General features: G+C 46.7%; 2 protein-coding genes across 3 annotated transcripts; one reads left to right on the forward strand and one right to left on the reverse strand.

Moving 5' to 3' along the window:
- Positions 1–8,310: 8,310 nt before the first annotated feature.
- On the reverse strand, positions 8,311–16,713 carry LOC144148890 (uncharacterized). Its single transcript, XM_077680417.1, has 4 exons — positions 16,536–16,713; positions 15,138–15,160; positions 9,252–9,293; positions 8,311–8,687 (listed from the first exon to the last, which is right to left on the reverse strand). Exons 1-4 carry the CDS (start codon positions 16,576–16,578, stop codon positions 8,469–8,471), a joined length of 327 nt encoding a protein of 108 aa, XP_077536543.1. The 5' UTR covers positions 16,579–16,713; the 3' UTR covers positions 8,311–8,468.
- Positions 16,714–33,012: 16,299 nt separating this feature from the next.
- On the forward strand, positions 33,013–60,173 carry LOC144148927 (hypoxia-inducible factor 1-alpha inhibitor-like). Of its 2 annotated transcripts, none has more exons than XM_077680463.1 (7): positions 33,013–33,257; positions 34,762–35,006; positions 40,186–40,334; positions 45,723–45,868; positions 52,011–52,181; positions 57,025–57,132; positions 59,906–60,173. In XM_077680463.1, exons 1-7 carry the CDS (start codon positions 33,129–33,131, stop codon positions 59,948–59,950), a joined length of 993 nt encoding a protein of 330 aa, XP_077536589.1. In that variant the 5' UTR covers positions 33,013–33,128; the 3' UTR covers positions 59,951–60,173. The 2 variants fall into 2 exon arrangements, with proteins under 2 accessions (XP_077536589.1, XP_077536587.1); XM_077680461.1 differs by lacking the exon at positions 33,013–33,257 and adding an exon at positions 33,375–33,519.
- Positions 60,174–60,948: the final 775 nt, after the last annotated feature.

Genomic DNA, 60,948 nt, shown 5'->3' on the forward strand with positions numbered 1-60,948 from the left:
TCTCCGGGGGCCTGCGTTGGAATATGAACATGCCATTTCGTCTTGCCGAGTTTTCGACCCTCCATCGGAACCTTCGTAGAGCGTTCAAATGCACGCTGACACGATGTGGTGCTCTCGAAGGGCGAGATAAGTGATAAGTACAACCGACGAATTGGAGCCCAGTCTAAGTGTGTCTATTTTTCAATTCTCATCCCTCGCAACTGCCGTAGGATATCTTCCGTCGGGCGAACCGGGCCCGCGTGTTGTCCGGGCTCCGGCTGCCCACCGTCGCCTCATCTTGCTCTTGCGTCTCAGTAATAAACGCACGACACAGGTATAACGCCGAATCTTGTTGTCATTGACATGTATATATCTGACGTAATCGCTAAGATTCGGTTTATATTCATCCTGACTCGGTTCCCCATGAGAAGATTCTAAAACCAACGCTGCTGACTGACCAATGAGGATTGAGGACGTGGTCGACCATGTTCACACTCCTCAGCCGGATGATGAGAGCGAAGCGGTTAGCTAAAGGAAGCGAGCATAGCGAGGTGGCTGCCACCTCCGGGCGTGTCCGGGAGAATTTTGAGTGCGAACCGAGCAAAATACGACGCCTAGCCAATCTATTCAGAGCGCGGCGCGGCCCTCTTCTGCGCTACACGTAATACTTCTTACTTGAAAACCATGTCCGCGATCTAGACGCCGTGTCAAATGGTCCCCACGCAAACGGCCCTCACCAGGGCGTTCGTTTTCCAGTTGACAGCCCAGGCGACCACGTGTTCAAGCGGTATGAGTGAGGTTTCGGTCACTGCCTGAAGCCCCAGTGTCGGAAGAAGAGGCTTCGGAAGTGTTTTCAACGTGGGGAGGGGGAGGGGGCAAAAGCCAATCGATGATGATAATGGTGGTGGTGGTGGTGGTTTTGTGTTTCTAGACGCTATAGCGTGTTTTTTGTTGTTGTTGTTGTTGTTGTTGTTTGTCTAGTACTTTTTTCAGAGACGTCTGCCCAGGCTTTTCGAACTGAATCTTGAACGGATTACCAATTACTTTAAGTAACAGCTCTTTACCCATTTTAACATCCTACCTATTGTAATAAATAAAGTTATTAATAGCTTGGTTAGGTAAGATCAAGCGTATACCTTCTGCGTGACACTAGAACTGCACTGTACGCGTTTACGCGAGATACAATCAATGTCGACATATTAAATAAAATTAGGGGAAAGAAATCATTTACTTCTCCTTACAAAACAACAAAACTCTAGTGATAGTAATGCGTCAGTAACAAGTTAGAAGAACAAAACAAGGCGAATAGGGAATTAAGTAACGATTAGCCTTGGCACACGGGTCGGACGTTGTGGCTACATGACTTAGTCGTAGTCGGATTGAGCCTCGCGCTTTGCCAGTTATTTTTTCTAATCGTGCCAGGACCAGGGAAGCTGAGCCCCTTCGTTTTAGAAACCGATGGGGGGAGCTCGCGTCACCCCCCCCCCCTCCCCCGTCTCCCTGACCCCTGCCCTTCCGGAGCCCCTGGTCGGAAGGAACTGGTAATGCTCGACTACTAGCCTAAGAGCGTTTCACGTTAATATTTTCTACCCACTCCACCTTGACCGACCCTTTGCGGCTCCACTTAGTTTGATGGGCGCCACACATCGTGGCGACAGACTTACGGAGAAACACTTGGTGGCCAATACAAACGGATCCGGATCAGTACTCACAACTTTTTTAAAGCCCGATCCGATATTTTGAAGTCAGGACCTACGTTGCCTATTGCAGTGTAGCCAAGAGGCCTACCACGTCAAATAATGCGGGGGGGGCGGTCGCTAAGGAGTCATAAAAAGCCATGTCTCCAGTCTATTTCCTATTCAATGTCTCCAGTCTATTTCCTATTCAATGTATCCAACCCTTGCTCCTGGGCCAACATGTAGTCTTTCTCGAATATATATTAAACTTCCTCGGGGACCTACGTCTGTGTATGTTCTCTGAAGGCGAAAGCCTAGCGGTTATAAGACTCCTTCACTGCTACATCGAGTTTGCGACTCTTTCTTCGCTTTCGTTCCTTCGTATTTTGACCCGAATTATTCTTGCAGAAAGACTGGCCGCAATTCCCGGTGCAGTGTTCAATTCACGATGCAGTCACGATGCAATTCACGATGCAGTAAGGGCTCCTCTCCATTGCGTACGCCTGTTCTGCTCACGTGCCATCACGTTCACCTGTCACGCGGCCCGCTCCAAGATAACTGTTGCTCCCCTGTGACGGGGCGCCAGGTCAGCGCAGTGGTAACGAACTTGACTCTTGCTCTGCCGACCCGCGTTCAAATCCCACACGAACCCGAATGTACAGATGCCCCAAAAAGTAAACGGAGCACGGATTCATGAAATAAGAATAATTTCTATTTTATACGGCTGCTAGCATAAATAAAATAAGAACGGCTCTACTTTATTTTAGAATGACTTTCTTGAAAAGTCACTTAGAGGTTGCTCGCTAGGCACATTGCGGAGAAATCGCCTCAAAATCTCTAACCCGTGCTCCATTTACTTTTGGGGGCACCTGTACTTTGTTTATTTGTTTCTCGAAAAGCCCCCTACTTTATCCCAAATTACGAACGAGGAGCAGTGGGAGGCTGCGCTGCTCAGCGCAGAACCTCTGACCCATGCCGCATTAGCCCAGGTGGCTGAAGACGCCGTGGAGACCTACATGAATCCTGCCGTCGCTGGAAGGACACTGAAACCGACCTGAAAAAGTTCCCCGCAACCATAATTTTTTGTCTGATCTGATCTCATTTACAGCGGCGGCCATTTCGGGGCCATTACTGTTGACGCCTACGATGACTACGGTCACTGTTCGCGTTTGATGAAGCATCTAAGGTTTTCGCCTTCATAAACATAACAACGTTAGTTTTTGCTCTAAACTACTGGAGGCACGAGGTGCGTGGAAAGCCTCTTAGCCGGAAGAGACTCCTCGCCGCATGCGTTGCGAAGTTTAGAATCAGCGCAATATATTTTCTGCCTTTGACGTTAGGAAGGGAAAAAATTATTGATTGAAAGGCACCCTTTGTTGGGGGTGCCTTTTTAGGGTGAAGCGGCTCAAACTTCCTGTACTCCGGTGGCGAGCAGAGCTGCTCTGAAGACAGCCATCCTAGCCTGCAGGGATGATAGATACCATTGGGTTGGAGATGGGAGCCAATTCTGGGTGCTGAACAGAAGCCCCCAAGGTGTGGCAAACGTCGTGATGTCCTCCGCAGCGCGAGCAGCAGGAGGCGGAGAAGCGCCGGAGGGGTACGCTTTGGAAGCGATGTGCGAGATGTTCGCTCGATTGTGCGTTACAGTCTGTGTGCTTCTGCCATCTCGGTAGTGTATATGTGCTGCGGGGCATAAATTGCGCTACGCTCGAAAGGACCGAGGTTGGTGGCGGACGGAACGGCGGCTGTCAAGCGTTCAATGTTGTGGTGGGTGGGTCAGGTTGGCGGTAAATATCGCTAGGGTGAGCGTATGCGCTGGCTCTTTGCCTGCCTGTCAAACCCTCGTACCCAGAATCCCAAAAGATGTAGCATTTGTATGTGCTGTCCCGTGGCCCTTCTCGGACGAGGCAAGCTGTGTGGGAGTATATGTCATGGTCACAAACTCGCACGCAGGCTTTAGGCAACTTGCCGGGGTCGGGTTCACGAAGAAGCAAGAAGGGGATCTTTTTACAGCTTCAACACGACGTTAGAAAATTCTCATTCGGCCCCAGCTTTGCAATAGGTGTGCTTGGTTCTACGCGCTGAGTACGTTTTTGGAAAACGGTTGTAACTCATGTTCACGCGCGTGCACATTAGAACACTTTACACCAAGGGAGTATACTAAAATAACACCATAACCATGCCGAATTTTACCTCCTTTATTTCAGCAGAAAATAAGCAATTGTTATATTAAAGCGACAAGATAAATAGGAGTCGTAACTTAAAAGCTCATGAGTTCACAACGGCACATCCGCAGCCGTTCGGTAAGCCGCACGGGGTACGATAAAAGGCTGTGGAAATACTGGTAATGCAAACTTCCTGTAGCAATCAATATGTCTGCCTGTTCGGCTAAACTTATGACCCCGCCATGCTACATTGCGATAAATAACTCAGAAGTATGCAAAATCGCCGCTTGACTTATATCTAGCACCTTTTTGCGTGTTCGCGATACGGAACATGCATGACCTGGCCGCTACGCCTCTTGTGCTTTCACAATCGGGCACTGTCAATATTGGGCAATATTTTTCTTGCCAGTGTCGATCGGGACTTGGCAAGAAAAGCAAAACCGTAAAAGCTTTACGTCTAAGTCATGCTGATCCCCTTTATCGATGTGTGAAGCAGTATTCACAGTAAGTTCTTGCAGCTGGGCCAGACGACCAATCAGAACGTCTACAAAGAGATCCTGGTGCGTTTGGTTCACTCTTGGAAGATATACTGCGGTGTTTTCTTCAGTCAACGTGCAAGAAGAGGCGAGGGTTGTGGCGGGACAAGTCGCAGCTGGGGCTTCACCACGACAACGCTCATTTTCACAATTCTCTGAGAATACCGCAGTTCATGGCTGACAAGAAATGTGAAAATCTTGCTCCGAGGGGATTTTCTTTATTTTCCGTGAGCTCAAGGGGATAATCAAGAAGTGGAGGCCACTAAGAAGGAACGACAATGCTTAAAGGCTTCCCAGTGGAAGCCTTCAAGCATCGTCGACATAAGTGTATAGAAGCACGACCAAGAAGACAGAAAAATGTATGGCACTCAAGAAGGGCTAGTTTGTAGCGTAAGTCATGTGTAGTTTATTGTTTGGAATTCAAATATAGGCTTCATCCCACCAGTTCTGTTTCTACACAAATAAACCTTCTATGCCAAATCAACATAAACAAAGGGCGCAGATGTCCTTTGCCAATCGGTTCCGTCCTCCTCCAAGCAATGCTTTTTTTTTATTACAGAAACTTACAGAAACCACAATGCACGCATAAAAGGTCACCACGTACCCCATACGAATGCTTCTCCCGCGCTTTCTCCTTGCTACACGCGACTACTATGACAGGCCAGGAACGCTGGTACATGAACGGTCGACCCACTTCATAACTCCATGAGCATCCGGGAGCGAGCCGTGCAGAGGCGGCCAACAGCTGTTGATTTCTGTGCCATCAAATTTGACATCTGAGTCATCGACTTGGTATGCCCTGCAGGACAAACCGCGACGTGATTACGCGCCCATCACCCGGCCTCCCCGGTCGAGAAGCATGTTTATTTAATTGTGGTGTCTTTGACTGCAGGACACTACGTGGTAGGCTTTGTCTCACAATTCGTGCCATGTATCGCTTGGTGATACGTAGAAACCGTGCCACACGTAGTAGTAGTCGGAGAAGGTGTTGCCTCTATGCACTTCGTCATTACGGTCGCGATTATGTAAGGCCCATAGATGGAGTTAGGGGTTTTTTGCATGATAAACAACCACTGCAGACCGAAAAATACCGATGAAAATTGGGTTCGAACCCCACAAAACACCAGGTTACTACCCAAATAATGATACGACAACCCCAGCTTTCTCAAAAGGGCAAAGAAATTTGATCTTCCACATAGACCAAGGAGTCGACACAGATACGAACACTTTGCCGAGCTCTAGATTTTTGTATTATTTGCTGTCAAAAGTTACTGCCTATGTATTCAAAGCCGGTAGTTTTCGTGGATCTGGAACCTGATTGAGCAACGTGCTGAACTTGAGACTACGCACAAAGTAAGCTTTTGCCTTCAATATTAGCTGCGCGAAAATAAGTCACATAACATTTAACAAGTAAGAGTAATCACTTCTGAAAGAATTGCAGTGAGCCGGAAAGCTACACATGATTAAAAAAATTCGCGCCAATCCACACTGTGAATGTGGTTGGAAAGCAAAGCTGTAAACGGCACCCACAACGGTTACCCATGCGACGTCACTTAAATTCACTCACGTCGCTCTACAAACAGTAAAACCAGAGAGACGTGAAATGCACTTAACCACACACTTTATTACTTCAAAGAGATATTCCTGTTAAGGTTAAATCATAAACGATGATAGGTTGAGTTGCACTGGTGTAGCACATGAGTGGGGACTTTCTTTTATCAAATTAAAGCAAGCTCAAACCCGGTGTTAGACGATCTCACTTCTCCATCGGCGGCTGAGACAGTGGAGGAGGACGAGAAGAAGGAGGAGGAGGAAGTACTTCTATTCAGATTTCTGAACGGCCCAGAGTGCGGCCAAGGGGAGTGGTTCTTCCTTCACTGGAGCCCATATGCAGTCCGCGCCGCCTGTGCTGTGTCCACCAACTGAAGCCGGGTAGGCAGACAGGGGCTAGACAGCAGCATCTCCCAAATATTTCTCTTGTTGAGTAGTTGACGAAAAGAGAGGAGGTTGCTTAGGGCTAAAGTCGCACACCCCGATTATGTGGCGGAGTGTTCCTACTTCTGAGCAATATTCACATTCAGCGTCGTAGCGATTCGGGTGCGTTAAGCGAAGACGCGTCGGATGTGGGAAGGAGCCGGATTGTATGTGCCGCAGGGTAGTTTGTTTTTCTCTGGAAATGTCAGGGTAAGGCACAGGTAGGGTCTGTCTCTGAAGGCGATAATGCTGGTTTATGTTCCTGAACGAGACAAGCGGGTGACTGGCCTCGTGCAGCTCCATAGCACGGGGGGTAGAAGCGCAGGCTTGTTGGTGGGCGTATTCGTTGCCCTCCACGGAAGTGTGAGCGGGTGTCCAGATGAGCTGAATGGAACCATTTGGGGAGTGTTTTTTTCGCACACGCAGTGCAGGTCGGGACACCCTACCCGACTGCTAATTCCGGTAGGCTTGTTGGGAATCGGTGACTACCTTCCGAACTCCGGGTTGAGTGAGAGCCAAGGCGATGGCTGCATCTTCTGCTGCCATCATGTCTTAGGTCTTGAGTGAGACGCACACAAGGAGGTTGGTTCTGGAGGTAGCCACGATGATGGCGTACTGCTGCCCTTGATGTTGGGAGGCGTCTGTGTAGATAACTGCATGATCCCCACCGATGGTGGTGTTGAGCGCTTGAGCCCGTGCTTATCGGCAACCCTTGTCGTGTGAGGGGTTCATATTTCTGAGCAAAGGAGGCATCTTTAGTTCTTTTCGCCAAGAGACCGGGAGTACATCAAGCGGGGGACATTCTGTGCTGCCCAGCCAATCTGGTGAAGGATTTGGCGACCCGCCACAGTTCTGCTCATTCGGAGCTTCTGGTTAGAAAGATGGCCCTCTATCTGCTCTTCCACCGCGTTGTGAAGCCCCGTGCTAAGTATATCTTTGTGGACGCACTCATGGGAAGACCAATTGCCTGCTCAACCGCATTTCTAATCATTCTATAAAGCATCGTTATGTCCTCCTTGCCGAGAAGAAGACAGGGGGTTGACCTAAGTGATTCTCGAGAGGACAAAAGTTTGAATTAATCGAAAGGTATCGGATTCCTTGAGGCCTCGCTTCTTGGTTGCAACTCGCCTGATCATGTGTATGATTTGATTGATGCTGTGTTTGAGGTGCTGCAAGGATACGTCACTCTTGGTGTTGGCCTAGAGATGTAGGCCCAGGATCTTGTAGCTGGGGCTTGGAGTGATGACCTAGCTATCAAGGAGTATTTGAATGTGTTCCTTGATGTGTCGTTTTGGCGTGAGGGCGGACGACAAGGAGCTGTGATTTTTTACGTGAACACATTACGCCACAGGCGTTAGCACATTGGCGTACTAGAATTTTAGATGCCATGCTTTGGTGTGAGCTTCCTTTAGTTTTTGTAACTCTTAGCCCACGCGCAAGGCGCGCACGGGGCCGCTAGACGTGCCGTGGGCGGAGCGCACAGCGGCGCGAGAGGTCGCGTGACGCTATCACGTGGCAGTCAGCGAGAATGCCGGGGGCAAACCCGTAGATGTGCTTGGTGAGTCCACCCCCTGTCTTCCCCGTTTTAAATCGGTAAGACAACGGGCTCTCACTTTGTTACTCTATTAGTTCCAGGTTCGATTCCTGTCAGAGCCAGTATATTATTTTATTTGTTCGCGGGAGTTTTCTGTTGACACCAACGGTCGCGAAAGAACCCTTTGGGGTAGAGGTAAAAAGCTTTGCTTTAAAACACAGGTCTGAATTCATTTTTGTATTCCGCTGAGAGTTAGAGATGAAAGACAGCAAGAAAATAACAATTGCAGAATAGATATAAGCGCAATTGTAATCGTCCTTTTTCTATCTCCGTCCGCAGAAACTTCGCACTGTGCAGTGAAGCAGCACCAGCTAGCCATATACCTAACTTTGAGCGAATATAGCTCTTCCTGATCCCTGCAGAGGAATTAGTATACTTAAAACCTCTTAGCAAGAATGCGGGTTGTTTTATTTGCAAGAAAGGAAGAAACAAAAAGACGCTGAAACGTACACACCAAGTATTAGGAAGATATTGAACATCGGTGTTAGGCTCTTTGGCACAGCATTCACATTGTCTCCGGTGGGCCATAGACCTTGCTCCCTTTTCAGAAGGGTATTTCGACGCCGACGCCCACGTTGGGCTCGGCAGGTCCCTTGTAGGTCTTTCCTTGTTGACGCAGTACATCTTGGGACACACCCCCGCCCAGGGTTACTTTGGCTCCGTTGTTGCCGCGGTACACGTCGTACTCGCCCCGTACTGCGGCTCCACCTTCAAAGTTGCGGAGGTTCCGACCTCCGGCCGTTGCTTGCACATCGTAGCGGAACTGCGTAGGAACACCCAGAAGGCTTTGTTCAGGGCAAAGTTTAGAGATGGTATGTGTACGGGAGTGCCAACTCGACAAGCACGCCCAGTTAGAACTTATTGTGTTGTCCGAGTCTACTCCGCAATGCACCTGCAGCAGTGACACGCACGGGATTATCGCTTTCAGTGTCAACGCTATACTGGGTAAATGGCGCTTAATTAAGATATGAAGTGGAGCCACTTGATTTACAGCCAACTATAGTGGAAACAGCCCTAGGACTACTAGCCAACCAGTCCCCGTCATCGCGCTTTTAACACTAGCTCACCACGGTAGCAGGCATTTCGGCAGCGAGCATGAACCGCGATCACATTCTTTGTGCATCCGCTAACGCAGGTTGCCTTAACTAGTACAACGCCTTCTAAAGCCACGCAAATTCACTTAGGACGTTAAACAAAAAATTATGCGGGGATTTTAAACTCGCTTTCACTACATTTTCCTTTTGAGCTCGTCTGCGTAGGAGTGTGAAAACTTCAGCTTTCCTCACGAGCAAGAACTGAAACGCACGTACAAAAATTCAAAGCTTACCCGACTCGGCTTGGGGTTGAAGTTGAACTGGGGGAGTCTTCTCTGGAAAAAACATAGACAATTTTCGAAAAACAGGATTCCAACCAAGCATGGTTCGCCCTTTTCAGTGCTTCGTATAAGAGAAGGACATGTCAGCCTTTAACGTACACTTATTATAATTTATAAAATATTGTTAGTTTTATAACACGAGTCTACCGCCGATAAGTGCCGGAATTAGCCCACAAATGCCTACATGCACTTGGTAAAGTTGTATAGCCATGCCTTGCTGTAGTTTAGTTGCGATGAAGAAGACTGCTATTTCAGCTACGTTACCTTGGTATTTCTTTCTCTGTCTTTCCTTATTATATATATATATATATATATATATATATATATATATATATATATATATATATATATATATATATATATATATATATATATATATATATATATATATAGATAGATAGATAGATAGATAGATAGAGGGTATTCCAGCTAACGTTCATCATCATCATCAGCCTATCTACGCCCATTGCAGGGCAAAGGCATCTCCCATTATACTCCAATTATCCCGGTCGTGTGCTAATTACGACCAATGTATCCCCACAAACTTCTTGACCTCATCTGCCCGTCTAACTTCCTGTCGCCCCCTGCCACGCTTGCCTTCTCTAGGGATCCACTCTGTTACCCTTAATGACCAACGGTTATCTTAATTGCATTCGCATTACATGCCCTGCCCACACCCATTTCTTTTTCTTAATTTCTACTAATATGCCCTTAACACGCGTTCGTTCCTGCCCCACTCCGCTCTCTTCTTGTCCCTTAATGTTACACCTATCATATTTCGTTCCATTTCTCGCTGAGTCGTCCTCAATATAAACTCAACACTTTTAGTGAGCCTCCAAATTTCTGCCCTGTAGGTGAGTACCGGTAAGATGCAGCTGTGACACACTTTCTTCTTCAGGGACAATGGTAGGCTGCCATTCATTATCTGAGAATGCCTGCCGAATGCACTCCACCCCATTCTTATCCTTTTAATTATCTCTGCCTCATGGTTGGGATATATTTGGCCTAAGTGGGATATATTTGGCCTCATGGTTGGGATATACTTGGCCTAAGTAGATATATTCGCTTACCACTTCCAGTGCCTCGCCACTTATCTCAAACCGCTGGGCTCTCCGGAGGTTATTAAGCATTACTTTAGTTTTCTGCATAACAATTTTCAGGTTCACGATTCTACTCTGCTCGTCCAGTGCGATAATCATGTTTTGCAATTCGTCCCCCGAGTTATTTAGCAAGGGAGCGTCATCAGCAAATCTGAGGTTACTGAGGTGTTCTCCATTAACCTTTACGCCCACCTGTTCCCAATCCAATGTTCTGAATACCACTTGTAAACATGCTGTGAATAACAATGGAGAGATTGTGTATCCTTGTCTGGCGCCCTTCCTTATAGGTATTTTACTGCTCTCTTTATGAAGGACGATGGTAGCTGTGAACCCATTGTAGATATCCTCTAGTATTCTTACGTAATGCTCGTCTACACCCTGATTCCGCAATGCCTGAACGAAAATATGCAAATGCACTCTAAGACAACGCGACCAAGTGCATGTTGCTCACTTTTGTGTGTTGTGTGTCAGGCTATTGATCCTTCTCATTCGAAATCAACCAGCCGCAATCGTCTTACCACCCTCTTAAATAAACTTCCCGGCACAAGCGATCAGCTTCTCGCCCGTCTCAGGGGGCTTTACCTTGCCCAGGGCCCGCAGGCCCCTTTCACCATACACCGGCCAGCCCAATGAGACAATGGATCGTCCCATTTCCACAGCTGAAGTTCGCGCAGCCCTTCTAAAAATTCGCCCAAACTCAGCGCCAGGAGAGGATGGAACAACAACAAGCTCCTTCGAAATCTAGACGATCAGTCCATAGAGGTCCTAACAAAATATTATAACAGTCACTGGGAGTCTGGGGAGCTCCCACCCGAACGGAAGCATGCTAAAGTCTCTTTCATTCCCAAGCCCGGTAAACCGCTCGCTCTTGAACAGCTTACGCCCATTTCCCTCACATCGTGTGCAGGTAAGGTCCTCGAGAAAATCGTACATGCCCGTTTAACCCATATCTGGAGAGTAAGCAACAGTACTCGCACACAATGTTCTGATTTCGAGCTGGCCTTTCCACCCAAGACGTCTTATTGCAGCTCAAGTATGATCTTCTCCTTGCTCCCCCTACTGCCGACTCGTCAGCCGTTCTAGCGCTAGACCTCCAAAAGGCCTTTGATCGGGTCTCCCACCACGCCATTCTGCGCCATTTGGCTGCTCTGTCTCCTGGAGCCCGCACCTACAACTACGTGCGGACTTTTCTCGCTAATCGCACGGCCGTAATTCAGATTAATGATCTACGCTCCGACGTCATTCCGCTCCCCTCCATAGGCACCCCACAAGTTCTCTCCCCACTGCTCTTCAACATCGCTATGATAGACCTCCCTTCTCTTCTTGCTAATATCCCCTCACTTCGCCACAGTTTGTATGCCGACGACGTCACGCTGTGGGTTCCAGGCGGCAGTGACGCACACATTGAAACCACCCTCCAGCAGGGGGCAGATTGTGTTGCTGCCTATGCTCGTGATGTCGGTTTGACTTGTTCGCCCGAGAAGGTCGAGCTGCTGCTTCTCTTGTCCAACAGTCCGAAACGCGCCCGCGCAGCTCCGAACATTACCATCCGGCTGGATGATCACCCTATTTCCCGAGTGCCCTGCCTTAAAATCCTAGGCCTCAATATCCAACAGAACCGCGCCAATACCACATTCCTTGCCAACCTAACATCCCAAGTCAATCAGACTATCAACCTCCTCCGCCGCATCACCACCCGCCACGAAGGGCTCAAAGAGGCAGAGCGATTGCGGCTGATGCAGGCTTGTGTAATAAGTCGCATCACTTACTCTCTTCCTTATCTTGCACCGTCCTCTAAGGAACTCACAAAGGTGGATTGCCTAATTCGAAAAGTGTACAAGACGGCGCTCAGGATTCCGCAGAGCGCTGCCACCGCTCGTGTAGAATCGCTTGGTGTCTACAACACCGCATCTGAGCTCCTCGAAGCTCATCTTGTGAGCCAGTACGCCCGCCTTGCAACAACCTCAACAGGTCAATCTCTCCTCCGGCGACTTCCAATCAACTTCCCTTTCTCTACAGAATCCTCTCTTGCCATTCCTAGCACTATTCATGACCTATTCATCGTTCGGCCCATTCCCCGTAACATGCACCCGGCGCACAATCGAGCCCGCAGGGAGCAGCGTGCGCGGGCCCTTACGAAGCGATACCCAGTGCATCCGGCAGCTGTTTATGTTGACGAGGCTAGCTACAGGCACCACGGCGCCTACGCGGTCGCAATCATCAACGCTCCCAACAGTCCCCCTCTTACCACCCTCACCCTTCGCACTTCTTCCCCCGCGACTGCGGAAGAGGCGGCTATTGCTCTTGCAATAACACTATAGGCCTTCCCCTGCGATCATAATCTCCGATTCGAAGACGGCCATTTGAAATTTCGCCCGGGGCCGGATTTCTGCCCTGGCACTCAAAATCCTTCAAAATCCCCCTGACTCCCCTACCGAGCTGGTATGGACCCCAGCCCACACGGGTGTGGGAGGGAACGAGGCAGCACACAGAGCCGTTCGAGAGCTCACCTTCCGAGCGGGCCTAGCCTTGAACCCTTCCATAGAGCCCTGTCAGCTCGAGATCGGCTCCTTTCCTTTCATGAGATTACGTCTCATTACCGCCTCTCCCGCCGTCTACTGCCCCCTGCACACCCGGCGCTTTCTCACACCGAAGAACGCCTATGGCACTTAGTGCAAACGTACACCCTTCCTTGACTGTTCCGCCTGCACCGCATGTACCCCGGTCTGTACCCTTCACCCCACTGCCCCGCTTGTGGGGTGGTCCAAACCATAGATCACCTCCTCTGGCAATGCCCCCACAACCCATACCCCCCATATCGAGACGGTGAGCACTGGGCGAGGGCGTTGGGCAGCTCGGATTCGGCGGTGCAAGATGCCATCGTCGCCCGGGCTGCCAAAGTCACCGGGGACCTTCCTCCCTCGGTCACCACCCCTCCCCAGAATTAGCCCTTGCGGTAATAAAAGTTTTGTTTCTCTCTCTCTTTCAGGCTATTTTTTTATTTTGATTAATTAGATAATTAGTCGAGATTAATTAGCCAACTTGTGAACCAACGAAGCTAGACAAAAAATCCAATTAGAAAGTTGCAAAGCGGTTCGCAAAACGTTCGGATAAAAACAGTTTTTGTCTTTATCTATAAGGTATTAGCGTTTTTCAGCATACTGATGATTCCCGCGAAATACAAAAAAACGCCACGTGACATGCCCGGTGGCGCGTCGTGATTGCAGTGCTCCCAAACATTCCGCGCGCAAAAAAACAGGTGCGCTGCCTCGTAAAAGGCGACAGGGCAGCGACGTAGACGTTGGCTGGGCCTGTGGCTGGGCCCTTTACGCCAGCGATCTGCTCTTCTCGCGACAGTTCGTCTAGCGCTAAGGAGACGCAGCGGTCATCGCTTGTGCTGCCGGGAGCAACAGGTCATCATCTGCCCCGTCGCTTTTTAAGCGCCAGAGCGGCTATGGCTGTTTGTGCTCCGAACGTTTGGGAGCACTGCAATCACGACGCGCAAGCGGACATGTCACGCGGTATTTTGTTTTTAATTTCGCCGGCATCATCAGCAAGCTGAAAAACACACAGATAGAAAGATAAAAACTGTTCATTCGGACGTTTTGCGAACCACTCTGCCATTTTCTAATTGGAATATTTTGTCTAGCTTCGTTGGTTGAGAAGTTGGCTAATTAACCTTGACTAATTATCTAACTAAGCAAAATACAAAAATAATGTGACATGCTACACACAGGGTGTTACAACGATAATTGGGACACTTTAAAAAATTTTTGTGGGTGAACCGCCGCTCGGTTCGCGCTCAACCTTCACACGAAGGTCACATTTTGTGGTCTATTTTGTTTGACACCGAGAACAACGATGGTACTTAGCTTCTTATTCTAAAAATAAATAAAAACTATTTTCGCCTATGGGAAAATAGCGGCTGATTGGGACGTGCGAGCCAGTGCAAGCTGATCTTGGAACGACGGTGACACAGGGGGCATGCAGAGCGAAACAGACGCACCTGTGGCATTTGCGTAATCTTTCATCAGAAAAACAACCAACGCGGAAGGAACCCAATCCGCGCTCTCGTGCTCAACAGTACAACGCCGTATACCCACTCAGCCTCCACGGGTCGGTGTACGCAATATTCGTACAATTTTAGCGAACACCGGAAACAAGAGGTCTCAGAGTGCGAGTGCGGTCTAGAAAACCATTAATGCATGCAGCATTGTGTTAAATATTGCAGGGTGCTGCAATCTTGCAAGCTTCACTGCTATGGAGGGGACCAATAAGGCGTAACAAGTTCGTCCGAAAGCTTCATGTCGAACTAAACGCTTGAATACGCAGCTGTAACCGGACAACAATCACAGCATTGCTTTAAAAAAGTTTTTTTTTTCTTTGATTTCTCGCGAAGAATCACTTTTCTGGAGATTTGCACGCAGTTTCCTGTAGTCTCTTAGTCCTACGCACCGGCGTTTGTTCCGCTCACTATAAAATCAAAGGAAGTAACGGCGCCAAAAGTTGAGCCGGAAATTGTTAAATTAGGATCCTTGTTATTACGCCGTATCGTCTGTGCCAACACAAAAGGTGTAGAAGCTAAGTTTGCATGAAAAGCGCCAGCGCAAACTTCCTAGCTGCTGTGCCGACAGGTTCGGTAAATCCCAAGGTGTGTGCCTAATGCTGCATGACCTGGCGCCCAGAAAGCACGTAAAGACTGGGTACAGAATGGAAATGGGAAGAGGGGAACACTTACGCCTGCACTGACGACAGTCACAACTGCAAAGAACGGAGAAACCAAGCAATCAAAACCCATGTTGGCTCGTTTGCAAGAAAGTTGCAATGAAAGTGACGTACCAGCTTCTTCCTTCGCTGTTACAATAAGCAGCTGACATACGACTGCTGATTTTAGAACACAGCTGCACACACGCACGCTCATCCATTTCAAACAGTGCATGACAGAATGAGCGTATGAAAGACACCCTTAAATGACCCTGCGATGTGCTCAGGGATTGGCTCAGCGATTGGCTTCACACAGCAGATACGTCAAGAATAATATTTGTTGACTGTTTTCCTTCTATGGCTTCGTTCCATTGATTTATTTTTTCATGTGACTGTTTTATTCGACAGACATGATTCAAAACATATCCCTCGGCTAGAAGCTGCACTACGCAGTTTTACGGGCTCCGGGAAGTCATAGACAGTTTGACGGAGTTTCAGCGCAACAAGCATATTGATATTTGGCGGAAGCAAATAAAACAAAATGAACACTTCACTGACACTCGACTACAATTAGTCTGCATTTTAGTCAGTAATTTAATACGAAGCATACTCGACAAACAAAGTACATGTGCGGAGCCTCCAAGGACAGCGCAAGTATCGGGTTACTTATCTAAGGGCAAATAATTTTCGCGTTCCCGGATGCCAGTTTTACCATTCTGCACGCGACAGTTTCTATCCGTTCAGCTAGATGACACCATTATACTGCTAGTTCATGCACATTTTTTTTTCGCTTGTCCTTCCGTCACACGTCATAAAAACGGAAGATATAATGGAAAGATAAATACTGCTTTTCCTTGTTTATTGTTAAACGAACTAAGCATAGTTTGTCTTCGAACAACTTTAAGCCAAAAGAGATGCGAAAGTTCTGATTTCCGTAGATTTCCTCCAAGAGAAGGCAGCTTTGCTCATTCTCTTGAACACAACTGGCTAATGAGAGTAAATGTATCCACATGATGCGACTTCCAAACAATGTGGACGGTGTGGAGAAGGATTACATCGGCGAATAAGAAACGCTCCATTAATTATCGGGAAAATTTTAGTAACGTGCTGTGGAAAATTACGTTGGGAATATGCATAATACTCTAATCACAGCTAACCATTCGATACCGCCAGTAGTTGAATCTACACAAGAAAGAACTAAAAACCAGAACAATTGGCATCGGCGCAATAACAATAGCCTCAACATAAGCATTGTGACCACCAAAAAAAAGAGGTCTCGGAAAAAGTCCTTGTTTACACAAATGGCCATCATAATGGTTACAAATGGCCATCATAATGGTTCCGCATTTCTGGCCACAATGGCGGGTAGGGAATGAATGTTGTTTCTAGACTCGTATTAAAAGCAAGTTTGTAGCGTCGATGCGCTCCTCACCAACGAAGGCGACCAGGAGAAACGTAATCAGGTAGCGAGACATGCCTGCAGCTCCGAATCACCACTCAGAGGCTGCAGGGGACAGGACACAGTGGGGTATCGGCAGTGCGCGTATTTATGTGCTTCCGAACTTGAGCAGGCACTGGTACGTCCTACGATGTGTCGCAGCTACCCACTGGGCATCCGGCACTGGCCCATTGCACGCGATTGGGAAAACCCGGTGGCCGTCCGTTTCACTGTGGCGCGCACGAGGAAATCGCCACGCCCACGGAAGGCAACGCGAGGATTTGCAACCTCGTCTTTGCGCCGGGGTTTCCTGGGCCGACCTGATTGACGGGCCCGTTCTTGCGACGACGTTGCGTGCATACCTCCTCCGGCGACGGCGACTCGGCACGTGTACGACCCCTGCCGCGACCTCGGCTTGTGCGAGGGCGACAGTGTCGCCATCAAGGGGCTTTTCACTGATTTCCTGGCGTTACACTGCGACTTTCGAGATTATGTGTCGACAACGTGACTCGTGTGTGGGAAATGCTTCGCGCTACTTCATCAAAGTGCAGCAGAGTGTAACATTCTAAACATCCGGGTGGCGCGCTTTGTGTGTACGCCGGCTCGGGCGACGACCGCAACAACCATATCCTGACTGGCCCGAGCACGCCCATTTTGAACAGCAAACGTTAAGAGGCCATAAGTGTCATACTTTAACAGAACGCGCTAGGGCCACCCAGGCATTACTTGGACTGTAAAATTACAAATACAATAAACCCTTAACGAAGGTCACGGAACAGGGAAGACATTCTAGATAAAATCGGGGTGTCCAACGGAAACAAATGCCGACGATTCGGTTCCGGTTCGAGTTGGGCTGTCTTAATTTCCGGTTCCAGTTCAGTTCCGGTTCGACTAAATTACGCAGCGAACCGGTTCGCTTCGGTCAGTTCAATTCGCTGAGTATAGTTGAATTCAAGTAAGCTGAAAACTCAATGCGAAAAAGGTTAAAATGTTTATAGTTCAAAGGAGCCACGAAGAAAAAATACAAGTTTGGTTAATTGAGAAGGCGGCTTTGTCGGAATAACTACGATGCCAATTTTAACTCCAGCGTTAAGCAATTACACCGGCTAATGAGCAAACAGATGAAGTAGGCGCGGTTCACGAGCCACTTTCTTGCCCAGTCCTTATAACTTCTTCAGGTTCCCAGAAAGTTTATCGAACGCTGTTTTATCGAACCACCTACGTCCGTTTTATCGAAAGTGTGGTTTTGCTGCTCTCATTGTAATTTTAGGGGCTTATTAACATCGCCTGGAGCGAGCTGAGTGAGTTACCAAAGAGTTTTTTTTTTTTTTCAAATAAAGCCAGATTGTATTTCGTCTCCATGGTCTCACTGACATCCCAAGCAGAGCGTGAGGAGTCGCAGCAGAGGAATAGCGCCGACACGGAACTTGGGCGTCTTCGGTATCGAGCTGCCTTACACACCCAGCAAGATAGAATAGTACTACCTGCATCCCTGTACTACTAACGATCTGCAAAAAATTGTACAGAAATTTGGAGAATTGTGTGCTTAGCCATAAACATTCTTTCCATACGCTCTACTACACATTTTAAGCCACTGCCCGCGATATGCTAGTCAGCGGGCAACAGCATCGAAAGCACTTGTGCGACTCCGACGCGGAGGTCCTCTAGAACTCTTGCACTTCCTTGGACCCTGGCGAAATCATGACGAGGCAGTGCTGGGAACAAAAACTCTGCTTACTTTTCTTGCGGAAACAGGGCTAGAAGAGGTTCTGTGAACCCTCTGAACATATAAATGTTTATATGCGTGCATCTCCCCTCCCCCTCCCATTTCTTTCTTTTACCTTTTCTTTTTCTCTCTCTCTGTTTTCCCCTGTCACCTCACTGTACTCTGTACTCACCCCCATCTGGAGTTGCAAGCCCTACCGTTAGGGGGCTGACCTCTTCAGCTTAAAGGTTTTCTCTCTCTCTCTCTCTCTCTCTCTCTCTCTCTCTCTCTCTCTCTCTCTCTCTCTCTCTCTCTCTCTCTCTCTCTCTCTCTCTCTCTCTCGAACCTATAATAAAATTCAGCTTTACTGCCATACACAAGTGCATTGCTGGCAAGGAATTTCACCAGGGGCGTAATAAGTAGTCATGTCAAAGTACAAAAGCACCATGTATCTCTGTGTATCCCCAATTATAAAATGCAATAAGTAGGCCCTTTTAGGGTGTGTCGCCGACGCCCGGTGCAGCAATCTTGCAGCCTGCTTTCACCTGCACACATTTCTTTTTATTAAATGGACTAATACAAAAGAAGCCCTTCCCATAACACCTAAGTAGAAAGGGTTATAAAGAATCTAAAATTTGAATTTTTCAACAGTAAAATATTACGAAACATAATTGTAAAAATTTATTCTTTCTGCATTTTAATATATATAACACAATATATTTTTATATTGTGTTCATGTAAAACGCTTGTATAACCGCAGCGAGATTTATGACTGGAAGGGCGCATTCAACGCTTCGTTCCTCTTGCAGGCTGCCAAAAGTGTGATATTTTGTTTGCACAACATTGACTTCTGCGTGCGACCATTTCATACCATTTCAGCATCGGTTCGCATCCCTTTCCTAGTGTTGGGATTACGAATGGGGCGTTGAGAGGTGTGATTGATCCGAGGGGAAAAGTGTGCTGGCGATTACGGATTTGATGGTACATAAAAGGAAAATGCCTCAAATTACACTGGCCGGGGTTTATCAACAAAAGTGGGCCGAACCATTTCATCGGGAATCGGTAGCCACGCGTTATGTCCTTTGTCAGTTGAGTTCCGGTTGGGATTCGGGTTCAGTTCCGGCAAAAATACACGTTCGGTTCTGGTTTTTGGTCTGGATTCGGTTCCGGCTTGCCATCCCGGACAAATCTGTATTTTATGAAGGCCGGGTGTCAGTACATTGTCAATAATGGCCAAGACAGTCCTCAGAAGCGCCCCTTCTGAAGCTACAAGTGCAAAACAAAGCCCTCCAACGATCCCCGATGCAAAAGCGGGTTGGGAGGACCTGTTGCTCTTGATATTGCACATTCCTCCTATTCAACACCTCCTTCGTTTTCCTTCTCTTCACAGAGCCAGAAATTCAATAAGATCGAAGCACATGATTGAACGAGATTGGTGAAACCGCGTTTCTATAACTACTTAGATGTGCTCTTCTAAAGTAACAAGTTTTGTTATTGTAATAACGAGTTCCAAGGTGACAAGGGAACCCCACGAAGATTCAGCCCTAAGCATATGTTATTCTATGCCCTGTGTATATCTTGCCGAAATAATGTTTCCTGACCTAACCTTCTTTCCCGGTCTGAGTGGGCGGTAAACAGTTATCTCGTTCCAATGAAAATTAACTAATGCATACTAAGTTCACTTTGATCACTATTAGGAACAACAGTGCAAAGTTTCACGTTACGTTGGACTCGCATGCATTGGTTGCGCTGCTGAGCACGAAGTCGTAGGTTCTATTGCAAGTCGCAACAGGTGTTTTTCTGGTGGCGGAGGAAAACCAAGATGCCTGTGCGTACGAGATTTTGGCGCACATAAGAAATACTGATAAAGTTTAAATTAATCCGTAACCCCTCACTATACTGCGCGCCTTACAGCCTACGCTCAGATTAGGCGCATAAAACCCAGTTTTAACTTGAATGGAGTGGAACAGCGCTTGTCAAATTGCGCCAATTTTTTTTCTCACCGCTTCCAGTATGCGTATGCGTAAGGCTGCGGAAAATAGCCCGAAACGCATTAATAACACATACACATTAGGCTCAGTTTGGCCACTATTCACTATAGTTAAAAGCAATGGAATAACCTGGCGTTCACCATCAAAACATCCCGATCTCTCCCCTCATTTAAGCGCTTGTTGCGCTGTACACTTTCAATATGTGACGTCACGTTTCCGTCATCTTACAATATTCTGGGCCTGACGATAGTGTGTGTGTGTGTGTGTGTGTGTGTGTGTGTGTGTGTGTGTGTGTGTGTGTGTGTGTGTGTGTGTGTGTGTGTGTGTGTGTGTGTGTGTGTGTGTGTGTGTGTGTGTGTGTGTGTGTGTGTGTGTGTGTGTGTGTGTGTGTGTGTGTGTGTGTGTGTGTGTGTGTGTGTGTGTGTGTGTGTGTGTGTGTGTGTGTGTGTGTGTGTGTGTGTGTGTGTGTGTGCGCGCGTGTGTGCGTGTGCGTGTGCGTGTGCGTGTGTGTGTGTGTGTGTCTGCGTGTGTGTCTGTGTGTGTCTGTGAGTGTTTGCGTGTGTGTGCGTGTGCGTGTGCGTGTGCGTGCGCGCGCACGTGTGTGTGTGGGGGGGGGAATTATGTTCTTCGCCCACTCTAATCAGTTCTTTGCTTTTGCTTTTCGAGACACCAGTTATTCTATATTAGCTTTGTATTGATAGTTATTGGCTCAATAATTTGTTTTTCAATTGTATGATCCTTATGCATTTATTTTTGTTCAGCGACTACACTACACCTATTCTTTATTTTGTTATTGATCATCAGGTGTCCCACCCATAGGCGTCGGCATGGGGGTGCAAAAGGGGCACTTGCCCCCCCGCCCCATACAAACCAGCACAATTGCCCTTTCCCCTCGTTCTCTCCCTCTCCCCACGCAGTACAATAGGTTTACCCCCCTCAAGACAAAATCCTGCCGACGCCTGTTACGCATCAGCCCGCCGCAGTGCTTCTTGCAACACTCCTCGGCTGTGCGGCGAAGCCTCCACTACGTGCGCCTTTCAAGCAGGCCTCCCTGTCGGTGACTACAATAGGTTTACCCCCCTCAAGACAAAATCCTGCCGACGCCTGTTACGAATGAGCCCGCCGCAGTTCTTTTTGCAACACTCCTCGGCTGTGTGGCGAAGCCTCCACTACGTGCGACTTTCAAGCAGGCCTCCCTGTCGGTGACTCACGCTTGCAGCCGACGGAGCCAAACCCGTCGCTACATGTCTGGATCGCCGGCGCCTCGCTATCGGCGTGATCAAACTTCGGTGGCGGCTGACGCAACATGCGTAAACTAGTCCGAAGGACGCGGAAGCCGCTGCGGAGATCTCGTCTCTCCCCTCTCTCGGACTCAGCGGGCGCCGCTACTACCGACCGCTCACGAACTCTGGAAGGAGGGTTGTCTGTGTCTGTGCCGTTCGTGTCGTGTGCACAATCTAGATGGAACGCTTGTTTGACCGTTAGCGCTTTGGGTATAAATAAGACCCCCCCTCCCCCCCCCCCCCCCCAATCGCTGCAGTTCATTCCTGTTTGAGCAGTGAATCAATGCTGTCACTCTGCTCGAGTCCTGTACTGTAACCTCGCCCGTCGGGGCATTGCTCTTGTCTGGCTTCGGTCCATCTCTCGCCATGCAGTAAACAAGTTATGTTTGCCTTCGGCTTCTGGGCTTCTTCGAGGCAGCAACATTGGCTGGCCGCTCGCTTTACCACGCTACCACACGCATGTCGGAGGCGACGGAGCTCGTCTCGGGTACGCCTGCCCATATGCAGCAACGGGTTGTCAGCGGTGGGATGACAACGCCCCAACACGCCCATGATCCCACCTGCAGTTTTCTTTACTATTGGACCCCTGTATACAAACTTTATGGTATTTATGCTGTTTGCCTAATAAAGTGCAACTGCAAAACTGAAACTAGCCTGTTTATAGCCGCGCGAAGTTTCGCGCTACGTTAGAACTGTCTATGTTCTGCTACTGAGCACGAGGTAGCAAATAACCCAAAATGGTACCGTGTTGGGCTAGTTGGTGGTGAGATACAAAGGATGGAACAGAGCACATTTTGACAAAGGACGGACAGAAACACACACCACAGAGCTTGTGGTGTGTGTTTCTGTCCGTCCTTCATCAAAATGTGGGCTGTTCCCCCCTTTGTAGCAAATAACACCGCTCTTGGCCGCTAAAGGTAGCCTGTAATAATAAAAAAAATCTCACTATGCCGAATGCGTTTCAGGTATTTAATTGCAGTTTGAAAACGTCATTCGTTTCGTCCTGGTTTGAGGACACAGAGACGCTTTTGTTCAATTGGAATCATGTGGATATTAAAACGGAAGTAACTCTTTTTGTAATGTGCATCTTTTAAGCAGGTTATATCCCGATCGGGAGCTACAAGTTCCTCGGGGCACTTAAGCCTGCCTACGGGTTTTTTTAAATGCGAAAGCCGTATGGCGTCCCCTGGCGATACCTAAGCAGACTTAAAGGGGCCATGAAGACAAAATTCAAGTTTGCTTCATTCGAACGATTGCCTCATTATAATACCACTGACACCACTTTTAGCAAACTTCACTAAAATAAGTTATATTAGTAGGAAAAATATTCCCGCGCCTTCCCGCGAAGGGAACACGAGTAAATGCAGAGCATTGGGGGTCGTTAACGCCGCGTAAAGTCACGTTAGGGTGGGTAGTTGGGTCGTAGTTGCGTTGGTGTTGGTTTGGGGTAGAGAGAGGAGAGTAAAGTCGCGTTAGGGTGGAGCGAGCGTCAACCAAGGAAGGAAGGAGCAACGCAGTGACTGAAGCACGAGCGACTGCTAGCCGCTTTATATTTGCAGCGCGTGCAGTAGAGGGAGAGCAGTACGGGGGGGGAGAGCGCACATGCGCAAGCAGCGCGCGCCCTTCCACGCCCCACCGCGCTGCTATCCCGCACCTGTTACGCCGAGACCGCGACGGAGCGAACGGGCTGACTACGACGCATGCGCGCGCCAGCTGCTGTTGAGAGAGAGGAGGGAAGGAGGAGAGGCGCACCTGTTGCGGACGCGGAGCTGTGGACGCCGTCCGACGCAGGAAGAGGCGAGGCTAAGAAATGCTCTGCATTTAAAAGGGGAATGGCCATGCGACCCACTAGCTCTTTCCGAACTCTTATGACGTGTTATGGGCAGCTGTGCGATTGGCTACGGCCCTAAAAAGCAAACGCAGGGCTTAGAAGCTTGCATAACGAGCTATTTGCGCCTAAATGTAATGCACATTCTTTTTGTAGCAGTATGAATGGTGGGGTAAACAATGAAAGTTACGAACGCATACGTAAACATACAAGCAGCAGAGCGTACTGCGCGCACTGTGCTTGTTATAGCTGCGCAGCAGCCCGGCGCTATGGGATTGTCTCACACGACAATGGCCAATTGTCATAAGCGACATTGAATTACGTGAACCTGTTTGTCCCGCATACCCAATGTTTTACGAAACAATTACTACCAACCGTACCAAAAAAAAAAAAGTTGCAGAGACATTTACGTCTGTATCCTAAGATGTAAGGCGCGATAGCGATACTTCGGCTCCCACGGAGCGTTTTCGTACGCAGTTGCAGCAGTTCCGATCTATGCCTCACCAGCACTAAAGGACATCGAAGAGAGAAAGACTAGCAACGAGAGTTTTAATCGCCATGGCCAAGGAGAGACTAAGACTCTCTGCGCTTCTGTGGCTTGAAATGTGAGCGTGAACGCTTGCGGATGCGAGGTGTTGGTCAGTTTGAGAGAGGAGGCGTCAGTGTCAGTGTTTCAAAATGTTTATTCTGCGATTTCTAGGCCCGGCTGAACAATTTTGCTTTTTACGAATAGAGAGAGAGAGAGAGAGAGAGAGAGGAGAGAGAGAGAGAGAGAGAGAGAGAGAGAGAGAGAGAGAGAGAGAGAGAGAGAGAGAGAGAGAGAGAGAGAGAGAGAGAGAGAAGATCTTTGCTTACGAAGAAATAGTTGTGGTTTAGGCGTACGGGGTAAAGAGATGACAGGGAACTCAAGGGGGGAACCTGAAGACTACAGGGCACCAAGTCCAGCAGCTCCTTTCCTTGCCCTCTCACATGGGATGCAGCTGGTCAAAGCGGCCTCCCGTGTCTCGAGTTGTTCTCCCCTGACCATACCCTTGGAGATGGCTGGGATGCGTGCAACAGAGTGGATGTTTCCCTGATTAGCAGTTTTAAGTTAATATATGATGTTTCTACCTGACACATTAACGCACACAGATTTGCATTTTCTTGGGTTTGTTTTTTTGCCCACAAAGTTTGTGATTCTTCGGCAGCAAGGGGAAAGATGGTGTTCCTAGGCATAGGATAGGGATTCGTTCTTAACATTTTTCGAGGAGGAGGGCAGTGTGGTAGCCGTGGTCATGAGGAGCACGGTGTGTAAGTTCGTCGTCCCCTTGGTCAATGCGTCGTTCTCTTCCAGACCATTGGGTCCGGGTGCCCAGGTGAGGTTGTTAACTTTTTGCATTGGGGATGGGAATATCTTACCGAAATGCTTAGGTATTCTGCCTACCGAAAACAGTAATGTCCTTCGAGAGTCTGTAACGAGTTTACGCTTCTATTTGATACTTCCGCTATTCGGATTGCCAAGAGGATGGCTCCAACATCCACTTCTTTCTTCCTGTATGTTGGAGGGTCATGCAATCACAAAGATTTCCAAAGTAGTCAACAACGACAATTGCAGCCTGCGCACGAACATTGCAGCCTCGTGCTTTCGTACATCCCGGCGTACTGCGGGATGGGCCTCATGATTTTTTTAAACCTTCCCCGAATAAACTTGATCCTGCCATATCGCCTCTTCGTGTGTAGGATTGGGTCCATAGTTTTGGTGCAGGAGAGTTTTAACGCGAAGTCGCTCGCTGGGTTGGTGACAAGTCTATCATGGCGTGCAGTAATTTCTTTTCAAACGGAGGGTGGGGGGGGGCTGTCTTTTATACGGTGCCCCTCCTCCCCAGATTTTGTTTTTCCATCCGCTCTCTTGGTGTTCGGTGACTGGCCGCATTGAAAATGCGTCTAATTAAACAACCGTCGCACGCTGAAGCAAATGAGCTTTCTACAGGTTATAAGTAGGTCACTAGCTACTTATCGCAACAAAAAAAACAAGATGCAAAATTTTTGTGTCAGTGCCCCTTTAAGCAGTCCTGCTCAGTTCCGTGAAAGCGCAGCCTCCGGTGGCCTTGGCTGGGAATGCCGCATGGGACGAGTCCCGGTGGAAACGTGACTGCATTGAGTCGCAGGTAAGACCAACAAAAGCTGGTCGTTTGGCAAAATAGACCATTGCACGTGGTCAAGCGTATCAGCTTGTCCATGCTGCATAAGTTGTGACAGCATACAGAGCGAGCACGCATATGTCGGTTCTGGGACTGCGATTGTGGCTCAGTTCGATGGCGTAGTTGGTGAGCCTGACGATTGGAGGAACCCGGAATGCAAGTCGGGCGTTTGCGCTGAGCGTAATGGCGAGGCCGGCACTTATGAACGGGCGCTGGACGTCGTTGAAGTGCTGCCGAGGCAAGACGTCCGATCGAGAAGGGCTTGCGGTGTGGCTTTCGAAACCGCCTGCGACATCGACGCCGGAGAGCAAGAATGTCTGTCATATGCATGCCCGGGCCCTCGAAAATGACGTCTTGTGCACGTGGGTTCAAATACTGAGACGGCTCGACTTGGGAACGACCAGTACTTGCGTCACGCCCTACTGCCGTCGATTCATCCGCGACTGCAGTGCCCACGGTGCATTCGGGTGGGCTGAGGACTGGCGTGAACGCTGGGACTTCAGAGGTGCCGATGACGTCGTCCTCGATCTGAGCGTCAGGACCAAAGTCTTCGGCAAATTGTTGCGTCGTTGGAGGGTTCTCATTTCCCGCCGTCGTACAACTTCACTTCCAGAAGTTGGGCGACGTCACCTCCAGACTACATTTTCATGCGCTTGTGCCCGGCGTCATTTCACACACCTAAAATGTGTCCTACCGCTCCCGTTGGCCAACGTATAGTACAAAGGCCCGCACGTGGTTGTCCCGCGTTTTTTAGTGTATTCAATTCTTTTCACTGCAAGGGTTTTGAGCGCGCTCGTTCTGTCTGTGGAGGACGTGGACGACCCTGTCCACGTCCTCCACAGACAGAACGAGTTATTCGCGTTGCTCGTCAATAACAAAGTTAAACGCTCGGGAAAAAATGTGGCTGCAACGAAGACAACAATGGACTGTGTGCCGTTCAAATGCACTGAGGTAAGTGCACATACGTATTGATTTGATCAAATATACCGTAAAATCCCGAGAGATAGCCCACATAAGATCGAGAGCAAATCAAGTGAAAATATGACATCGGCTAACTTTCGGTGTGCAGTAAAAAAAGTTGAGAAATGTATCGCAGCCAAAGAACGAACGCGCGTTTATTAGCACTGTATTCATTCGTCGTCAAAACCGTCGAACGAACAGTCGCTTTCACTGTCAAACAAAAGGTCGACCACCTCCTCACGCACGGAGTTCGACGTGGTTGGCAGGGCAGCAGAAGTAGGGATCGCAGAAGCGATCCGCTCATGAAGCTCTCCGCCTTCTGATCAATCGAGGGCTGTTGATATACCGCACCGTTTCAAGGAGCGGGCGGCAACTTCCTCGCTCACGGCCGCTCACGGCCGCCCAAAATAACCTCGTTTCCGCGGGCGTCATCCCCGGCTGGGATGATGCTATTGGCAGGGGTGGGTTATCTTTCGGTGTTTTTGAAAAAATGGGAAATCGTGCCAAAAACAGGGGTGGGTTATCTTTCGGGGGTGGGGCATCTCTCGGGATTTTACGGTATGAGCTTGCCGCTTTTTTTTTTTTTTTCCGATGTTTTGCTGCAGTGGAAAGCGGGATCAAAAGCCCTAACGCAGTCTTGCTCATTGTAACAAAATTACAACTGAAATAGCACGTGTGTGGCGCTTTCGTAAACACATATACAGTGCATTGGGCCTCGCAAAAGTGGGGCAGGGTTATTTAGTATCACATTCAGGTGACCTGCGCACAGTGAGAGAATGGCTCTCAGGAGTCTTAGTGCGTACCAGGCCTCGGCCATCGCTTTCTGTATTTTACAATGCCAAACGCATCGCCCGCTTCCCAATGGGAGTGAGTGGTACGCCTGCAGTGTCCATATGTCGCAAGGTGGGGCCCCGAGCTGAACCGGGAAAGGGTGCCTCGATGCGCGCCCGCGCCGCGGAGGGTGGCGCCACTCTTTGAAGGGGTCGCCGTCGCCAAGACCGGTTCTCGGGAGGCGCCGCCGCCATTTTCTTGCATCCCGCCCCCGCCGACTCCCGCGCTAGGCGCGCGAAAAGCGGCGCTCTTCACAAATTCTCTGATGAATGCCTGGGTGCTGCGTTCCCTTGGGTTCTAACAGCGCTAAATATCTCTGGAGCATGTTTTCGTTTCCTAGAGTTCCAAAAAGGCGGCTTCTGTGGACGGTGAAGATCAAGCGGGACAAGTGGCAGCCGACGAAGCACTCCTGCATATGCAGTGTAAGTACCCGGCTTCTCAGCAGTGCCAAATCCATTTGGGGCTATTGTCAGCTGGTCTGTGTGGCTGTTTCTTATACCAGACGCACGGTTTTACGTGTTTATGTTGGAGGTTTCATCATGCTTTTGCGGCCTTTTTATATTTTGATTGATGCAAAGCGGGGGGGGGGGGGGGGGGGGGGGGGCGATATAAAAACGTGTGGCGCTTTGCATCTTCGGTCATTTCACTTTGTATCACGAAATAAGGCACTCGTTGTAAAAAGGTGTGCGACCTTTCTCAGTCCCGAAGCGTCATTCCGGCGCATCACGCTTACTTCACCAAAAGCCCATTTTTTGGCAGTGTGAATGATATATCCCAAAGCGTAAAACTGCATGCGACGCGTTATGCTCGTGTTTCTCCGTGTTGTCTCAACTTAAGGTCTGTTATAAATCTTGTTTTGCGCAAAAATTATAATATGTAAGACATTTATCGTCGCGTATCATGCCATAAAAGTAGCGCATGGAGGTGAAAAGAAATGTGTCAATTACACCTCTATTTTGTGAATCATGTGCGGATGTGAGCCAATACGCGTGGATGCCAGTTTGTTCGATTTGCTTGATTTCACGTCATTTATCCTTATTTCTTGGGAGAAAAAGGCAGCTATATTGACAATTTATCGTGCAGGCTCCTTTGAAGGATCCTGTTTTGAACAAAACCGGGCAGATGGATGGAAGAAGCTGAAGCCAAATGCTGTGCCAACGCCTTTCCCAATCAGAGGTCGGCATTTACCATTTCATTCACTGCGTGTTTTCGTATAAGTGCGTACATTACTTAAGAAATCAGTCCAAAGCAGCGAAAGCCACCCGGAGACAGAACGCAGCCTGAGCCCACATCCAACAATGAAGAGGTGGACAACCCCGCTGAAGAACTTCACGCATCATCAGACAGCGGAAATGCTCCCCGAGTCAACTCACACGGTATCACAACAGGCGTCATCGGAAAACCTCCAACTCAACAGCCCAGGTGTCGAAGCTTTGAATGTCGGAATTCCAAACTCGGCAAATGAAACTTTCACAGCTAGTGAGACACAAAGGGATTGTGCTGAGTTGAAAAAGCAGTTGGCAGACCTAGAAAGAAGATACACCGTACTTCAAGAACATCACACACATGCTAAGAACGCAATTCAAAACCTCAAAAACCAAGTTCGAAAACATTCGAGCGTAATCATCATTACCTGTATTATAACTGCAGTGAAGTGTGTTTGTATCATTTTGTACATTATGTATTATGTATCAGCAGTGGAGAATGTCGTTCATCACTTTGTACATAGTGTATTTTTGCTTCAAGGTATTAAATGATTATTCCTACATCCGTGTAAGCCTTTATGTTTAGATTGCAGCCCAAGGACGCTGGTTCGGTTCTCGGCCGCGGCGGCCGCTTTTCTGATGAATCTAAAATACAAAACGCCCGTTTGTTCGACATTTCGCGCATGTTAAAGATTCCTATGTGGTCAAAATTAATCCGTAGCCCTCCACTACGGCGCCTCATCCCCTCACCAATCAATCAATCACGTTCAGATTGCACAGTGCATGCATGAGACAGTTTGCCGCCAGGCAATCCTATATATGTAAGTACCGAATAATAGTTTCAGTGGCTGTAAGCGTGCCGGACATTCGCACTTGAATATGCAGCAGTTCCCTTCCTTCGTGTACTCCGCGGCTCCGCCTACTTTCTGCTATGTTTATATGTAAACGCAACGACAGCAAGTTCACGGCGCTGGTATGACACGACGGCGAGAAGTTTCCCGCCGTGTCACCTATCGTAAAAAAAAGAAAGGCATTCACCATACGTTCGCTAATCACCTCAAAATTAAGAATCCTTGACCAAAACCTTACTCTTCTGTTCATCTACCCTAGAAAAAGAATGTATATCAAAAGTAAAGCCAAATCAAGCCCACACTGTTAGCGAGACCAGCACTACCAAGGCGCGTCACGCAGCAAACGCGCGCCCCGCGCCTAGCGGATGCAAGAAAATGTCGCGCTAGCAGACGACGCGGTTGCCCTCACACCCTCAGCGGAGCGGGCGCGCATCGAGGCTTGTGCCTGGTTGCCAAGGCAACCAGGCACAAGCACAAACCAGTTCACAGCGGTGCAAAGCGGGTTCCGCCATCGGCGGAACCAGACCTGCACATTTTTCGTCTGCTTCTGCACCTCCTCGGCAGGGAGTGCAGGCAGGCAAAGCCATGAACCCGTCCTGCACCCGTCGGCACCACCGGTGAATCGAACGGCGCGGTTCAGGTGCCGCGAGCTGCACCGCTGAAACGAACGGCGAAGTGCGGCACCGCCTGAACTGGTTCACGCGGTGCAGGTGAAACGAATAGACCCTCAGTACAGTGCCTATACCCTCAGATTCGCGGCGGAGCCCATTTCGCAAACATTGCCGCTTTCCACCACGCGTCGCCCCAAGATGAACCGACCACGTGACTAAAGCGTTCGGAAGGCTAGCGATTGGGAGAGAGTGGCAAGAGTAGCAGGAGAGGGCTTGGTTGGACGGTCCGGGCCGTGGTCCGGGCTGATGCGTTTGGCATTGTAAAAATACAGGAGGCGAGGCGATGCCTCGGCAAACGCGGCATAATGCATGAACAGTGCGCCGCCGGCAACAATTAAAGTGCAGCAGATAGTCACGTGTGATATAATTAACAGCGAAGCTGGTCAGCAAATCGTTAGAGTTGGGTGTCCGCAGTTAAAAATACCGAGAAAATGCCGAGCGCACGTAAGCGCGTGTCTCGCGGCGATCGCCCGGCAGTTGGAAAAACCAAGAAAATGCCGAGCGCTCGTGTGTGCATGCCTCGCGGCGACCGCCCAGCGTCCCTGGCGCACGTTTGTCAAGACAAGCATACCCACTTAGAGAGATTGGCCAAGACTGACTCACCGCCCCCCCCCCCCCCAAAAAAAAAGAAAAAGAAAACGAGCGTTCGTCGTAATCGTGGCAACACTTGCTGAAAGACGCCATAGTGTACGCCCCCTCGAAGGCGATGTCCACTTACCAAAAAATGAAGGAAGCTCACACTTATAGCAACAATGATGGAGTAAAGGTCGTTGCGTCAGCGAGGAAGCAAATCGGCTGCAATAGTGGACTCAGACCGCCGTGGTGGCCGTGAAAGTTGCGTATCTTCGCTACCTTCAAGTCTTACGCGTTAGTGTGAGCTTCCTTAATTTTTTTTTTTTTACAAGTTGAACCGATCTTATCTGTGAGGCAATATCTACGTGACAGAATGTGGTGCAACAAACTTGCAAACCTCAAGACTGCCGGTGGAACACCGAAAAGTGGCATCGAGAACTCATGGTAAGCACCTAAAAAGATTGAAATTGTTTATCATTGGTAGTTTTGCAAAGCTCACAAAATCACTTGACATCGCGGTTACTCCTGATATTGGAAAAATGGTTCACAGCGCGGGAGACGAGGACGACGAAGAACAAGGGACAAGCGCTGACTTCAACAAGCTTTTTGACGATACCGCCCAGAATATATACAGAAGGGGAAACACAAAACAGACAAAAAAAGGTAAAGAAAGCGAAGGGCATGAGGTCTCACTTATACACGTGTTGAACCCTATTGCGACACCGCCAGGTAATAGAGTTCGTTTTTGGTTCAGGTAATAGAGTGGGCATTTTGTTCTAGCTGGGAATGGCGCAATTACCAGCCAGAAGACGCGTCATTTCCGGCTGGAGATGCACTTGAAAATTTTGGTTTCCAGCCATTGGTTCCGGCTGGCACTTCATTCCAGTCCAGTTGGAAACGATTTCCAGTCTATATAACACAGCCGGGTCAAGAAATCATTTCCATCTATAAGGATTATGTTGCCCCGTTCAATCTGCAGTACCCGGACGGCAGCACCGGATTTCGTAAAACGCCGCTTTCTTCGCGCTTCGACAGGACACCGCAGATGGCCGACATCGCACTTGATAAGCGTAGCTGAGGGCCGGTCCCGGTACGGCGCCCGGTACACGGTCGGCATCCCTGCGCATGCGCAGAACCGGTCTCGCCACCTCTGCGCACGCGCAGTGGCGCCGGTAGGCTACCGGCAGTCATGGGCACGTTACCAGCAAAAAGTAACAGTGTGACAGTTACAGTAAGCCAAAAAAGTAACTCTGTTACAGTTACAGTTACTGTGTGGAAGTAACGTCGTTACTTTTCCGTAGCTATCACATACCAAATGATAGAGTTTATTTAATAGAAATGCACGAGGGCATGCGGGTAGTAAAAACTGCACGTTGTAAAAGCCTAACGAAGAGGACCTGAAATGGGGCACACTCATGTCGAACGCTAACTATCGTTACGTGCGCGTCATTTTGGCGCATCAACCTTTGTGTTCACGCACGCTTGGTGTAGGGAAATTTATCTGCAAAAGTCATTCTATTCGGATGAGTTGTTCACAGAATTTGCCATCCGAAAGCTTCCCCGTTTTCAGAGGTCCAACTGCCAGTTCCTTTAGTTTTTCTTGTTTCCGCGAGACTCACGACTGTGACAGATTTAAGAAATCACCTTAAAAACCGGCCTCCTACCTCAGTCTTCTCCAGGGAAGATAATCCTCCTAGCGGCCTCCTCTCCTAAACCGCGAGGGGAGCCGTGTTGTGGAAAGGTGAAAGGTGGAGAGGATATGAGAAGGAAGAAAATCCTAAAAAATGGCAAGCGCGAACTGTACGTCAGCCTTTAACGAGTGTTGCTGTCGGATAATTTTTTTCTAAAGTAGAGAGTAACTGTAAAGGATTTCCTGTTTCAGTTACTGTGTAAAAAGTAAGAGAGTTACAGTTACAAGTTCCTCCAACTTGAAAGTAACTAGTTACAGCAAGTTACAGAAAAAAGTAACTAGTTACCAGTAACGCGTTGCTAGTCACTAGTTACTGCCCAAGACTGGCTACCGGGCATGGAGGAAAGAAAAGGCTACCGGGCAGCGTACCGGGACCGATCTCCGCTCTGAGCGCAGCCGTTTCGACGGTAATGACACTTCAGTTTCGGTTTCGGTTTGCATTTCAAGAATTTTATAAATTCAATTTTAGGCAAAGAGTATCATACAAGTGCAAGTAATACCAGAGCAATAAAATGGAACTATCGATTCGACACGGTGATTAAAGGCCAAGGTTCGACAGGTTTGCCGTGTTATTCCGTCAAGGCTTCAAGCTGACCCGTGGCGGGAGCACGGCGAAATAAACAGCGCAAAGTCAAATCAAATCACCCTGCTTCACGTTCTGTGAAATGGTAGCATCAAAAGACGACAAATTCGAGATGTTCAATTTAACGAGCGCCACACTAGCCCACCTCACCGTCAAGGGCGAATCAGCTGGATGGGATGGCTGCGCGTGGCGAGAAAGCGTCACGCGTCAAGTAACAGTGGCTGTGGAAGAGCAAAATGGCGCAGCCCTCGCGATCACGGGCTGGCTCCCCTGAAATGGAATTCAATGACTATGGAATCCCGCTGGAAATCGTGCCGCGCTTGAGCTGTACCGACCCCGAAGCAGACAGATTAATCGCCAATATGGTGAGTTTTTTGCGCTTAGAAAGTTCTAGTTTCAAAGTAAACGAGCACTTGCAAGGATTTCCTGCGCTTGCGACATCTTGGAGCAACTGCTACGTGCAAGAAGCCTTCGGCAATGTGTTCACCCCAACCGCCTTATCTTTGCGTCAGTCTGGAAACATTTTTGTCTCTTAATCCGTACTCAGCGTTGCGCGCGTTTCAAACTTCTGCGTGTGTTCTGTGTGATGTACGTACGGGAATCTCTCCTGCCTTCCTTCTACAGCAGGTAAAACACGTGAGCACGTTTGCTTATCGAAAAGCAGTTTGCGTTCACTAGTTTATTCGAACTGTGCGCCGAAACCGGAGGCATCCAGCACATGCAGGGATCGAGCTATCAACGCCTTTGTCGACCTTGCGTGTGCTCGGCGCCTGCGTGCGGCTGTAAGCGCGACGTCGTAGTGCCGCCGCGTTTACTACCGGCGCGCCTGCACGCGTGACCGCTCACAAACACATCTAGCGGAAGTATCCGGCGGCACGTCAAAACCTACCGAAGGCGCGAATTTCGTAGCCGGTTATCGGGGGTACAGTTATCCGTGTTATGCATACGTGCAGATACTTTACCGTGCTTTATCCGTGGCCACGCCCCCTTCGCCCCCACCCCCGAATTCCTCGCTCCTCCTCTCGCAACACGTGGTTTTCACCCGAGCCCATGACTGCTTCGGCTCATCCTGGGTGTTTTAAAGACGATAGTCTTTTTTAGGCTACCTAAACCCGAAAATTTTGGTCTGTCTGTCTGTTCTTCGATTCAGCCACCCGGCCAGAAGGTGTAGGAATTCTGAGATGAGAAGTTTATATTGGAAAAATCTTTCCAAACCACTATATCTGGTAACACACTTCATATTTGTGAACATTGTTGACCAAAAATAAAACATTAGTCATATTTGAGGCATAACACCAGTACGTAACTTGAACTAGGCAGTGTTCTTTTAATTGAAAATAAATGTGCACTTGATATTTGCGAGAGAAAATTTTTCTAAAAACGCTTTGAAAACAATGTTCTGACCCAGAAATACGACAAGGGCTCACGCCGTCATTCCAAGACCAACAGTAACAAAAGCTTCTAGTTGATGATGCTCCAGAAGTTGTCATCAAACCTCAACTGTGGTAATGGTATAGGAAGCGAGACGGGTAGAGGAGAGCATGATAGGTGGGTGGGGGAGATTAGAAAGGCTTTATAATGCAGGGGCGGCAGAAGACTATCAGCTTTCGACAACATCTGCAACACAGGGAGCAGATGTGCAGCCAATTTTTTTTTTTCCTTCTTATCACCGTGTCAGATTCTGTAAACTACCTTGCAGGTAGCAGTGTAGCATTCAGAGTGATACGATAGTGCGTGCAAAGCATTGTTACTGCGCAGGCAAATGCTTTAATCAGGGTTATTTTACACTGCTACACTTTCTTTTGCCTTCCATGCCTTCAGTAGTCAGTTTATAAATTCTAATGCTGAATAATTATTTCAACCTGGTAGATGCCCGTCGTCCTGACCGACACAAACTTGGTTGCAACAGCACTTAAGTGGGACTTGGACTACCTCACTAAACACATGGGAACTGGTGACTGCACCGTGTACGAGTCCGATGCTGCTTTCTTCAAGTACTATGATGACGCCAAAGTCAGGGAGCACCGGCTCAAAAATTTTGCCCCTCCAACTCGGCGCCAGGAGATGAAAATCGGGCAATTTGCAGAACGATTGAGGAATGCTGGCGGCACCAAGTGAGCTACATTCCAAATATTTATTTGCTGGAATTCCGCAAAGTGAGTAGTACATGCCACAAACATTGCTGCTCCTATTATTGAATCATCAGTACTAAATGCGAATTTGTGTGCATCTGTTAACTGTGAATTTCAGGCTTGTCCCAAGGGACCTAGGTGAAATGTGCTGGCATGCTTAAAGGCAACGTGCTCTGCATGAAGTGTGAATGTGTTGCATCTGAAGCCGACAGTTGGTTTATTCTTGGTGACTGCTGTGTGCATAAACATTATTGCGGGTTAGGCTAACAAGTTAGTGTATTTGCTGTTTGCACGTCTGCTTACCAACTGAAGCATTACGAATAGTTATGTTTGTAAAGGTTCTTGCTGGGATAGGAAAGCTCTGTTTGGCACTTAACAGAGCTCCTCAAAGGTGACATCCAAAAAATAATAGTCGAAGAATATTTTTAAAGTTATATTTGTGATTATCTGCAGTAGGCCATCTTTGTGCTCATAATTATTGAAATTGTTAAGCGAAAGGATGGTATATTTAAAGGGCCTGATGAGCGGATGAAGTCAAATATTTTAAAAGTAGCATAATAGAAACAGTTGGCATCACACACTGTAGATCTGAAAGTCACTTTCAATGCATAACGTCCCTTATCGTAATGGAGGGTGGGCTGCTTTTCACGAGCACAGACTGTAAAGGGGGTATTGCTTTGAGTGCATATTAATTGTGTGTAGGTACGTATGTATGTATGTATGTGTTACATGTGTTATACATGCACACTACAATCACTATGTAAAACAGCTTGCATCATCATGGTACATGTTGTTCTCTTTTCAGATTAACGCACAGGGTGTTGTTGCACTGTTAAACACTTTAAAAATCTGTTCTGTCCAAGCTGCTTGCTCTTTCGTGTTTAAATCGTCTAGGAAGTTCACATTTTATGGTCTATTTTGTTTAAAAGGACCACGAAACAAAATGCAAGTTTGATTCATTTGAAAGATTGCAACATCAGAATAATAGTCATGCCAGTTTTAGTGCAGGTGTCAAATACTTAAGTTAAATAGTGAAAATAGGTGAAAGAGTGGCAACCTACCAGTTACTTTCCCGCACTTTCCCTATAACATTACAAGGACTAGTTTGTGTGATTGGCGGTTGCTGGTAAACACGACTGCAGCTAGTGGTGAAGAGTTGAGCGAGTTATCTAAGTCTAGTCTTTCAAATACAACAATCATGAATGTTGTCTTCCTGGTTCCCTGAACTCCAGGACTTTTAATGGCATTTACCTGTTTACATTGAAATTTATTCCGTACAATTTTCACTTAAGGGGAGCAGCTTCCACAGTGGCCACATTTCCACTGCTCGGAACAGCGACACCATCTGTTGGGCTAAAACAAAATGCTTTGCCTTGCCACAGTTCCAAGTATCTCGTTTTGTCACCGATAGAGGGTGCCAGTGTCACAGGAGGTGGTAAAATGGCAATTTCAAAGCTACTCCCTGAGGGAAAAAATTGCATGGAATAAATTTCCAGCAGGGACGTCCCGTCACCAATCCTTGTGGGAAGCAAAATAGACCATAAAATGTGAGCTTCAGCCAAAAGTTGCATGGAAACGCATGAGCAGTATGGAGGGAATGGAGTTTTTAAAAGTGTTTACTATAATGTTATGAGGCCTTGTACGCGTGCTCCCGCAGTCGTGCGCGTGTATGTATTCTATAGGGGCCATGCGTGATATTACTCCCTGTTATTTCCAGAGGGTAAATGAAAGTGAATTATTACCCATCTTCCAATTGCTGGCTTAAAGCATCAAAATTTTCACAAGGGGTGTGCCCAATAAATGCTACTGCATTTCAGTGGACGCTGAAAAGAATTGAAAATGTTCTCTACTCACGTTATCTGGATAACAATTAAAGAACGTAAGCAATGTTTAAAATGTTTTGTGTGACCTTGCTGGCATTTATGTATTACTTTTTTCTTAAGAGGTGCGTTAAAAACTGCACACATTTTTCCTTCACCGTCCTCGCCACCTAACTTTGCGGTATTGGCTGTGATGACATATCAGCAGTTCTGCAGGGTGGCAGGTAACAGACTGTTGGCACGTCATACAGATTGTGTCTGTGCAAAAACAAACTCGTCACTAAGGATGACATGGGTGAGCACAAAAACTGAGAAATCTGCAGCAGCGTCAGATCTTATCTCCAAGCTGTGTGACACACTGGCAGCAAGGCAGCTGCTGCGAAAGGTGTCTTTGTGTTTTTCATTTTCCCTGAAAATAACTAAGGCTCTAGGCTTTTGCTGCGCGATGACATAGACAGTGCAGCCAGATATAAACTGTGGGACAAATTTACCCTGTCTCTCTGTACCTGTTTTGCCTCATTTTGTTCAATCACTTCGTGACTCCTTTGTTGTTAAAAATAATTTTGCCTGGCTCCGAGGAAAAAATTTTCCCACTTGTACATCATGGCATCCTCATTGTCGTCATAATCACTGATGTGAGAAGCAGTACTGTGACTGGGATACCAATTCCACTTCGTATGGAAGGCAGTGGTGGCTCATCCCGCTATTTATGTTGATTGATTGGTTGTAGGGTTTAACGCGCCGACGCAACGCAGGCGATGAGGCACGCCGTAGTGGAGGTCTCCGGATTAATTTTGACCACCTGGGGATCTTTAGCGTGCGCCGAAATCTCGTACACACGGGCATTTTTGCTTTTCGCCTCCATCAGAAAAGCGGCCGCCGCGGCCGGGAATCGAACCCACGACCTCGTGCTCAGCAGCGCAACGCCTTAGCCACTGAGCCACCGCGGCGGGTCCGCTATTTATGTTAGTGGAGGAGGAGAGTAGTTTGAGTGTGTGTGTTTACATGTGTATGAATACACGCGTTCTTTGTCATCGTATTTTATGTTGTTACCCATTCCTTTGAAAAAGATATTGACTGTGAGCTTTTTCTTATTTCCAGACACCATTTGAATTCCAGGGCTTTCTTGTTACTTTTTTTTGTTTTCTTTTTTCTTTCTTTTCTCTACTTTTTTGTTTTCTTTTTTGCATGATGACTAGCGTGTCCTTTTCTTTTCCCTGGACAACAATGCAGTGACTTTCGGTACAACTGTGCTAGCAGAACTACCAATACTTTTTTAAAACACTGGTAGACAGGCCTTCAGCGTCCTCGGACAAATCAGGTTTTGAGCGTTAAAAAGTCCAGCTTACATTAATAAACTTTCATGTTCAACTGAGGAATGCAGTGCTTTCTGTGTGCCAAGTTGTGGCTCAACGACATGTATGTGCACAAAGTGTAGTTTACAAACCTCCAAGTTTGTTGTAAGTGCTTGAATGAGCACTAATGACAGGAAACAAGTTGCTCTAAGCAGCTGGAATAGCATGCTTAGTGTACGAGCAGCTGAACAGGAGGCAACAACTGTTTGATAAGTTACAAAATGACAAAAACTTGGTTGTCACGTTCTCTCCCCTCCCCACCCCCCTTAAAAGAAGAATTAGCAGTAAGAAAAACACTAATTGCACAGTTGATGGGTGAGGGGTTAGACATTATGCCTATCGAATTTAGTCATTTTCCTGTTGCATAGAAGATAGGCTGCAACAACAACCCATCGAAGGTGAGCTGTTTCAAGCTGGCATAGTCTGAAATATAAAGTGCAAATGTACAAACATGTAGAAGACAAATATACACTAATGTTATAGTAGGTGCCAGGGTGAACGCTTATTAAGTGCAATGGTAGGTTGGGTTGTAACAGCCCTGGTGCACGGTATGTTTAAGCACTCGCTGAGGCACTGTTGAAAAAAAAAAAAAAAATACTGGCAATTCCCTGGCAGTTTCGGGTTGAACCGTCACCATGTGCAAAAAACTGCCCCTACCAGTGAGAAATCCCCCAGACAGACAGTTGGCAACCCTGCCTGCTCCTGCTACAAATTTTCCGCTTCACAATTAGTGACATCACAAATATTCATGGTACGTCTGCAAAGCTTATTGACAGCCTCAAAAAAAAAGACAAAATTTCGTTGGCAAGATTGTGAATCTGGGGAAAATGTACCTGGCAGGCTTCGGGCTGCTTTTATGTTTGACTAATTTAGGAGCACTGTTGTAGTTGAAATTTCTGGCGACCTTTTTTTATTTTGCAAAAAAAAAAAAAGAGAGAAAGAACTTCCTGCTTTTCCTTGTTTCTAAGCATGGAAAATGGCTTTTGTAGTTAAGGGCTCTGTGTTAAGGTAGCTGTAAGAGGTATAGTTCCTGTGTTAAGACAAAAATTTAATATTTAGTTTGCTCTAAGTGTCTTTTCCCCTAAAGGTAACTCGTGAAAAAGGTATTGGTGGTTTTTTATTCATTTTTATTGCATTTTTGTTTTTACCTGGTTGGTTACACAAGAGCCTGCGGCTGCCAGGAAACAAATTATCAATTTTTCAGTGCCGAGTAACCTTATGTGGCAGTTGTAGCGTTAGTATAGTTGTTCAAGTGTGAGCCAGCAGCTTTCACCAGTACCCGCCACGGTCGCGGGTTCGATTCCCGGCCGCGGCGGCTGCTTTTCTGATGGAGGCGAAAAGCAAAAACGCCCGTGTGTACGAGATTTCGGCGCACGTTAAAGATCCCCAGGTGGTCAAAATTAACCCGGAGCCCTCCACTACGGCGCGCCTCATCGCCTGCGTTGCGTCGGCGCGTTAAACCCCACAATCAATCAATCAGCTTTCACCAGTGTCTTAGGCGCACACTCACCCTCAAGTGAACAGTGTGAAGCTGGCCGTGTGAACCTATATATCGCCACATAAACTGGGGCGGAATTTTGAGTTGTGTCAATTTTAAAAATATCCATCTTGCGTCCATGTCAGTCGTGACGCAGTTGCACTTGTGAGGCCTCTGACCAATGTGCACAGAAACCGATGCCCCGCCTTGGTTGGGCTCACTTGAAATGGACACTTTGAAACGGACATGAAATGGGCAAAACTAGAGAATTCCGCCCCTGGTTGTCAGAAGTTGCTTTCTACGTGGTACAACCTGGTCTGCAAAATTCACAATATTGAGATGTGCAGTGCATGTTCCGATTCTCTGGTGTATTCTTTGTCAGGTTGCAGCTGCGCTGTGACTGGTCCATAGAAGTTCCGTTTCTTGCAGTTTTGCAGGCCCTAGTCATCTGTGAAGGTGCCAATAGCATGTGTCATGTGTGCTACATTTGCAGTGTCCTTGTTTTGTAGGTACTACCTGCAGCAGTCTCTGAACGAAACGGTGGGGCGGAACATTGTGATGGACTTTCTCAACTTCAACTGGGAGTGGGTCACCCGACAGCAGAGGCAGAACTGCTGGGGACCCCTTACGTCGAACCTGCTCCTTGTTGCGACTGAGGGTAAGACCTGAAGTGAACTTGCATATTGCACCATTCCTGCGAAAACCTGTTACCGCTCTGTGCATGCAGTTTGCCAATGCCAAACCACTGACTGCCATTGGTCGTACCAGTCTAATGGCCAAGGCTGGAAAAATCTGATGTGAAGTGAATAGTGTGTAAGCAAGCAGTGGTACAATGTCTGGAGCTCGTAATAATGTTGTTATATCAGTAGCATCATGCCGTAATGCCTTGCATCTTTTTGGATCTGCAGCCATGGCCAGCTGATCTGTAACAAAACTGAGCTGCTTATTTTTAAGGTCACACGGATATCTATTGTTTAAAAGTACCTAAGAGCACTTGAAATTGCTTTTAACTGAATTCATTCAAGACTCTAATAATGGATACGCTTATGTTTACTGATTTGTTGCTTTTTGAATGATGTTCTTCCATCTTGTGGGCTAACTGTGCTCAGTCTGTCCGAGCTGCTCAGTGCATTGCCTCTGACCTGAGCTGTGTCCCAGCAGTTCCATCTTTGAGGCTATGCACTGATGGGAAAAAGCGTTCTCACATGACATTTTAAGTGTAGAGAATTTACGCTGTACTGCAGTGGGCTTCTTCACTGTTGGGGTGCATGGCTCCTATTTTTCAGATCAGAAAAGATGGTAGGAATCCGGCCAGGCTTCCTGTATGGCAGACGAGCGCACTATCGAATGAGTCATTTCACACTTGTGTTCAGCGCATTAGGACAAAGGCAGATAGGCGAATCCAGAAGAAGGTTAACAGCCAACAACAAAAGAGCTAGAGTCGGCCATCAGCGTTGAATGTTGTAGCCTCGGGCGACAGGCTTATGCTTCAACAACGAAAGAGCTAGAGTCAGCCATCAGCGTTGAATGTTGTAGCCTCGGGCGACAGGCTTATGCTTCACTGACTCACTTGTGTACCTCGTTCAGGGAGCAGCATACAGTGAAAGGAAGAAACACACAAAAATGTCAAGGAAATGGTGTGAATTGAACCCATTTGTCATGGATGCAATTTTTATGGCCTGATCACTGGGCCACAAGGGTATAGTATACAGGGTGTCCCAGCTATCATGTGCCAAGATTTTGAAAAAGAGCAATGGCATTATTCAAAGAAAACCTAGCGGATAATGTTTCCAGTACGGTAGAGTAGCAGCCAGTAATTTTTGTTAATTAGCTTTAGTTAATTAATTGTAATTGAATTCTAACTTGAGAAGTGCTATTTTAATCATTAAAGTGCCAATGAAGCACTTGTAGGTACCCACGAGAAGCATCTAACTGCAGTATTTTCAGCGACGAACTAATTGCATAGTAATTTATTCTGACTGATAAATAAACTTCGCGAAATACGAAAAATGCCACATGATGGGGCTCCCACTCGTATCATAAAGCAGTGCCCTTGAACAGGCTTCCTCTGAGTTAGCCAGAATGAAATAAAAAGAAAGAAAGAAGAAATTGTGACTGAGTTTGTGCCTTATCTGCCAAACGCTCCCAAGAAACTTGCTGTTGCTGCTCCTTCCATGCATGCTATTATGAAAGGTGATGCACTGCCTCTTCGGGCGTGTGACAGACAAAGCAGTTGCTTTCAATCAGCGTATTTGAGGGTGCTGCTTTGTGATGTGAGTGGGAGCACCGTCACATGATATTTTTCATACTTCGCGGGATTTCTTTACCAGTCAGAATAAACGAGTACGCAAGTAGTTCATCGCTGAAAATACCGCAGTTAGATGCCTCTCATGGGTACCAACAAGTGCCTCATCGACACTTTAATTATTAGGACAGTACTTCTTGAGTTAGATAATTACAATTATTTAAATCTCATTAACGAAAAAATTAGTGGTCACTACTCCACTGTACTGGAGACATTATGCACTAAGTTTTCTTTGAGTAACGCCATTGCTTTGCTCTTTTTTTAAAATCTTGGTGCACGATAGCTGGGACACCCTGTATAGATCTGGAACACTTGAAAGCAGCCACATGGCTAGTTTGGCCACTGTGACTAACCTGGGCAAAATTGTTTTACACGAGCATCTGATGGATGTCTTGAGAGACTAAGGATGGCTTTCATACAAAAAATAAATTATACAAAAATTGAGTTCTTTTTTTTTTAAGGCGAATAACAAATGTAGAGAAAATTTAGGACTTGCAGTACAGTCAGCATTAGTACCCAATTCATCGCGGTGCAAATAAATGCATCCACAATCCACTGTTGTGTGTTTCATGTACGAGTAATGTGCTGCAAGGTTTCGGTGAAAGTTTAGGAATGCACTAAACTGTGATTAGTTGTTCATGATTGTCCACAGCACAAAAAGTGAATGCAGACTTTTTAGCACAGTGCATGTTTTATGTATGTCTAGAAGGCCTCGTATCCTGTAAGTCCAATTCTGCAAGAGCCCTACAAAATGCCACTTTCACTGCAACGTTCACGTAACGGGATGCCTTCATGTGCATGCATCCTCAGTGGAGTTGACCCCGTGTATGAACACCCGCCGTGATGGTTCCATGGTTAAGGCGTCGTGTTATGAGTACTAAGTTGCAGATTCCATTCCTGTTTGCTGTGGCTGTGTTTCTCAATCAGGTTAGAAACAAAGTTGCCACATGTCTAAGATCCCCCGGTGGTATAAATTAAAGGGACCCTGCAACACTCTTTGAGCAGTACAAGTAAACCTGTGCAACGTTTAGATTACACTGCCAGGAATACCTGAGCCAAATATTACACGTGCACGTGAAGCGGTGAGCGCGCAAATCGATGTGAAAGACGCGGAAAAACAAACCGCTCTCTCTTCAGTTGTCCTCATTATGCATGGCCTAAGGGACGTCACATAGGCCATGGCTGCCCGATCGGCTGTCACTGGTCAACTTCGCGGCTAGATTCTCCCATTTCCGTCGTCGTCATCGCTGTGTACGAACCTCTTCTATGCCTGAACCTGTAGGCACAGTTTTGCCGTTTATTTTGTGTTTTGAGTGCGCGCGGAGTTTGAGTGATGAGCTCAATACTTCCCTTTCAACGGGACCACTCGACTACAAACGTTTATTGCTTCAAAAACGCTCTACCAGCCCGAGCGCGCACTTGCGAGCAGGTACCCATGCCTGCTTTTTTGTGGCACCAGACCGGAAATAGGCCCCTCCGCGTTGCGGAGAAAAGGAGAAAACTACCCGGCATGTGATATATCGAAGGCCGCCGAAGAGAACACCGCGAGCCGTCCCCCTCTCCGGGAGAGAGCGCGCAGCTTTCGTCGCGTTGACCGCGGTCGAGTTGAGAGGGAACGATTATGCGCGATTTCTCATCGCGCGTAGTTTCGTTAATTGTGAACGGATTTTCATAATTCTTGCGGGAGGCGATTTCTGGGACAATAGACTTTATCCCAAAATACAGTACTAGTAGTTGATGGCAAGTGTTGCAGGGTCCCTTTAATCTGTAGTCCTCCATTATGGCACACCTTATAGACTATTTGTAGCTTTGACTCATAGACACTTAGTTGAAACTCCGAATCACTGCTATAAATGTTGTTCATTTTGTTCACATTTAGTATTTTTCTTTTTTTTTGTTCTTTGATGTGCTTTCTTTTCAAGGGACAGATAAACGATTTTTGTGGAGCATACACTCTTTATCCCAATTGATTGATTGATTGATTGATTGATTGATTGATTGATTGATTGATTGATTGATTGATTGATTGATTGATTGGTTATTGTAGTGTTTAACGCGCCAATGCAACGCAGGCGATGAGGCGCGCCGTAGTGGAAGACTCCGGCTTAATTTTGACCACCTGGGGATCTTTAACGTGCGCCGTCTATCCCAAATGAAAGGGTATCGCTTAAAACACCTTTAACCGAAACGGTTTTACTAATAGAGGCCTGAACATTTGAAAGCGAAATTTTTAGATCTACCAGCCGTACATATACTGCCAAAATAAATGCTGGCAAACGTGACAGCGAGTCGTGCGGCAACATACTTTTCACCGTACATGAGATGAAAAGAGGTATTTGAAAACTTGTGCCCAGCTAGAACAATAATAAAATGCAGTCTTTTCTATTCCTTTATATGGTTTTTGAATCACACATTGAAATCGACACAGTTATCATACGTACAATAGTGTCATGTTTGTCATGTCATGGTGCTACCTTTCAGACTTCTGAAAGTTTAGTGCCAAATTAAAATTATTCCCACCAATTAATTTAGGACATCCGTGTGGCTATCCTATTATATAAAAGCTGGCTTTCGTATCAGCTAGAGGACATGGACTTTGCAAAAATAGGTTGTCTGTCCTTTTCAGGAGTAAAAACATGTATAGATATCTAAAAAAATGGCACAGCAATTTTTGTCCGTTTAATTTCAAGCTTCGTAGCTCATTTAGTAATAATATGATACATTGCAGCATGTTTTTGTTTTCTCACTTGTCTCGAATTTTCATACGCACAGGGGTATTCTGCACTATGCCTCAGAGAACTGTTTTTGTGGACATTCTCATCTAAGTGTTGCACTGCTCACTCCTGCCAGTGGCATTTCAGAGGTCAGCAGTACCTTGAAAATAAATTAATAAAACTTCGAGAGAAAACTTTGAGAGCTGCTCCTTGTCCCATGCTCCACGTTTTGGTGTTTTGTGCTGCTTTTTGTTTATCTAGACAGTATCACCGGTCACTCTTTGGGGCTGCATGTTTTCATATACATTTTGCTATGACCTTAATTGCACAATGTATAATTTTCACGTCCTGTGTTAAGTGATCTTTCTCTTTTTTTTTTCACTGTGCCTAGTTAATCATGTGTAGTTGACATCACAGCAGCTTAATAACTTAGTGGCAGAAAACAAATCATTTTGCCCTTGTTCACCTACTTAAACAAGTCTTTGCATGCAGTTTTTGTTTCTCAGTCATTTATGCATTTGGTCCTATGCATTAGGGCCTTTTTATAATGACCTTTGTCATGCTGCGCACCATGCATGGTTTACCCATATACGTTCACAGTTTCTTAAGGTGTCACCAACGCTATTTGATAGTACGATTTGATGACTTCACTGAAGGTTATCTGCAACTGATATTAAGTGCCCTTTTAGGACAGCAGTAGAGGAATTTCCAGACAGCTGTTTTTTTATTTTGTTATTACCTATTATTCTGGCAAAGTCTGGTATACCTGACATATCAATCCGAAATTCAACCATCAGACTGCAAAGACTCAAATGAATATTCTTCCACACTAAAAGACATGTAGCACGAATGGTTGCATCTATTGTCATGTGGGGTCTTCTCGTATGCAATTGGTGTGCCCAGTTCATGGCATTTTTTGTCTTGCAATGTATTTTCGAGGGGACCTTGTGGGTGTGTCTGCCTCTGCCGTAAGTGACGCAGGTTGTGCGTGGTTTGGATGCTCCAACGACTCTTGTTATCCCCGTAGGCAACATCACGCCTGTGCACTATGACGAACAGCAGAACTTCTTTGCCCAAATCCGGGGCCACAAAAGGTTTTTGCTGTTTTCCCCTGACCAGTACAAATGCCTCTACCCACATCCCGTGTGGCATCCGCACGACCGGCAGAGCCAGGTGAGGGCAGCTCTGGCGCCTCCTGGCTGATTACCATGGGCTCTGGGGAAAAGGGAAGGGGGGACAGGGGTACAAAGCCCATTCTGAATAGTAAATTCGCGCAGGCATGAGCTGGAGGACATTTGAGCAAAATATTGTTTTGTCATGAATAGTAGAAAGCTCACAAAAACAGTGCAAAAAGTGCCGCACTGTTTCTGCATATATTTTGAAGCCTCGCCACCCCTTGTGTGGCTTTTGTGCACCATCACTGTCTTTACATGTCCTGAAACAAAATTCTGTGTTGCTGTTTACTTTTTGCATAAACTTCTGGTGACACGCAAGAATTATATTCGTATTGTTGTACTCTGCATGTACATCGATACTTTTTGTGAGTGTGGCTTGCAGCATGCCTTTTGGCTATCCTGTTTATGTTTGTCCTTTTTCTACTCTGATGTACCTTATCGCAACATATGCACACCTTGTGGAAAGGCTGCTGTGTCTGCAGACAGATTCTTTGCCCTGTCACAGCTGCATATGCCCAAATATCTCACTGAGCAGTACATGTACAGCGTTTGGCAAAATGGTGAAACTCGCTCTCCATTGCCTTGTGCTTCTCCTTTGAGTACAAAAGGACTGAATCACAGAGTTACAAAACATGAACTGTTACTTGCAGCTGTTTTCATTGTCTATCAGCGTGCTCGCAACACATTTCAGGAGCTTGAAAGAGGAACTTGAAACATTCTACTGATAGATACATTGATTGCGACAGCTTAATCTAACTGAATTGGATCATATGGCTAATAACTTCCTTCCTTCCTTTATGCTTAAGTCACCCGTGTTTCCCTAATAAACTTTCAGTTGCTAGACAGAGCCTGTGTTGTGGCCACTCTTCTTGTCTTGCATTTCATTTGTGCTGTCTATCATGAACTCAAACTGTGCTGTGCGGGGCCCTGTGTGCTTCATAGTGTCAACAGGGGTTGCTTCAGAACCCCTTTAATTGAGCTTGTGGTCGATTTGTAACCTCATTGCATGTTTACTTGAAAAAGGAAAATAAAAAAAGCAACAAGTTGCAGCTTTGCTATGAAATTATGGGCATAATTTTTTATACAGTCAAACCTTGATGTAATGAACTTCAGTGTAACGAAACCTCCAATGTAACAAACTATGTAATTTTCTTTAACTTCAAGTGTATGCACACCATGTATTTTCACCCTCTGTGTAACGAAGTCTCGTTTGCAGAAATTTCAATGTAACGAAGTTTCATGAACTAGGCACAAAATTTTGGTTGTAGAAGTCGATTTCGGGAGATGCAAGCACCGAAACAGGGTCTTGATAAAATGCGAACGGTGACTCGGGCCGCCCAATGCTGCATCCCAATGCTGCAATGCTGCAGCCATGGAGTACGTGAGCGAGCTCCTTTCCTACAAGCTCCTTGCCTAAAAGCTCCTTGCCTAAAAGTGTGTCTGGCGCCGCCGCCGTATGCCGCCGCCGCCGTATGCTGCCGCCGCCGTATGCTGCCGCTTTGCCCTTTGTTCGAGTTCGCTCATGCTTGCTGGGTTCCATCGTTCCGGCAAGTGCTCGTCAAAGCATTTGTGGGTCTTTATGAGCCTTGCGCGTGCGTTGTGCGCAAGGCTCACAAGCCTTACGCGTGCCGGCGTCCGCGATTGCGCGCTGGCAGCGGCTTCTGCCTTCGTCAAAAAGCGATTCGCGCCGCGCGCAGCAGTAAGAGGAGCCAGACGACATTTGCCAATGGGGAGGCGCGCAACGTATGGTGGGAGCTTCGAAGCGCTCGGGGATGCGGGCTGGCCCCACCAGAGACGAGTAGGCGTACCACCGCGGAGGATATTAGGGGCAAAACCCCTTAGGGGCTCAGGCTGTCGGCGTCTCATGTCGTCGTAACTGTCTCATGTAGTCACGTACTAAAACACCGGGACACTCGTTCATGCCTCGCGCTACAACGTAACACATGTTAAAAAAACACTGGGACACTCGTTTACGTTTCGCGCTAGAACGCTTCGTGCTTCAAAGACACCAAACTTTTGCAGCAAAGCTGTATACCTCTACCCCTCAACGGTTTCATCTCCGTTGGCAAAAACGCCAAGGTGCCCAAGAATACATTTATACACTGCATGCTTCGCCCCTCCCCAGGTTTCACGTTAGTGGAGATGGATCGGGATTTTGCACACGTACCGTATTTTCCGGTGTATAAGTTGCGGTTTCTTTCTGAAATTTTCATTGGTGCGTCTTATCTACCGATGCGACTTATGTATGGAATGAATCCGGTTTTCGGCGGCCGCGCGTGGCCAGCGCATGTTAAGAGACACAGCTCTATGGCCTGAATTAATTCGAAGCCCACGGCTACGGCATTTCTCATAGCCCATATGTCACTTTGGGGCATTAAACCAAAGAATTTGCAGCTTTTTTTACATTGATAATGGCCTGCGACCATCCTCCATGCCTGTGACAACCGCGCGCCACTTGCTGCCATGCGCAGTAACTACAGTTCATAATAAATTGAAAGTAACATCAAACTGGGCTGCAAAAACAAAATGCAGCTTATGAATTATTACAGAGAGTTACTCTGAAGGAGGGAAACGTGCTGCTCATTTTTAAAATGATAGCTTGCTGATGTTTCGATTTTTGGGTCGCTTCCGTTCGCGTCACTTCCGTCCGCCACGACACCTTTATTGCGCTGATTTACAACAGCACGCAAGAGACGCGCGACATTTGGAGAGGTGGCCAATGGGTCTCCAAATCTTGGGACTCCATTTCTACAAAAACAGTTGTAGCCGGGTTCCTAAAGGCCGGAGTTATCCGGTCCGCGAGTGGTGACGAGGTTGGCGAAGTAGACATCACTGAGTCGGAGGACGACAGCGATGCGCCGGCGGAACTCCCACTTGAAGTTGCTGAATTATTTGTTAGCGAGTCAGAGTAAGACTTCGATGGTTTTGCCTAAACGCCGTCTGTAAGTACATACCATCTGTGTGTATCAATAAACCATTTGAGAAGTTAGTTCTGTCTAGACTTTGGATGGTCCTCCTTATCGGGGGATGCTTTCATAGGCGGCGGCGGCCGCAACCATGTACTTTCGCCGCACTTTTTAACGATCTGATTCACTGAGTTTACCTAATTAACAAGTGCATCTTATACACCCGTGAGACTTATATACGTTTCGTTTCGCTAAAACTGTCATTTTGAAGGGGGTGCGACTTATACAAAGGTGCGACTTATAGACTGGAAAATACGGTATTTGCCCATGGAGATAGAACGTCCTAGTGTGCGGCGTTGGAAAACAAGTGTCCTGGTGTGCTCTTTTTGTTTCAATCTGCCTTGCTTCTTTTGGTTACCTTGGCTGTCTTTGATTCTTCACTGTTCTTTTCATATTTCATCATTAGCCTTCCAGTCTTCTTTAACCACTGCATGTCCATGCTTTTCATGTATATGCCCCTAAAAACTTTAGCTGCATTCATCAAGTGCTCTCAACCTCCCCTCAAAACATATGTTACTCTCAGCTTCTCGAACTTCAAACGACATCCAGCCCATATCTCCCTGCACTGCTCCGTTAGTTGCTTAACCATGCGCCCCCTCAGGCCAAACAGCCTACAGTTCTCTAGTTCAATGGGGTCCTGAAATGAGGACGCCACTCTGCTAATTTATTGCTCATGAAGACGTTCATCCTCTCTCTCTCACTCCACTAGAAAATGGGCTACTGAAACTCGGTGGAGCAAAAGTTGTTGGTGTTGTTCCTGTGTCCCATATCACGAGAGGGATTGGCCAAGAATCGGGAGCTTCGAGGCGCTGATGCGCCCGCTTCCAAAAATTCACAAAATTGTGAGTGGCAAACGTAAAATTGCGTACGTAAAGACGTAACTCGAGCCGTTAAGCGGAGAAACGAAAGCAAGGAAAGGAGTTTGATTGATTGATTTTGGGGTTTAAAGCGCCGAAGCCACACCTAGACTGTGAGGTGCACCGTAGTGGATGGGTCCGGATTAATTTTGACCTCCAGGGGATCTTTAACGTGCGCTGAAATCTCGACTCACGGGCGTTTTCGTTTTCCGCCTCCATCAGAAAAGCAGCCACCGCGACCGGGATCGATCCCACGTCTTTGGTCTCACCAGAGGGAAGAAAGAGATGCAAACACAGCGTAGTAGAGAAACCGCTCGAAGTAATTTGCGTCGGAAGATGAAGAAACGAATGCGAAGAAAGATACGCAAATACGATGTAGCAGTAAAGTAGTTGCTAATAAGTAACGCCAGGCTTTCGCCTCCATCAAAGGACGTAAGCAGGCTTAATTAAGTGCCTCGAGGATTTTGTTTTTTTTGTGGTTTTTCGTTTCAATCATTCCTTACGAACTGGAAAGGTACCGATCGTCTACAGCCCACAATTAAAACTATTAAGTGTTTTAGCTTCGCCAATTACGCATCTTTGTGCCGATAAAAGGCAGTACATTTTTTGGTTGCGCACTTAAAAATTTTTATCGTCTGGGCAGAGTAGAAGTGCAAAAAGGGTAAGGTGATGACTCGTACTTACCACTTACCACGTGGAAATATATGCCAGAACATCCATGGGTAACGCAAGTGACGCGCACTGATTAGCGCTGTTTGCGAGCGAGGTATGCACCTCTGGAAGCCGAGTTGAGCAGACACCATTACGTTGGGCAATGGATGATCACCGCAGTCACATTTGCTTGTTCACAAAATAGGCTTGAGTTAGGTGTTTCACAAGCTTGCTAAATTAATTTTTGTAACAACTCTGATGTAGAAGTTTTCTTGCTATATAATATTGTTCTACTGAAAAATAAGCACCTTACTTGCATCACTGGACTTTCGGAACGCAAGTCATTTCAGACCGTAAGTAGCGACCAAAATTTTATGCCTGACACGACGAAACGCGGGTTGCTGCAAGGCCGGTGATGCCGCGAAGCGCGCAGTTAGCGTGGTACGCGTGCATTGTTATCTCACTGTTTTACGGTGATGCGTAAGTGGTGAGGTGATACATGTGTTGGTGCTTTTCTCCTTACCTGTGCACAACTAAGCGATTATAAGGTCATCTAGGCTGTTCATTATTGAATGGGGTAGATTTTCGTCCCGTGTGAAAAAGGAGCTACTTTTCTTTTACAAAATTTACGCTTCTTCCCAAGCGTACATTTTGTAGCTCCCGCAGCCCAGTTTTTTTGATGGGTGCTTTCTTAAGCAGTGTGTATGACGTTTTACAGTGCACTTTTCGCCCACATTATCAGTTTTTTTCCCCCCCATGAACAACTTCGTTTGCCCCTCGTGTTGCGTTTCAGCGAGCGGTTAGAAGCACTCGCTGGAGCTACCTGCATCGTGTGGGTGGTCTCTGCGGCTGCCTCAGCATGCCTGTGGCTCGTGAGGCGCGTTTCTGCACACATAAAACGCCCTATGCGGTTCACACTGATGCCCGCAAAGACAATTAAGCTCCGACAAACAGGAACAGTGCACCGGCCCTGTATGCGCGCCACATTTTCGTTTGGAGGAACCGCATCACGCAGTTAACACTTCATCTTAACCGTGAATTTCAATGTAGCAAAATTTTAATGTAACGAAGTAAATTATGAGTTTTACCGACTTCGTTACGTCGAGGTTCAACTGTAGCTGCAAATTTATTCGAACCCTCCAGCTACCTTAAACAAGGTTTCCCATTGGAAAAAAAAAAATACACTTGCAATTTAACCACTGCTCCTTAAATCATCTTCACATCAGCGATCAAGGGTGCGAAACTAGCTAGCAATGCACTTGAGGCTTTTGTGTTTAATGAGAGCGGGCCTTGGTCGAAAGGGAAGGGGGCTAGGGTGTTAATCAAGCCTATAAAACCACCCTTGTTTTGTTTTTATGTGCAGCCTTTTCACCTGTTGCTTTTGTTCAGAATTCTGGGCTAGTTTTCTTTGCCTAACCTCAATTTTGTCAAAAGATCTTGTCGATTTGATGCTTTAAATTTGCTTTTTTATGCTGCGCATATTTTAGTTTGCATAGCTTTTTACTTGCTGCTGTGCCGCAGTGGCCAAAACTTTTTTCTGCTGTTGAGCACGAGTCTGTGGCTACTGAGGAGCTGTGGGTGCACAACCCGATGGTGCCCATTCATCCCTGGCTCTTTTAATTGCCGTTCGCTGCGCAGTACAGCAGCTGGTCGTGTTGCTTTCTAGGTGGACCTCGCAGAGCCGGATTTGGGCCGCTTTCCCTTGGCCGCACAGCTCAAAGGGTGGGAGGCTATTGTCGGTCCTGGGGATGTGCTCTACCTCCCAATGTACTGGTGGCACCAGGTTGAGTCGGCACCCCACAGTGGCTACACAGTCTCCATCAACTTCTGGTACAAGGTAAACTGCACATCACACCTTTTGCTTTTTCTTGTAGTTTAATCTGCTTCTGCTTTAGTTTGTGAGGGCCTGTGACGAGCTGCATAAAGTAGAGGTGTGCAAGTATGTATTCAAATACTGTGTGTTGTGAACAGCATTCGATATTCAGTTGAATGCACAGTGAGTTTTTATACTTTTTGAATATTTTTCCTCCCCATTTGAAAATTACAAATGAGACATAAAAGTTGGCTTTACTGCAAAACACATCCACTATTTATTTTTAATCTGGCTCCACTGCTGTGCATGCATTTTTTGGGACGGGGGGTTGGCTTTTCCGCATAGCGCTACAGCTGTGCACAAAGGCATAACACAAGCCAACCTTGCACAGAACAGGCATGCTGTAACCATGGCTAATGTTAGCTAAAGTAAAATGCCACTTTCACGTAAAATTTAAGAACAGAAATTAGATAATTTTTGTCAATAGTGGGCTGAGTCGGTCACCAAAAGTTACTTTCTGTCATTTAACCCCGCAGCAAGATACCTGGTCACACCAGCCATTCGCTCTTTCCAGCAATGTGGCGAGGCAATAATCGGCCCGTCCGACATTGGCAGCTCCTGTACAGCCTTGTAGGTTCAAGATTGGAATGGCAGCCGCAAGTGTGGTCCCCCACAGTGTAATAATTGAGAAATGTAGGCTAACCAGGCCTCAATGATGGCCACGATGATTCCTCACAACTCCTAAATTATGGAATTTTTTGTAATTAATATTGCGAATTTGTCAGTTCTAGATTAGGTGGCAGCCAGGTGTGGACAAAATACAAAATATGCGCATCCTTTTAGAACCACCCTTATGTAGTCAGTGCTTACAAAACTTGCAAAATCTTGCAGAAGTTACTGCACACTGCTGGGGTACCTCGTTGGGGGCGGAGCAGTGTTGGGGGAACTTGCATTCGTTCGTGTCATTTTCTCAAGTTTCTTTGTTCTCCCACTGGCTACTTTGCCATCTTCTCTTCTTAGCCTTTTATTTGAAATTGTTGTAGCTTTTTTATCACGTACTAGTGCAAGGACACACAAGTGTGTAAAATCCTTACTGCCCAAATTTTTTGCAAATGGTTTTGTGTAGAGCAGGGGTTCTCAAGCATGTTGGTCCCAGGGAACCCTGCTAAGTTCCGTTAAGTGCCAAGGAACACCCCCCCCCCCCCCCGCCAGTTTTCATTCCGTTCATGCTACATTAACGTGCAATAAATTCAAAAGCAAGCAAGGGTATCGTTTTTTGTTCCCGTCGACTTCACGCGAATGCGTACGCTAGCGGCACCTATCTCCAAACAGGAGAAATGCGCATGGGGGTAATATAAGGCCGAGATTCAAGTGCAATAGTTTAACTACGTGGCCCGTTTTCCGAGTCTGGCTGGCTACAAGCTGCTGGCGAGATTTATTGCGCAGCTCGCGCGTTTCTGTTATGCACCGAGATGTGCTTACTGACACTCGGGCGTGAGTAATGGAGGATCCTTAGATCGATCGCACCTCAAGTTCACCATAAAAAACTTTGCGACTGTGGAACCAGGGAAAATTTATCAGTGGCTCGCGGAACCCTAAGGAGGGGCCTGCGGAACCCCAAGGTTCCGCGGAACCCACTTTGAGAAACCATGGTGTAGAGGCTTAATACATTTTTAGAGATGTTCGTACAGTAAAACCTCATGACAAGAGACACTCAGGGGGCCTGGGAAACATGTCTTTTGTGACCAAGGTCTCTTGTATACGATGTTGCTAACTTGGTAAACTTTGGAAAACCAACCAAACTGTTTTCATTCCTATGTCTTATAACCAAGTGTCTCTTGTAACGAGGGTCTGCTGCATTTCAAAAAAATTTGATTCATTTCACATTAAAAAAAAAACTGAGTGGAGTCTTTTAACTATTGATGTTCACATTGCAGCCAGCTGATGCTTGTGGTCATGTGATGTGCATTTCATCATGTCTTGTCTCGGTAGCCATTCTACTGCTACCACCGCATTCACGGTTGCACGAACATAGTGCTGATTTCAAAACGTTGACGTCCCAACTTTGCATTTCCATTTCCTCCAGCTACATGCTTTGTGTATTATGAAATTGCAATGATGATTCATTGTGTGACACTCTCTAATACCCCTGTCACACGACGCTTTCAGTCCGGATTGAAGTGAAGCGCAATTGACTTTTCAAGCACTTCGACGCACCGCCGCTGCTACCGCTGCTACATGACACGTTTCAATCGAGAGTATTGCTGCTTTCGTCTGATCGTGCTTGGGGAACCAGGATTGATTTCGAGCAAGATCGGGCTCAATTGCGATTGAAACTACCGTGTAGCAGCGCCTGATCCGGATTGAGCTCAATCCAGATCGACTCAGTCTCAATTGAAAGTGCCCGTGTGACAGGGGTATTATTATTTTTTACCTTGTTGACTTTAGTTTGGTGTCTTTTTGCCAACTGCTCTCTAAAATTTGCCACCATTATTTTACAACATACTGACCACAAGTTTTGTGCCAAAAACACTTTGGCATTGTCAAAATTAAAAAAGGGGAGGGGGGGGGGTCTGGCCTTGGCTGACCACAGGTGCCTTAGAAAGAAACATGGCACAGAAATAGTGGAATTGTGATAACTTGAACTGCGGGCCAAAACAGCTGGTTCAACCTCGTTTGTTTTCTAGTCAGTCCCTAGTACAAGTTTTGCTTTGATACGTAATTTATTTTATGTAGTTTAAAGTGAGCTGCATAAAGCAAGGCACTGACCAAGCAAAGGCAATATGTGGACAACCTGTGTGCTATTATTAACTGAGCAGCTTTTGCAATTTGCATTTGAGCACTTCCTGCTGAATTTATTCTTTTGCCCCTTTTTAAAGTAAGCAAGAAACCAATAGAGACTGCATTTCTGCCTCCATAATAAAAGAGCACTGTTACTAAGACTTCCCTCTTTCTTATATGGGCTTGTTTCTAAGCCTTGCATTCATATTGGTGTACAAGTGAGGTGTTCCTAGTGTTTGCTTCATTTCCCCCTTGAGCATGTGTAAGGGAGGAATTTTGCAAGGCTCTTGCAGAAGTGGTTTCTTGCTTTTGTGACATCCCTCAGATTTTAGCTTTTACAGAAACACCACAGAAGTGTTAGAAGTTCCTCATTAGAGTTAGTTTGTGCAAGCAGCCGATAGGAGAGTACTATGGTACTATGTATTGTATAGTCTGCTTGTGGTCATTTGCGTGCAGTTGGTGCAGTTTAAACCCGAGTTTACTGTACCTAGCCTTACTATCATTCTTGATTTTTACACACAGTTTTTCACTTTTCTATCATAAGCCACTGAGGTGAATGTGTTTATGAATGCGTTTATTCAGAAATAACTTTGGCTGTCGAACCCAACTGTGCGGGATTCTTTAAAAAAAAAAAAGGGTGGGCACAGCAAGTTAAGACACACAGGTACCTTGACTTGAATGGCAGTAAAAAAAAAAAAGAAAACCCAAAGCATAACCAACTTTATTAGCAAACCCAAATAAATAATAAAAAAATATATTTATTTGTGTGTCATACGTGGTCACTTGCATGCCACTCCGTTTGCGTGGCCGCACACTCAGACATGTATGCTACCGTAGCTTATATGCCAATGTCTAGCCAGGTAATGGATACCGCTGACCTCCTGAGGCAATTTTCTGGTCCTGGGAGAGAGTGGAGAAGGATTTTCTTTACAAACCGCACAGGAGGATGAACTTCTCTGTTACAGAACAAATTTCACCCACCACGGTGGCTCAGTGGCTGCTGAGCCCAAGTGCAGGTTCGATCCCAATTGCGTTGGCTGCATTTCTGATGGAGGTGAAAGGCTAGAAGTGCCTGTGTGTCGAGATTTTGGCGCACATTAAAAGTCCCCGGGTGGTCAAAATCAATTCGGAGCCTTCCACTACGGCGCGCCTCATACCCAGGTGTAGCGTCGGTGCGTTTAACCTCACAATCAACGAAATTAATTTCTTGCTTACTTGAGGTGTTCAAATGCTTGTCGGTTTTCCGAAATTACAGAATTTATTAATTTAATGCAGTGGATGGGAACCGCAAAATTTTCAAGTTTCAGGTTTGTAAAAGGTGGCAAATCATTTGCTGATTAGACAGACTGCATGCCTTTTACAGAGGGTACCAGTTAATTTACCTGTTATTGGTCATATGAAATAAAACTAACATGCAAATTTTTTTAATTGTTAAACTGAGAGGTGTAGTAACAAGAGGACATTGTATAGTGCCTCAAAAAACCCTTGTTCAAGTGACTTCCTGCGACAGTAACTTTGTATATGTTGCTTTATTGGTGCTTATGCACACTTCTGTGGCCAAAGCCAGTAGTTATGACTTGTCTGCATATTTCACATCTTTAAGGAGGCTTTCTGTGATTGGCTGGTGACTGAAGTGCAGCCAATTACTACCCAATTTTTCCTGAATTGTTCTCCAGGTCAAAAATCACCCCACCCCCTCATTACCGGAAATAAGGTGGCCCTGGAAAATGAAAAAAAAAAAAAAAAAGAGAAAACCTTGGAAAAATACTTACATACTGTAATGATGGGGGTATCTGTCACGCTGCAAAGGAATAAAGTTAACGTGTCGGCATGCAACTCAGATGTGGTTTCACTGGTAATTTAATGCATTAATTTTGTAGCCAGTCCCACTGCAAAATCCCACCAAAAAACGGCAAGCAGCACAACGAAAACATCTTCAGATAGCATTACATTCAAAATAATTGTTGGATTATTTCATTCTCATACCTAGCTTTCTTGAGTCATATGTATAAAAAAATAGAAAGCAGGGTGCAAGGCATTTAATTTCGTGGTCTTTTCTATTTCTTCTTTTTTTTTTTTTTTGTAGACTGGCCCAGCAGACAAAATTATCTACCCCTTGGTCGGTCATCAGAAGATGGCTATCATGCGAAACATTGAAAAGATGCTGATTGAAGCGCTCAAGGATGTCGATGAGGTTGGTATCTGGCTGGCATGAAACCACTGCACCAGTTTGCCTTCAGTTTTCGTCTATGCATGCATGGAAATGATGCGTCCACTATCCTAAAATGTTAACATCTGACATAACATTGTGCGTTCAACATTAACAGATACAGTTGGAAGTTCGCCAGGGATACAGTTGGCTACAGTTGGAAGTTCGCCAGGGCCCGCACGATGATGTGCCAGGAACATAGTTTAGCGTAGCTGCTCTCTGCTATAGTACAGTGGTGTCGACATGCGATTAGATTGACTCTCTTTCAAATAAATTCAAGCTTCTGCTTTTTTAGACCTTAAATTTACAGAATATTTTCATCTAAAATGAGTGCGCACATATTCCGTTCAGCTCAGAACAAAATAAAAATTGTTACCATAAAATGTAGATGGTTGGCACGAACACGCATCCATGGTCTTGTGCTGAGGATACTGGTGCCAGCGTCGGAGCAATTGTGCTCCAACGTCGAAATAATGTGCAAATGTCATGCTAATCAGGGATGTAGCCAGAGGGGGGAGCTTGGGGGTTCAACCCCCCCCCCCCCTCCTAATTCCAGGCAGCGCATAAGCGAGTGCTGGTGTTACTTTTGGCGAAAATTCTCCCTGTAACCCATAACCCCCCCTCCCCCGAAAAAACAAAAAAAACAAACTGACTCTCAAAAAAAGATGATGCCGGATAGCGGTGGCTCTCAAAAAGTTTGCATGCCGGTGAAGTGCGCGTTAGTCCTCTCTACCCTGGCCATGGATGGCAGCAGACGAATGGTTTCGGCATTTTGTGTTCATGTTCACTCACACATTCTTCTCTAGTTCGACTGGGAGGGAAGAGAGAACAGTGTAGTGAAAGAACTCCAAAGCAAAGCAATGCGAAACACATGACATGAAGCCAAATCGCGTCATGTTCCACATTGACGTACCATTTTGAAAGTTGTCTCGGGAAGTTTGCCACTTGTGATATTATTGATGCAAAGTCGGTTGCGAAACGATAAAACTAGAACGGGGAGCAAGTGGGCTGGTTGGTGCATGTTTAAAAATGTAAGAAACAGCGCTAAAGGACAGGACGTAGATTAGACGACTAACACGCGGCGCCGCGCGTTTGTCGTCTAATCTACGTCCTGTCCTTTAGCGCTGTTTCTTACATTGATAAAACTAGCATGCATGACCAGTCAAGACAAGAGGCGACACAGGTCTCGGGAAAATGGAATCCAGACATTTGTGGCAGAATGCAAACCCCGAAACAATTAGGGGGAAAGAAAAAAGACAAAATGAAACATTTCGCACGAAAAAAAGAGAACTAAAGGCTTGTGTTACTGTCCCCGCAAAAGTATTTGAACATTCGAAGTGTTACGATATGAGGAAAAGGAATGGCCTCACATTGTTTGGTTTTGGTTGGAGGGGTGACATCAGACACAGACGTGTTAGTTGCATAGGGAGACCGGCCAAGGCGTCGTCGTACACCGGTTGGTTATTGTACACCGGTTGCATCCTGTGTCTCCACGTGAGGGCGCAAGAGCACTGTAGTGCGGGTGCCATCTATGGGCAGGAGCAGCGGGCGACCCGGCGCAGTAGCACGGGTGCCGGCACGGCACTTCAGGAACTGATGCCAGGCGCTTTAGCACAAACAAATGGACCGTTCGAAGACACGGTGGCCTTCGAGGAGTGGGTGCGTGGATCAGGCTGCCTGGCACAAAACTCGGGTGCCAGAAGGTGCAGCGGGAACAGGCCGCCCGTCTGACGACGTGGCGGCCCCCAAGAAGAAGACATAACAAAGCTCAGGCGCCTGCAGTTGGGTCAGGAATGAGTGGGCCATCACTATGGCGTAGGCCCCCGGTGTGCCGGCAGGAGGTGTAAAACGGGAGCCTATTCATAAATGGGGGCTTTCGCTGGTCGAGGGATCAGTCGCAGAGCAACCTGAGCCCTGGCCAGTTTAGTTTCTCTCACCTCTTTTTTTTTTTTTTTTTGGTGCGTACCTGCATATGGGTGATTGTCATTTAACATATATTGTGCACCTGCTTCTTCATCTTCATCAAACTTCATTGCTACTCCCGTGTTTTCTGGTAGCTCATTGCACTGTTGCACTTACCACCTAAGTGAAGCATCACAGCTGTTTTGGTGCCTTAATCGTGACGGCTTTGTCCTTCTGTCTCCGATAGAAAAGGACACACGATGTGTGTATTGTGACTGTCATACCACTGCAGCCGACATTTGGTGGCCACTTTTACTAGTGGCACAGATGAAAATTTGTAGCACAATTTTTACCCACATCTCCAGTTTTTTTCCTGTGCATGTAACAGCCTGGGAAGTGGTAATGGGCTTGTGCTGCTGAGCCCAAGGATGTGGGTTCGATTCCCACCCACCATGATGCAGGTGGGAATTGCGTAAACAGCCATGACGCGGCGGCCGTCATGGCGTGGTCTGCGGCGGAGGTTTTTTAAACGCTTCTGACTGATTAACGAGGCGTTTCACGGGGCTACCACTTGTGCCCCATATGATTTCGGGGTACCTACTACGCATTAAAAATAAATTTGGTCGAGCTGAAATTTGAGTGCAGTTGGCCTTTAAGGGGTTGACCAATCAAAGCTCTGTCATTTTCTTGCAAGATACCAACCCATTACTTCTTACACCTCTACATTGATTGGTTTAGTGTATTTATAAATTAAGAACTTCATTGTAAGAAAAAATTTTTTTTTAAGCAGGCACCAAGTACATGTGTATGTGTAAGTGATAATGGCATACAGAGTGCATGTGTTTCTTTTTTGCAGGTTGGCCCATTACTAAGAGCTATGGTTCTGGGAAGGTACACTTGAGATTACATGTGCAGCAAAAACTTCTCTTCTCCTACAAGACAAAGTCTTATCCTTGCCTCCCAACAGGGCATACTTGTCTTCTCGCAGTGTGTGTCTTTTGCCCTGCGAATGTGGATAGGAGCTAGCCTAACTTATTTCTACCCTGTTGAGTGCTTCTGCTGTACGGTGGAATATTTTTTTGCTCAGGCCAAGGTGAATAAATGGTTTAACCATTTGTTATCAATTGCCCGCTGTTGTCTTTGTTTCTTATACACCTCTTTCTTTGGTAGCCTTCCTGCATGTATTTATATTTTACAAGTGCTGCCACCCTTGTTATCAGGCCTTAGGTATTCAGAGCAGTTGAACAAAAATGAGAAAACTGCGTAATATACAGCAGCAAAAGTTTGAAGCAGAGGTGTAGATAGATAGATAGATACTTGGCGGTCGTTCCCTTTGAAGCGGGCAGGCGCCTCAGAATAGGGTCACCCAGACCAAACATGAAAACAAAAAAGCACTAAAGAACAAGGAACAACGGGCTAAGTGAAAAGAGAGAAAACAATAAATCAAAAACATCACTAAAGAACAAAGAACTATGAATGAAGTGACAGGACGCAAACAGCAAAGAAGAAAAAGGAAAAGAGGGAGCAGATACAACACTAAGTGAAGAACAAAAAGGCGAACAAAAAAAAACGAACAAGCAAAAGTCCGATCACACGACAGGGTCCTATATTCTCGGACAGCTGCGTACCATTGTCCACCAGTGTGTTAGGTGGCGCTTAGGTGTGATGCAAAGTGTCATCTAGTGTGAATACACAAAAGACTAAATTATCATTGTGTTACTAGAAAAGCAGAAACAAAGAGGCCATATCGTGTGTTGGCAGTAGAGGATGGTGCATCACTGCCCATGCAAACGCCTAGTCCTGGGATAGCCCTGGCTGTCAAGGAACTCCCTTCCCACCATATATCCCAGTAGGTTGAGTGATTGTTGCTCAGGCTAATGCATAATAAAGACACAGGAA

The sequence above is a fragment of the Haemaphysalis longicornis genome, unplaced genomic scaffold (genome assembly GCF_048455015.1).
Source record: "Haemaphysalis longicornis isolate Haplotype H1 unplaced genomic scaffold, Haemaphysalis longicornis Haplotype H1 scaffold_1, whole genome shotgun sequence".
NCBI lineage: Eukaryota > Metazoa > Arthropoda > Arachnida > Ixodida > Ixodidae > Haemaphysalis > Haemaphysalis longicornis.

Excerpts from the sequence above, each read along its gene's own strand:
- LOC144148890 (XM_077680417.1), bottom strand. The coding sequence starts at position 16,578 with ATGTCTCGCTACCTGATTACGTTTCTCCTGGTCGCCTTCGTTG. Across the intron at positions 15,161-16,535 it reads TCTCCTGGTCGCCTTCGTTG|TTGTGACTGTCGTCAGTGCA; the intron begins GTGAGGAGCGCA and ends CGTTCTTTGCAG. Across the intron at positions 8,688-9,251 it reads TCAACCCCAAGCCGAGTCGG|TTCCGCTACGATGTGCAAGC; the intron begins GTAAGCTTTGAA and ends GTTCCTACGCAG.
- LOC144148927 (XM_077680463.1), top strand. The coding sequence starts at position 33,129 with ATGGCGCAGCCCTCGCGATCACGGGCTGGCTCCCCTGAAATGGAATTC. Across the intron at positions 35,007-40,185 it reads AGGAATGCTGGCGGCACCAA|GTACTACCTGCAGCAGTCTC; the intron begins GTGAGCTACATT and ends CTTGTTTTGTAG. Across the intron at positions 57,133-59,905 it reads CGCTCAAGGATGTCGATGAG|GTTGGCCCATTACTAAGAGC; the intron begins GTTGGTATCTGG and ends TCTTTTTTGCAG.